We start from the raw sequence: 72,089 nt of genomic DNA on the forward strand, positions 1-72,089 counted from the left end.
AATCCTGAGGTGTTTTGGCTCTTTGGCTCCTATGTTAGGGCATCAGGATGACAGGGAAGCTCATGGTTTTGCTAGAGGATGACCTTAAGCAGGCAGCTCTGTCCATGGAAACATCTACATTAGAGGGTTGCTAGGAACGCATGAAGTAATGCAGATGTCTAGTTCAGAGAAATTGAATTGGCCAACAATTATCAATCATTATTCTCAAAGATAACTGCAGTGCAGTCCCAAAGCAGGGTCTGGGTATAAGTAAGTGAACAGGCTTGGGGCTGTCTGGGAAATGCTGTGTAATTGATTCCCTGTGACATCCAGAGATGACAAACTAGGGGGTACCACTGGGTAAACACAAATTCCCGACTTTGTATTTTCATAGCTGTATAACTCAGGTTTCATCAAAGACATTTCTAGACCTCAGGATCTCCATCTGTACACTGCCATGGAGAAGCACTGACTTGGTGGTAGACGCCTGAGGCTTCCCTGCATTGATGACACACAAGGTGGAACAGAGACCCTCTGCATCAACAATGTATTGCTTGATACTGCATGATGATCCTGTATACAGCATCAATCACTGGAACAGTGTTTCCCACTCTTTCTCATCACTACCCTGAGGCACAGTTCTAGTTCTCCCCAATCTCCTACACTCCATGGATCACATTTTTTTGAAACACTTTTTTATTATATATTTAATTTAGAAACAAGCTTGCTTCCCATGTCAGTCCCAGCTTCCTCTCTCTCCCCTCCACGTTCCTCCCACCAGCCCCCCAGGCTCCCACCTAATCCCCATTACATTCTCCAGGGAAGGTAAGGCCCTCCATGGGGGATCTCTAGAGTCTGTCATTTTATTCCGTGGAGGGCCCATGCCCTCCCCCAAGAGTCCAGGCTGAGAGAGCATCCCTCATTGTGGGATGGGCACTCAAAGACCATTTGTGTTCCAGGGATAAATACTGATCTACTACCCAAAGCCCCATATATTGTCTAGGTCTCCGCACTGACACCCACATTCAGGGCATCTGGATTAATCCCATACTGGCCTTGCAGCCATCAGTCTGGGGTCCAAGATCTTATCCTTGGTGAGGTATGCTGTTTTTCTTGGTTTCACCAGCCCAGTCTTGACCCCTTTGCTCATCACTCCTCCCTCTCTGTCACTGGGTTCCAGGAGTTCAGTTCAGTGTTTAGCTGTGGGTGTCTGCCTCTGTTTCTGTCTGTCACTGGATGGAGGTTCTAGGATGGTATATAAGATAGTGGTCAAAATCATTATCAGAGAGGGACATTTAAGGTAGTCTCTCCACTATTTCTTGGTTTGCCAGTTGGTGTCATCCTTGTAGATCTCTGGAAATCTCACTAGTGCCAGATCTCCCCTCAAACCTAGAATGACCTCCTCTCTACTTCGGAATCTCTCATCCTGCTCTCCTCTATTCTTTCCCCAACTCAACTTTCCTGCTTCCCCATGTCCTCTTCTCCCCTCCTTCTATCCACCTCTCTTTTTCCTGGCTCCCTCTTCCCTCCCCCATGCTCCCAATCTGCTCAGGAGATCTTGCCTTATTCCACCTTCTCTGGGGTACCATGCATGCCTCACTTAGGGTCCTTCCTGTTTCCCATACTCTCTGGCAGTGGGATTGTATGCTGGCACTCTCCTGATTCGTGTCTAAAATCCATATATGAGTGCGTACATACCATGTTTGTCTTTTTGTGACTGGGTTACCTCACTCAGGATGGTTTCTTCTAGTGCCATCCATTTGCCTGCAAATTTCAGGATTCTGTTGTGTTTTTCCCCACTGAGTAGTACTCCATTGTGTAAATGTACCACATTTTCTCTATCCACTCTTCAATTGAGGGGCATCTAGTTTGCTTCCAGGTTTTGGCTATTACAAATAGTGCTGCTATAAACATATTGGAACAGAGGTCCTTGTTGTATTAATGTACATTTTTTTTTGGTATATGCCTAAGAGTGGAATTGCTGGGTCTTGTAGTAAACTGATTCCCATTTTCGTGAGGAATCTCCATACTGATCTCCATAGTGGCTGTATGAGTTAGCACTCACACCAGCAGTGGAGGAGTGTTCCCCTTTCCTCACATCCTCTCCAGTATAAACTGTCATTGGTGTTTTTGATTTTAGTCATTCTGACAGGAGTAAGATGTCATCTCAGAGTTGTTGTGATTTGCATTTCCCTGATTGCTAGGGATGTTGAGCACATTTTTTACTATATTTATTTTCTGTGTATATGGGACATGTGTATGTGTGTGTGTGTGTGTCTACATCCATAGTGAGTATGTGTGCGTGGAGCACAACCTAAAGGACTTGGTTAACTCCTTCTATCTTCTATCTCTCCATCCCTAACCCTCTTGTGCTTTTTATTATTACAGATATATCTATATCCGGTTAGGTATAATATGCCATATATAAGCATGTACCTATAAATACGTATGTGTTTTATGCTTTGTACACAAAATGAATAAGAAACTCTGCCTGCCAAGTACTGGTTTTTGGCCTCTTGGCAGTGACATCATCTCCACTGAGAATAATGACCCAACTAACATTTCTACTCTCCCTCCCTCCTTCCCTCCTCCCCTCCCTCTCTCCCTCTCTCAATTTCTTATTCCCTTTCTACCTTTCTCCTATTCCTCCTTCTCTCCTTACCTCCCTTCCTTCTCACCTTTCCCTTCATTTTCTTTCCATTTTTCCTTCTTTTAAAATGTCAGTGTTAATCAAAGAATCTTCCTAAAGCTGGAGATAGCTGAACGGGGGGGGGGGGTGTCATGTGTCATGAGTGTGTTTGTGATCAAGATTGACTCAGTACCACTTCTCTGACTGTGTCCTGTCTGCCTTTATTCTTTACAACCATGACTTCATGTTTTGTGGGGGTGCTTTTAAAAAATCTATCTTTTTATTTAAGAGAAAGATCATGAAGTTGGGTTGCTGTGTGGGTCTGAGAGGTGTTGGGGGAAGGGAAAGAATGTTATCAAATCGTATAAAATTCTCAAAGAATAAATAAAAATAAAAAGTTTAATGATCGAAAAAAGAGAAATAGTTTATTTTCAGGGTCATGTTTTAGGTAATACCAGCAGGGTTTGGGAACTACAGAACCCTTTTTGGAAGGAGATCGTGTTCTAGCTAGGAACAAGGCTAATCCACATACAGTAGCTGTGGCCACTAGCATTCCTTTCAGTAATTGTGTATCATGATATGCACTTACTGTGGATGAATGAATGAATGCTGTTTACACTGCAATCCTGCAAGGCAGCACTCTTACCACTCTCACCCCTGCTCTACAGACCATGAGCAAGTAGGGCTTAGGGTGCTTAAGTAGCTGCTTTAAAGTTGTACAGGTAGTGAGTACATTGCCTGGCATTGGAACTCAGGACTCTAGACACACACTGAACTATACTGCCTCCTAGTTCTGACACATATAGACTCTTTTCAATGTCAGAACTATAGAATTGTCATATGACCCAGATATACCACTCTTGAGAATATACCAAAGAACCCTGTATCCTTACATAGAGATAGTATCACATCCATATTATCATTGCTCTATTCACAATATTGGGAAATGGAAGCAGCCTAGATAGTCTCCAACAGATGAGTGAGTAGTGAAAATGTTGTACATAAACAATGGAATTTTATTCACCTGTAAAGAAAAAATGGAATCATGAAATTTGTAGGAAAATGGATGGATGTAGAAAGTATATTATTTAGAAAGGCTACTCACACTCACAGACAAAATTTCATATTATTTCTCATGTAGATCCTAGTTTGTTTGTTTACATGTGTGCATATAAGTGGGGATGATTATAGGTATAGGCCACGAGACCGAGGAGATAAGCAGAGTGGAAAAATGGGGTTGAGAAATGGGGGAAGGCAGTAGAACACAAGTGTCATGAAAATGGAAAGGAGGGTTATGGGTGGGAGGGCATAAGTAGAGGTCAGGAGATGAGGGAGAAGAGAGAAGGAGGAGAATTGACACCGAATTTTGTTTGACAATGCTGTCATGAAATCTAGTACTGTGCATGCTAATTTGAGAAGCTTAAGAGCTAGCAAGATGGCTGAGCATGTAAGGTGCTGCTTGTGTAAGCTTGGCAACTCGTGTAAAAGTGGAAGGAGAGAAGCAACTCCACAGAATTGTACTGATCTCCACATGCTTGCTGTGGCACATGTGACCCCCCATCACACTTCTACATAATAAAAAATCAAATCAAATTAAAAGCAAAAAAGTTCCCATTGATGATGTTGCTTATGTGATGCAGGAACTCAGAGCCTGGAAGAGAAAGGCTGTGGTAGAGGGAGATAGGGTCAGGGAGAGGTGACAGCTTGAGAGCAGGCACAAAATTAGGAAATGCCAGAAATTATCTTTCTTAGAGTCACAAGGTCGCAGAGGGCCTCCTGGGGCCTAGTGCTACTAATAAACTAAACTGTGCCCTTGTTTGTGACACAACTGTAACAATAAGGGCCCGATGGACAGTTGCACACGGGCATTTAAATGACTGGCAGCAACTGGTTCCTGTGGTGGCGCCTTGATTCTGGTCTGTCAGTGTTGGCATTGTGGACATCCTGGGCAGGGTGAGTCTGCTTAGAAGGCTGACGTGTGCATCACTTGGTGTATTTAGTGGCATCCCTGTTTTCTTTCTACCTTCAGGGAAGATGATGGAAAATGCCTCCTGACCTTGCTAGATGATCCCTGAGTGGGGGTCGCACCCCAGCGCTGCTTATGAACAGGCTGTAGAGGTAGGCAACTAAGCTTCTCACACTCTGGAGTTAATGTGAAGTGACTTTTGGCAAAATATTTCTTGTCACCAAGCCAGGGATTTCTTTCTAAAAAATGTGAGGCAGCCAGAAACTGGATGTGGTGGTCCATTCAGGAAGATGAGGCAGGAGGATTGTTAGTGTAATGCCAGTCTGTGCTATATATTGAGATCATGTATATGCCTGGCTGCTGTTGGTGAAAGTCCCTAAGGACCTTTTAAATCTATGCTCTGAGCATTGGCCTCAGAGAGTGTGGCCAGCAGCTCTTGCTGCCTGTTGCTCCTGCATTATGCAGTGCAGTGACACCCATGCCCCATGCTGGGAGAGCTGGCAGCAGCTGGCTCTGTGCTGAGCCCAGGGCTAATCTACTGTCTTCCAGAGCAGGTGTGTGAAGGGCTCTTGGTGTCACTTTCCACAGCAACACCCAGGTGACATCTTTAATTATAGTCAGGGAAAGCAGAGCTCAGGAGGTGGCAATGAGCAGTTCTTGGGTGTGAGAAAGTGATTAACACCAGGACTTTGGCCAAGTGGGGCCCACTGAAGTCATTTCCTGAAGTCCCAGTGGAAAGTTTGACCATCCCATTTCCTTAGAGGACTCAGTTCCCATCTCTCTTTGTCCTGGGATGAAGCCAATGTTCTAGGGAAAGGGAAGAATGCTGGGCTGCCTTTGGCTGTGGTTTTAGGATCAGGATAGACAATTGTGAAGTGCCCAAAGCCTCTAGTATTGATACTGTGCTTTGTGGAAAAAACCTGCTGAGGTAGACTTTGCTATTCTGGAGAAAATAATTAGAAAGTCAGAGGGTGATGAAAACCGAATGAGAGTTTGTAGGGACCTCTTTGATAAATGCCCATTTGCCATACATCATCAGAGGGAGGTATTTTTAAAATTTATTTTATGTGCATTACTGTGAAGGTGTCAGATCTCCTGGAATTGGAGTTACAGACAATTGTGAGCTACCATGTGGCTGCTGGGAATTGAACTTAGGTCCTCTGGAAGAGCAGTTAATGTTCTTAACTGCTGAGCCATCTTTCCAGTCTGGAGGGAGGTATACTTAAACCCTGTTTTACAGGTGAGGATTAAGGTGAGCAAAGTCATTTGCCTGATGATATTTGTCTCTTAGTGGCAGAAAAATGTCTCAAAATCCAGAGGGAGGATAGGATAGATTCCAAAGCCTTTGTCCTTATTTGTATGTGAAATCAGGAGTTTGGGTCCAAAAAAAAATACCTTCTTTGCTGCTTCAGAGGTCGGTCAGTCTTTCCACCAGGCTGTCTATCCCAGCCCAGAATCCAAGCCCTGAGATTTTGCTACCTTGTATAGCCTCTATCTTTTGTATATTTCCCCCCAGAAGTGGGAGAAAAAGCAGCAGTGTGTGTGTGTGTGTGTGTGTGTGTGTGTGTGTGTGTGTTTAGGAGATGAGCTGATAAGGAGACAGTGATGGGGGGGGGACAACTGATAAGAAGCTGGAGAGCCAAAAGGAAGCAGACATAGGCATGCTGGTGATGGGGGCAAGGGTGAGATAAGGGGATGGGGAAGATGAAAAGGCTTTGGGGAGCTGGGTGATGGAGGAATGGGACAGGGTAGATAAAGGGAGGAGACTCAGGCATTAAACAGGGACGTAGATAAGAAGACAGTTGGGAGAGAGAGACAGAGAGAGACACACAGAGAGATACAGAGAGACAGAGAGAGGAGGGGGAGACACACAGAGAGACAGAAAAAGAGAAAGATAGAGTTTGGTTGCGGTCACTGTTTTCAGATGCCCAAGCCTTTCTAAGCACCTGAGTATCTCTAGGGTATGTCTCTGGTAAGAAAGCCTGGCATGGCTGTGGTACCCAGTAAATAAGGGGGCTGGTCTCATGCCCTACTCTGTCCACTGGAAGGATTTGACCTTTTCCCATCGTTTCCTCCCTCATTTATCACTTTATTTTTCAACTTTGCTGATACAGTAAGGTTGTTCTATGTTTAGTAGGTGGAGACAGCCAAATATATAAGTGAAGTGCTTTGACATGATTGCTACTCGCATGGTCGCTACTCACATGTCAGGTGATGATGGTGGTTCTTTCAAGGTGACTAGTAAAAGCAGGCTTTTGAAAGGATGTGACCATTTAGCATGGTACCTACTGATAGGCAGGAAGTGGTCACGAGACTTCCTGAGGGAGAGTGCCATAGGCAGAAACACTGGAACCTTCAGAAGACCTGAGGTGGGAGTGTGAGTATAGCTTGTGGGACTGCACTGTGACAATGAGACTGGAGAGGTGGAGGAAGCAAAGCTTGGGGGTCCATGAGATTCAGATTTTGTATGTAATAAGCATAAAGAGAAAGCTGGCTGGAACACCTGAGGTCTTGCGTGTGTCTTATCAGGTGGAGGTTGTGGAGTCTAGCAGAACACTGGGCTGGTCAGAACACACACTTCACCCCTGATTGTCTAATGAATTTTGACCTTTGCATTGGCAATTCCTCACTCGGAGCTTCCATAATATTTATTTATGAGCTGGGATAATGGGATGCAGCAATCTTGAAGGCCCACTTAACCTTGAAGTTCCGTGGACATTTGGATAGAGTCAGCAATGGTTACTCCACAAGGCCCCAGGCCTCATCTTTCTTCCCTGGTTTCATTGTTTAGGTAGCAACAGTCAGAACTCTACTCCGCCACTCAGTTGATGCATACCTTTGAATGCGGTACTTAAGTCCCCTGAATTGTCTTTTTTTTTGAGACAGGATTTCTTTGTGATGCCCTGGCTGTCCTGGAACTTGCTTTGTAGACCAGACCAGGCTGGAGTCAAGCTCTCAGGCTCCGCCTGCCTCTGCTTCTCCAGTGTTGGGATCAAAAGCCTGTGCCACCACACCTGGCTTAAGTTCTCTGAGTTTCAACTTCCTCATTTGTAAAGTGTCAATAACAATATTTACTTCATGAGGCTATTATGAGAAAGAAAACAAGCTAATTATGTAAAGGATTTAACGCAACTCCTATGCACAATTAGCTACTAATACCTGTCCTAAATATTTGCTGTAAGGTTACATGTGTTACTGGAGCATGAGTGACAGTACCATTGACTGACCATTTATGCTTCAGAACTAGTGTCCCCCTTCTAGACCTTCCAAATAAACATAAACACAACTTCACTCTGTTTCCTACCCAGTTCTGTCCTTCCTCTCGGGTTCCTTATCTTGGTTCAGGTGACTGTGATATTCTTAGACTCTCATCGCCAATCTCTGGATTATCTCCGACTTCGTTTCCACATCAGTCATCAAACCCTGTCACTAAACTACCATTGTCGCATCCATCCCTCATTTCTAATTCCTTTCCTTTCAGCTCTTTCTTATCCCTCACTTAGGCTAATCTCTAAACTGGTTCCTGTGCTGTTTCTCCCTTCTTCTCCATCTCTGCTATGCATTATCATCACTGTTGCCATAAACACCCGTCTCCAGCAAGGTCACTTTTCTGTTTAAATGTCTTCTCTGTCTCCCCGTCCACACTCTAGGCCACCAGGTCAAGCCCATCACACCCAGGTTACGTTCAAAGATTTTCAAAATTTGGTTCTACCTGCTTTCTAGGGTCTTCCATCTTCTTACCCCACTTGTCTTCTCAAATTTCCTGAATGTGGTTCATTTCTAGAGAAATTTATTTTAAAGTTTCCCATATGACTGGAGCTAATTCAAGTTAATCCTTTTTTTTTCTAGACAGGGTTTCTCTGTGACTTTGGAAGCTGTCCAGGCTGGACTTGAATTTACAGAGCTCCTCCTGTCTCTGCCTCCCGAGTGCTGGGATTAAAGGCATGCACCACCACCGCCCGACTCAAGTTCATCTAAACCAAGAATGTGAACCTCAGACTGCACTACTCCCTGTAGCCTCCTCAGATGTTTTTGCTCAGTCAATTTGTTGGATCTCACTTATATACCACCCTGTACTTACTAACTTTTATACAAGGCATCTGAAAGTTTTCTTGAATTTCTATGCATCATTGTTCTTCTCACATATATTTATTGATTTCTGGAGAATGGGGGCTAAGTCTTGGTCATTCTTTTTATTGTTGACCAGATTTAGTAAATAGCTTAATAAGCCTCATGAACTTCATAGAGCTAAAACAACCCCTGGTTCCATATCCACTTACATCGTATTCCCTGATACAGAGCACTCATTTCCCCTTTCTTCTCTCGCTCCTTGGTAAAGCATCATCATCTACCCAGTTGCTCAAAATCCAGGTAATAGATACAGACAATAGAGTTTAGTGGAAAGACCACTGTGCACACTCTATCTCTGATTGTTCAATTAATACATTGTGATCTTGAGTTAGTCAGTTGTCTTCTCTGGGGGTTCATCCATTGTTATTTATGAGTTTTATTAATGATACCCATGATCCTGAAGGTCCGAAAGGCCAGGAACCATCCTTGATTCATCCTTTCCATTTCCCAACCCAGTTCAATCCATTCCCAAGTTAATTTTACCTCTAGAATCCATCTTAAATCTGTCTACTTTTTGCCAAATAACTTGACTTCAAAGTAGCATCCTTACCTCTGTTTTTATTGCTTCTAGACTCCCTTTTAAGGCAAGAAGGTTCTTTTAAAAATGTACATCACATAACATCACAAACTAAATAAAGATCCTTCAATGGCCTCCTGTCATAAGGAATGACATGTAGAGGTCTCAGTCTGGTTTATAGAGCCTTCTAAGTGTCTGCTTCTTGTTTTTGATGTGACATTTGCCACTATTAATATTGTTAGCTTCTATGTTTATAATGAGTAAAATCACTTTTCTTGCTTCTTTCAACATTTCACTGTCTTTGAATTCAGTTCTTTGACTATGATGTTTCTAGGTATGGATTTCCTTGTTTATCATACTTGGCACTTGTTGAGAGGTTTTTAACATATCACTTCTTTAAAAATGTTTTCTATTTATTTTTTTTAAATTTCCATATGGACTTCCACTCTGCCTTTGTATAGAGAATAGCCCTGCTGTGCTCTGCTATTGTAACACATTCTCTGATGGGTCATGTGATGGTTAACGTTGGCAGGATCCACAACCCCCTATGAGATTAATCTTTGGGCATGTCTGTGAGTTATTTTGCATATTGGCTAATAGAAGTGGGAAGGCCCCCTTTACCATCCTATGAGCTTGTATTATGGAGTGAACAAAAATGAGAACACGTGTTGAACATCAACACTCATCTCTCTCTGCTTCCTGACTACGAATACCATATAGCTTACCGCCATGCCTTTCTGTCATGATTGACTTTAATTCTTACACCGTGAGTCACAGTAAAACCTTTAAGTTGCTTCTTGTCAGCTATTTCGTCATAGGAATAAGGGAAGTGTCTAATATAGGCAATTTAAGCAAAGTTTAACTAGTTTAACCCAAACCCTGGTTAACCGTCTCTCTGTTACCTCAGCTGTAATGAAGGGAGATCAGCAGGCTTTGATGAGAACTCCAGGGTAAATGTTCTGATGCATCTTGTTGACTTCCAGGAGAAGGCTCAGTCTTATCTGCCTCCCCGGTGTGTATCATAGGTCTCTTGACCTTGATCCTCTTAGGACAGAGTGGCTGACTTAGGTCAATGTCTCCTAAATTGCTGGCTGTTGCTAAGAAGAAGCTCTGCAGCACTGGAGTAACCCACAGCCTGAACATCATGCTATCTGGGCCTCCTGGTTGGTTAGTGCTGGAGCTGGGGACACAGGGTGCTAACAACACATTGGATATCCTTGTTTTTGTATGTTATTGCTGTCTGCCCACAGGCTTGACCTATGGGATTGTCAAATGCACCAGGGGTTCCTCTTGGTCACTGTGCTGATTGACAGAAGGTAGGAATGCTTGATGATGCCTCTGCTGGGTTAAATAACATTCTTTGAAGAATGTGATCTTGTTGGAAAACAAAGCTTTCCAGTAAAAACTGAGATGAGGTTATACTGGGTCAGTTTGGACTCTAGTCTCATGATCAGTGTTTTTATAAGGAGAAGTTTGGCTAGAGCATAGAGGGAAGATGACTAAAGACATGGGGTGAAGGAAACAATATGGGATTGAGGGGATGGATTTACAAAGCATTGTAATCTAAGAAATCAAGAGGCAAAGGAGGAGTATCCCCTTTAGTGGTCTTAAGGCAGAGCACTGACCTAACAACTCATGCTTTGATGTTGTAATAGCTTATAGAATGGTGCAACAATAAATTTCTAATTTTTAAAACCATCTAATATATGATACTTTGTATGTATGGTAAATAGCCACCCCAGGAAATGAATAAAACATCACACAAGTTTCTGAACTCTTAAACTGTATACTAGTTGGTTCTTTAAAGTAGTTTCTAGCTCCTTATAGGACTTCTCTATTTGTTGAGTCATTGTCACCATATTTTTCTTAAATCTTTTTTTTTTTTTTTGAGACAGGATTTCTCTGTATTGTTTTGGAGCCTGTCCTGGAACTTGCTCTATAGACCAGGCTGGCCTCAAACTCACAGAGATTCACCTGCCTCTGCCTCCCAAGTGCTGGGATTAAAAGCATGCCCCACCAACACCTGGCCTGTTTTTTCTTAAATCTTTAAACATTGTTTCTTGTATGTCTTTGAGCTCTTTATTTGAATAACTTTGGCTATTAAACCCAACAGTTGCACACATTCAGAGATCATGCCTATGGAATTATTTATGTCCTGGGCATGGAACTCCGTCCCTTCCTCCCTCCCTCCCTCCCTCCCTCCCTCCCTCCCTCCCTCCCTCCCTCCCTCTTTCCCTCCCTCCCTCTTTCCCTCCCTTCCTTCTTTTCCACCTCTTTGTATTTTCAGACAGAGTTTTATGTATCCCACACTGACCTTGAAAACTCTATATAGTCAAGAATGACTTCAACCTCCTGATCTTCCTGCTTCTGCATCCCAAATTCTGGGAACACAGGTAAGCATCTTATGGCCTTATTTGTGGTTTGCACAGTGCTAGGAACTGGACTTAAGACTTCACCCATGCCAGGCAAGCCCTGCACTAACCGAGCTCCATCTCTAGCCTATGTTTTCCTATTTTTCCATGTTTCATAATTTCTTATGGTTGAAACTCAGATAATTTAGGTCATATACTGTAGCAATACTGGACTTTGATCTCTTCCGAGTTTTGTTGCTGCTGTTTGTTTATTTAGCCACAGACCTGGACTTAGCCTGTGGGTACTATTTCCTGGTGATGTGTGTCTGCTCACATGTCTCTCTGGTCTTTAAATGTCTTACGTTATTTTAATGTGACTCCTCTACTTCTTCTTAGTTCAGCCAAGGTGTAGTCATGAATGTTGTTGCCTGTTGCTATGTTTTATTATTACATAGCTAAAGGACAGATGTGTGTTATTTACAGTATGCTAGAAGACACAGGTCACATGGCTAGAATCATGCTATGAGCAAGGCTGTGTTCTTTGGAGGCTCTACGGTAAGAATTCGTGACCTTGCTTTCCCAGTTTATATGGGCGCTCTAGCCCTCTCTAACACTGTCCTGTTTACTCACCTTCACATCTAGCAGAGAAGGTCAAATTCCCCTCCTAGCATACCTCTTTGACTCAGCTGAAAACATTCTGTGCATTGAGGGAATCATGTAATTAGATCAAGCCTGCCTAGATGAACCATCTCCTCTCCATTTCAAGGCTCTTAACTTTAATCACATCTGCAAAGTTCCTTCTGCCATGGTAACATAGTCACGTGTTCTAGGGCTAAGGTCTGGACCTCTCTGTGGAGAGGTGGAGAGGACATTTTTCTGTCCACCACCTATTTCATGCCAGGAAGGCTCTTACACTGTTCTGTCAGCTCTGTGGGTATTAATCCAAGTTTAGGCACTTTCAAGTCTTACATCTTCTCTGTGTGTGTCTCAGTGTCCTGGCTAGCTGGGGGTATGTGAAAATTTTGTCAAGCCCCTTTAAGACACTATTATTTCTTGGTTTATTATTGGTAATAATATAACTTTATTAACTTCCTGATTAACTCTTTTAGTGTGTGGCTTGCCTCAGTCAGGGATTCAGTCTCAGGTTAGCTGAACCATTGTTTTCCTGTGTTTATTGCCTCCATGATTATTTTCATTACTTTTACTGAAGATGGTGTAGGTATGCACTTCCATCCCCAAGCTAAGTGAGTCCCCTTCAGGAGCAAAGTTGCTGGTTCTCATGTCCAGTCCCACTGGGCTAGAACAACCTTGCTGGAAGCTGAATGGAGTTCGGGAGTTGGATGAAAGCAGTTCCCATCCCCGAGCTCAAACACCACAAAAATCACACAGTTCTTAAAATGTAGTGGTTACTCTGTATGTTGTGTGTCTGTATAGTTGATTCCCAGAGCTCATCAGTGGTTGTTTTGACAACCCTGCCTGTTAGTATTTACGATTGTTTTTTGGAGAGGATTTATTGCCCTTCCCTTCTGCCATTTGAAATCTTACTCTCTACCAAAGTGAGAGGTTTAGTCCACTTGTGTATAGAATAATTAACAATATGTTGCGGTTGTGTTTGGGCTCTCTATACAGATCTTTGGCACAGAACGTAGGCAGTGGAAGGTTTTTAAAAAGTAGATCGTTCCACTAGGTAGTGGTGGTGCATTCCTTTAATCCTAGCACTTGGAAGGCAGAGCAGGTGGATCTCTGTGAGTTTGAGGCCTGCCTGGTCTACAGAGTGAGTTCCAGGGCATCCAAGGCTATATAGAGAAACCGTGTCTCAAAAAACAAAAACAAAACACCAACAGCGTTGTCACGGAGAAGACGGCTGCTTAGCATCCCGTATATAAAGGAGAACAGAGAATAGGAACTGTAAAGTAGGTGCAACTGTAAAGAAGGTGGGTGTCAAGTGCCAGTCCTTAGAGTTTTGCTTGCTCAGGCATTTTTCTTTTTCCTTCCTTCCCTTCCCTCCCTCCCTCCCTTCCTCCCTCCCTCCCTCCCTCCCTTTCTTCCTTTTTAACAAGATTGGAGATCTGGATTGATGTATTAGGTTACCTTCTATGGACAGCCTCTAACACGAGACACATTTCTGTAAATATATCGGAAACTCTTCTCTCCTACTCTTGTTATCTGGGCCTATTTTCTTCATTTGTGCTTAATCTCTGGTTCCAGGTGGCCTGGCCGAGAGTCAGACTGTGGGTCCACACTGCCTCCTCGTGTTCAGTTTGTTCATAGCAGTCGACATCACTGCTTCCCCAGTGGTGAAGGGGAGGAGAGCTCAGAGAAGGGCTTTGAAGCATGGTTCTCACCATCCTGTTAGGTCTTTTCTTCATGTGGTCAGGCTGACATTCTACATTATTCAAAATATAGAGACACTCTGCGAAACTGCCTCCATCAACCTTCTGGGCTGTAGGCATAGGATGGAGACCTCTGTATACTCTGTATATGGGTACCCTGATACTATGCATGGTACCACACTCTTTAAGTCATGATTATGATTTTTATTTTTACTGAAGGAAGTGATTTTTTTTTTAAGAAAAAATGTCTGGCTTCCTCTAACTTAAGTGAGAGTTTTGAATCAATTTCTCAGTCCTTGGGAGCATTTGCCATGAGATAGATGATTAGGCCTATTAAGATGAGTTCCATATTGTCTCTACCTCATAGAAGCTGTCTCTAATGGTCACAACTATGGATGCTAGAGCAGCAGTTTGATGGCAGAATGCCGTACCACTGAGCTACGTCCTTTGCCCTTTGGTATCTATCTAGATTGGCCATGGCTTGTTTTCTAGCTTCTCTTCTTGGCCTTTTCCCTGCATCCATGCCTGATTCAGTTGCAAAACAGCCCAAATCTCTGTGTTTGTTTCCTACATCTAGAAAATGCTTGTTCTGTCTCTAAAACATTTATTTATTTTACTTAGCATGTGTGGAGAGGTTGGGGGCATATACCTGGATGTATGTGCAAAGGATAGACGACAATTTACAAGAATCATTTCTCTCTTTCTACCAAGTGTGTCCCAGGGTCATCAGGACTGGCAGTGTTTTTACTGAAGAGTCACACATGAGCTAGTTCTGGAAAAAAAGTGCTCTTTGTTCCTTTGTTCCGGTACATGTTGATAATTCTTGAGAGCTCCCATTTCCACACCCAGGCTCACAGCATAGCCATCGTCTCTGCAAGTCTTCCCCAAGCATGACTCGGTTTCCATGATTTGTGCATACCTTGTTCATGTTAGTGGCTCTAGTGTCTGATATAGTGGCCTGCTGTACTGTAGACTCTCTGAGATTTGTTTGTGGGCAAATGTACTAACCGTCCTAGATCTATGATTTGGAAGTGGCTAAGATCACTGCTGGAAAGTAGGTTGAAGAGGTAGGACTTCAGAGAAAGGGAACCAGCAAGTCAATGGGTGTATGAAATACCTTAAAGCCTGAATGCACCTCTCCATCCCTCGCCTGCACTAAGGAGTATGGTGATGCTCTCTATTCTTCCCGTTGATTAACAGGCTGTTTTTCCTCCTGCTCTGGCTCCCCACTTGGTTCATAGCCACTCTACACCCTCAGCCCGGGTTGATGTTGGAAGTCAGGTGCCCATGATCATGTGAGCATTATCTTGTTGAGGTTCAAACACTTCAGGTTCAAATCCAAGGTCCACAAAATGTTATTGGCTCAAAGTCCTCTTGGAGTCTCAGTTTCCTTGATTTTAAATTGGCACCAACTCGTTTGTGTAAACATCACATCTGATGGGGAATTGGAAAGAGCTTCTTGGCCACATTGTAGATGGGTGTCATTATCACGATAATAGATAACATTAAACGCATGGGGTATTTCTGTTCTCTGCATGCCTTCGTGAAAGCTGGAGCACACAAAGGGCAGACTCAATGGACTGGAGAAATACAACATCTGTTAATGTGCTGAGTCAACCAGAAGAAAGTAGCAGATAGTCCCGGCCTCTCAAACTGTGCATTCTTTTACTGATAAAACAGTGAAGGCTAGTTTCATGCATCCCATGTTACCCTGTAGGCTGGATAGCCCAATAGTTAAAATTCTGAGGTTCAGGAACTCGAGGGATGGCTCAGTGGTTTAAGGGCTTGCTATGCAAGCTTGAGAAGTGGAATTCAGCTCCCCAGAACTTATGCAAAACACTAAGGGGGGTGGCCTGCCTGTAATTCCAGCATATGAAAGAGGACAGGGATCTCAGAACAAGTTGGCTACTGAGACTAGCCAGACTAGCCATATCAGCCAGCTTTGGGCTTTTTTAATGAGACCTTGCCCCAGTGAATAAGGTGGAAGAGTAATTGAGGGTGATTCTGGACATCAACCTTGGAAGTAGAAAAAGGGAAAGTATGAGGTTTAGAGTCCAGTAAGAGTTTCTATCTGTGCCTCAGTGTTTTTTTGGTAAAAGGGAATGATGCTAGTCATGCACTTGCCTAATGGGCATGCTTCCGCCCAGCACAGCAACCTCTATGAGGCACCCTGAACAGGGGCTGGTGTACAGTAAATGTCAGCTTTGATCAGTTGCTCTTGCTTCCTGCCCATAAAGGTTGGCTGTTTTGCTTTTGTTCCCCTTTCAAATAAGATAATGAGGCTAAGTAATGACCTGGCAGAAGGCGAGATAATATATCTAATGAAAAATTGGCTGATAACCAAGCACAGACAAGATCTCAGCAGCTCTCACTCCAATCCACTCACTTTAGAAAATGGGAAGGAAATGTTTCCTCAGGGTTACATAACAAATCCAGTCTAATGTATTGATTCTTTTTATGCTTATTATATCCCACACATTATTCACATTTCTGTGGATTAATGGGTGAATGAGAAATCATTTTTTATCTGTGCAGGAGATTTTCCAAAGTGTAACAGATGCAAACTGAAGCTATCATGGTTAAAATTTGAAATAAAATAAAGAGGCATACTTTCTTTCTTTCTTTTTTTTGTAGCGCAGAGACTTGAACCCAAAGCTTTGTGCATGATAAACAAGAACTCTACCATTACGCTGCATCCCTAGACCTAAAGAGCCATTTATACAGGGCTGGAGAGATGGCTCAGCAATTAAGAGCATCAGCTATTCTTCCAAAGGACCAAAGTTTAATCCTCAGCATTCACAGCTCACAACTGTCTGTAACTCAAGTTCCAGAGGGGGATCTGGCACCCTAACACTGGCATACATGCAGGCAAAACACCAATGCATATAAAATAAATCATTAAAAAATGACATTTTTGCCTTGTGCTTTGCTCAGTCTCAAGAGGGAGGTTTGTTTGCACAGTAAGATTATCAGAGGAGGCTTCTATTTTCCCAGAGTTCATCTTGTAGAGTTTGCATTCTGTGGCATATTCAATGACATGGTTTTAAGTTTGTAGATTATCTATCATCTATCTATCTATCTATCTATCATAATTTTTCCTATTTTTTAACTTAAGTTAGAAACAAGTTTGTTTCACATGTCGATCCCATCTCCCTCTCCCTCTCCTCCTTCCCCGCATTCATAGACTATTTAGGACGCAGGAGATACATGGAAACAGATCAACAAGATGTTCCCTGGTGATGAGTCAGAGGTGGACTGCAGACGGGTGATCAGATGGACAGTGTTGAGGGAATCCAGCCCTTTTCTCTCTGCCCAGAATTTTTATGGAGATGAAATGTCTTTCCAAAGAATACTGAGAAACTGTCTTAACCAACGCCTAAGTGCGTCAAACAACAACCAGACTGAGGAAACCAACTAAGGCTTAGATGCTGAACACTGTTTTCCCAACCTGCTTTTACTCGTTGCCTTGACTGTCTCAACATGTGCAATTCTCATATCAATCCTTTGGGCAGGTCTTAGTGTTTTCCCCATTTCACCTATGAGGAAATAGGCACGAATGGTTCAATAAATTGTCCAAAGGTCATGTATGAAGTAAACAGAGGAGGTAAACTTTGAATTCGAGCAACAGGATTCTGTCTGGGCTTGGGGCCATAGTTAGGCTAGATTTGGATGTGACTGTATTTGTTTTTGCCTGTATCCTGTGTACAGGCAAAGACCTTTCTACTCAGGAAGCTGTGCTTTCTGGTCACTTTGGTCTGCTGTTGCGTCATAGTGGGATGGGGAGATTGAGCCTGGGGTGCACAGTGTGGCTGTTTGCACACAGTGTGGCTGACTGCTCACCCCCCCGGATTTCTCAGATGCTGCCTTCTTTGTTCCACAGCATTGCCGTGCTCGCCTCACCACAGTCTGGTCACCGCAGGAGCAGCCTGCGCTGTATGCATTTCCAGGGTATTGACCCAGGTCTGAGATGTTCCCGAGACAGATCGCAATTGCTTGGCAGGGGCCAGTTCTCACAGGCATACTTCCCACCCCAGGCCTTTGTTCAGTTATCACACTCAAGTGAGCAAGCTACCGAACTCAACATCGCTTAGCGGTGGCAACCCTCAGGTGGCAATTATTTTATACATAATTGTTGCTGCTCACCTCACACGTCTATTGGCCCATGTTTCAGGAGTGTGAAAAGATGGTATTTCTTCACCTCTTTTGTGATTAGGTATGACCCGGTGAGCTTCATTGGGAAGTCAAGTGTGAGGAGAAGAATGTGAGTGTGACTTCTGAGGAAAAGGTTCAAAGGCCACACTCTTTCTCTCTCTGTCTCAATGTTGACAGTTCCAGACAGTGACCTCGCCTAGTACCGGCCCGGGCATCTCCTACCGTCTTGTATTTATAGCACAGGTGGACCGTGAACTTGTGTTATTTAAACTAATAGGATTTTCATACTCTTTGTTTCTACAGCAGAAACGCCCGTATCGTGACTGATAACTACTGAGAATATCCTAAGTGATGGCCTTGAAAATAAACCTTCACGCTGGTCAAGGCCTAAGAGAGGCAGAAAGGAAATGAGGGCTTGAGCTGGAAGCAAATCCCTGCCGGGTTCAGTCCAGGATCTGAGGCTGGGAACATGGGAACGACAGAGGCGTAAAAATGGTGTAGTACTGGGCACCACAGTGGCACTCAGTAGAACTGGAAGGGCCTTTTGATCTACAAACTGTGGTGAGAGAGTTGACGCGTGGGGAAAGCGCCAGTGATGTGCAGAACAGACTAACGTATTCTATTCTGACCACACATCTTCTCTTTTTGTTCACACAGTTAAAAATGCTGGCACTAATTGCCATTGTTTAAAAGTCCAGGACTGGGGAGATGGATAAAGTACTTACTGTACAAGTGTGTGGGCTGGAGTTTGGATGCCCAGAACCCGTGTGAAAGCAGAGAGGATGCAGTGACCCATCTGTAATCCCAGCACATGGGAGGGAGAGACAAGAGATCCCTAGGACAGGTTGCCTAGCCAGACTAGCCGGAATGGGTTCAAGTCAGAAGGTTCTGCCTCAATAAGTCAAGTGGGCCGTGATCCAGGAAGACAGCCAGTGTCAGCTTCAGTCCCTTGTGACTGACCGCATGTGACGCATGCATACACTTGCATAACACGTCCCGATTTCTGGCTTTTCTGGTTCAGTCTCAAGACCAAGTGATGTAATACACACCTTCTCCAGACGGCAGAGGGACAGGTCCTATCAGCCAAAGTTTGGCCCTCTCCTTTTTCTGTCTGTTTGCTTATCTGTCCAATCTTGAAGCTATCAGAACTGGAGACTTCCACAAGATTTGCTCTGGGGCCGTCTCATCTCAGCTCACCGTACAATGATTAAATCTTCTTATGCCGTAAACATGACACTTTCTGGCTCACTGACTGTTTTCGCCATACTAATCAGTTTCAGGACCCAAGAACAAGACGGATGTGGGAGTGTTTGGTACACTTTGTAGCACCTAAGACAAAATGAATCCGAGTCAAAACCAGGAGTTCCTCAAAGCCAAGTGGCTTCGGCCAGCAAGGATGGGGAAGGCCTTGGTTCCCGGTTCTATTTGCAGACTGGCCTTTCTTGGTTTCCCATTCTGCAAAATGGGCCAGATCTAGAGAAGATAAAGGTGAAGGCGGCTGCGAGAGAAAGTGAAAAGTGGGCAGAGAGAGGACTGCTGGGGAGGTCTGAGCGGGGAGGAGAAAGTTATATAAGGCTTTGGAGAAGCTCGTGTGGAGAGATTGTTCCTGCTAGGCACATGAAAGAAGGTAAGGAACAAACACCGGAGAACAAAGGCGGCAGAGGAAACGCAGGCGCACCGGCAGATAAGTCAGGGGAGAAAGACAAAGGCGGCTAAATTTAAACCGGAGAGAAAGGATGCCTCAGCAGGGCCAGGAGCAGTCTATAAATACCTCGAAGGCAACAAACTCCAGAAAGAAAGGAAAAATTATTCACTGTCTTCCCAGATGTAGGACAGAGACTGGGGCCAGAAGGAAGCTGGGCTGGCGTCAGCTTGCTGGCCCCAGGAAAATAAAGTGATGTTTGTGTAGTGGTCAGGACCGCAGTGACTGGAGGAGGCTCCGGCTCCTGGCTGGCTGCTTACTATGGGATCTCCTCCAACCTGAGAGCTTCAGAACCCAGAAATCCCTTGTACACTTGCTTCTCTGTCCCCAGGATAGAGTCCAGCTGGAAGGAAGGAATCTCCTGTGCTGTGGGTGCAGAGGCCGATGGGCATCTTTCCAAGCCACTCTCTTCTTTATCTGCTGTCTTTCTTCTTTTAAAACGAGATAAATGCAGTTGGCCTAACAGGGATAGTGTGAGGATCAAACAGACTTTTCTATGCAAAGGCGCGTTGGAAGCCTGGAAGCCTATGACCGAAGTTTACTGTCTGAAAAATTTCCTCCTTTGTTTGTGTACTTGATCCCTGTCAGCTAGCTGGGTAGTGATGCTGACCTGGCTGACTCTGTCCATCTCAGGTTCCCCTTTGCAGCCTCTTCTGCATTTACCTTGGTTCTAGAAATGATGGGATTGATCGGTGACATCTAATGCAGAGGACCCAAACTGCTGCTAAGCAACAGTGGATATCACAGGACCCAGCATCTCAGATGAGATCAGCCCATATGAGGGCAATTATCCTGTGATGGGAACAGATTGGGACAGTGGCAATCATCTCAGGGAACTAGACCGTTCTCCTCAAGCAATTACAGCAATGAGATCTTTTGAACCAGAGCTAACAATCGTCAGACCACTGGCCTGAATAGCATTCCTTCTTCTCTCAGCTGTGCAGACAACATTTTCTCTCTTTGTCTCCCTGTCCCATGGACTTACAAAGTTCTGTTTCTGCCTTTAGAGCAGAGGCTGGGGTCAGTGAACCCCTTCACCTGTCCTTCCTGTGAATTCGTAGAACTCCCCTCTGGGTGCCGCTCAGGCAGGAGTTGAGCTACAGGTGCCCCAGGAAGAGAGGGCAGACCACTGAGTAGCATTGTGCAGAAATGGAAGCCGCACCTTAGGAGACTGCACACAGCTAAGAGGGGACTGGGTTTACTGTAAGAGACAGGGTTTGCAGGAACGGTTATGCATGGTCTTTGTGGCCACATCAAGTTCCCATGAGGGCATCAGTGAATAGAATGGAGTTGGGCACTACCACAGTGATCTCTTCATTAGGCCAGTGTCCTGAGTGCTGCACTGCTAGGTGGCTAGGTGTGTGTGTGTGTGTGTGTGTGTGTGTGTGTGTGTGAGAGAGAGAGAGAGAGAGAGAGAGAGAGAGAGAGAGAGAGAGAGAGAGAGAGAGAGAGAGAGAGAGAGAGAGAGAGAAATGCAAGAGAGGAATCTAATTAATTCCCCAGGACTGAGGTGAAGGACTGGCGGACTTTGAGGTTAAATGGAGACTGAGAGTGAAGATGTTAATTAGCTGAGGACAAATGCCCATGAAACTGCACTTCTCTCTGTGGAAGGCAACATACCACTCCTTCCTCCAATTCTTCCAAGGAGAAGCATCTCCATGGGGGCTAGCTTCCATAACTAAGGAGCAGGCCCTTCGTCTATTTTTACCTGCCTGTTTGTATTGTGTTTAAGAAACGGAGTGGGCAGGGTAAAGCAATGCCAGCATTAGAGCTTTTCAGAGAGTTTCGTGGTGGAAGTGGACTTTACAGGAGTCATATAGCAGGCAGCTCTTGAGGCCTCACCTACTTCCGTCAAACACCGTGAGAGCAGTATTTCTGTCTTGCAGTACAGATGTACCCATGGAGGTCTAGATTCTACTAGCTATTGTTATCTTTGTTATTATTGGTTTTCCACAGAAGAAGTGGACACCCCACTTAGGAAGCAACCCAACTGTACCTCTCCTAAAAGTTTTGGACTTAGCTAATAGAATTGTTTAGCTTGCTGTGGAATTTTGACCCACATACTGTGGATAATATAGAATTGAGGTCCGGGTGGGGGCTTGGTCATCTTGGGTTCATGATCACAGTGAATAAATGGAAAGAACATGTAGAGAATGAGGAAAATTCCTTTGTAGAGAAAGGATTAGGAACAAATCAAATGATCTTGTAAGAGAGAGAGACACGAAGAAAAGAAAAAAAAACAAAGGTTGGGGGAGGGGCAGTGGAGGAGAGGAGAAGAGAGGGAATTATATGCCTTTTTGGACTGGGGAGAAGAAGCTGGTATCTAATTTCATCTTGGCTGAGGACACAGCAGTCTTTCTGACGGGGAGGTTGGGGGCAGCAGGGGTTGCTAGCTGGGTAAAAGGACCCATCGTGCAGCCCAAGATTTATTGTTCATTAGCATTTCCAAAACTGTAGCAGTATATAGAATTATAAAGACTTTTAAAGAATTTCTGAAAAGATGGTTATCTCAAATATGACTTTTAGGACTTCCTGGCTGATTGCAAAAAAATCATGTTTCCTCCGATAGGGAATAAGTAAGACTAGATTTTTGTATACTAATCTCATCTTGCAATGGCCTTGGCTTAGTTACTTAACTGTCTTAACTTCTACTCCTTATTTAAATGAGACTAAGGACATCTTCTACCAATGTAGGAAAAACTAGTGGCGTTTCCTTTTGTGCTTTCAGTAAGTAGAGAACATTCCATTTATGATACCAAATGTGCATTTTTATTCCCATACTAGTCCATTTCCCACTCTCCAGATACAAACAGAGCATCCACAATTCAGTTCTGACACTTTGGACCTGGGTTTAGAACCATGGGTGAATGGGGTACTCACACAGCATCCAGGAGCCTGGGCTTCCTGCCCTGTTACATGCTAGGAGGATCGTCACAAAATCCTTCTTGGGCTTGCTAAGTTCTTTATGATGTGTTTCAGAGAACATGGATGCACATTTTTTTCTTGGTTCATCATAAAGGATTCAATCAAGGATACATGTAAACAGCCAGATGAAGGTGTAAATGGTGCCAGGTCTGGAGAACCTGCTCTGTGGTGCTGTTCGTCTGTGTTGTCCTCCCACTGTGTGACCTCGTTTACTAGCCCCGAAATCTTTCATATATCATTTGGAGGCATCACCACATAGGCAGAGTCAACTAATAACTCTATTCTCTTTTCTCGTCCTTAGAGTTTGGGATTGAAGGGTCCTAGATTTTAGTCATGGCTTGATATTTCTAATGACTACCTCCTGTCCAGAAATCCACCAATAACTGCCTATTATAACAAAAGATATTCCCAACAACCTTGAAATTTGAGAGCTTTATGTCAGGAACCTGGGTTAATGGTCAGATATTAAAACAAAAGAATCTTCTGGAACCTATACTGTTAAAGGGATTGTAAAGGATTTTGAGACCTGTGTGTAAAGAATAGAGAATGAAATACATGCTGGTCTCTCACAGTATCATACTACTTATAGAGTTGTGGTGGGTGATGTTTAAGCTTGTTCCTCCCGTGTTGAGTGTGGCCAGCAGTCTTCAGAACATGACTTCCAGGAAGTTCCAGGCTGCAAAGGATCATGGAACACACCTAGTGGCAAGCCGTTAGCTGCAGCAGCAGATGATTCCTCTCTTGGCTTAGATAGAAAGGGAATTTTTTTATCTGCCATCACAGCAAGGCCTAACTAAAGTGGGAAGTGCGGCAGATTTGCCTAAGATAGCAGTGAGAAGTGTCATCACTCATCTTCCTCTTCGCCACTGGTAGGGAGCTGTCAGCTTTCTAGCTGCCTTCCTGCTAGGTCACAAAATAGCTGCAGACGTTTCAGGTGTCCTGTCTAGACAGAAATTCCTATGGGAATTAGAGACCGTATTTCCTGTGCCTCTTCACCAGGAGTGAGGAAACATCCCAGAAAACACTAGGAGGTTTGCCTTATTCCTTCTGGTGTGAATTTGGTCACCGGAGTGCTCCCTGGATAACCACTGGTAGTAGGAATGGGCTGAACATAACTGCTTGGATCATTTATGCTGTTCTTGGAGCTCGAGTAAGATCACTTTTCTCTGTCATGCACAGGTAAAAGTAAGCTATACTAGTAAGAAAGCAAAGAGAAATGGATGCTAAGTTGGCAACCAACATTTTGCAGAGGTTATTCACCTGAATTAGTTTTATAGCGGTGCCATAATAAAAACGCTAGAGACCAATAGCTTAAACAACACAAATGGATGCGTTTACCATTTTGGAGACAAAGTCCAAATGAAGGTGTTTGGTGGGTTTGGTTTCTTCTGAGGCCCTGCACCTTGGCTTGCAGATGGCTGCCTTCTTGCATCTCACATGGCCACAGCTTGTATTTTGTGTGTCCTAATTAGTTTGTAAAATAAGCATGAGTCACTTTGGACTCAGCCCCCCCCCTCCCTTCTGCCACCAAGAGGTCAGTTAACCTTACTGCCTTTTATGAAAACATTTTTAGTATTTTTGACAATCTCATGTTTATATAATGAGTTTAGCAAATTTGAACACCTGTTTCATTCTCTCATCCCCATTCCTTTTTACTAAAGCCCTTCTTCCCAACAGGTCTAACTGCTACCTCTATGTCCCTTCTTGTGTATCACCATTGAGTTTTACTGGAGTCCCCCCTCCCCAAACATGAATGGGAGGTTATTTTCTGGAACAAGGACAACTTTTTAGTGGCTATACTATGAAGGGAAGGGAAGGGAAGTGATATTTCTCCAACAACATTTAACTACCAGTAGTCCCCTAGAAAGGGGTGGAACCTATGGGCCACTACCCCATTTATGGTGAGTGTTGAGGGAGTGAACTTTTTGCAGATAGCCACAGGGAGTTCATGAGTGTAGCAGCTATGCTGTGTCCAGAGGCACGTCTTCTTGCTCTTACTTTTTTTTTTTTTTTTGAGATAGGGTTTCTCTGTGTAACAGCTCTGAATGCCCTGGACTCTTTGTAGACCAGACTGGCCTTGAACTCAAAGAGATCCACCTGCCTCTGCTTCCCGAGTGCTAGGATAAGAGGCATATCTGGTCTATATAGTGAGTTCCAGGACAGCCAGGACTACATGGAGAAACTATCTCAGAGAGAGAGAGAGAGAGAGAGAGAGAGAGAGAGAGAGAGAGAGAGAGAGAGAGACAGACAGACAGAGAGAGAGACAGAGAGAGAGACAGAGACAGAGACAGAGAGACAGAGAGACAGAGAGACAGAGAGGAGAGAGGGAGGGAGGGAGGGAAGGAGGAGGGGGAGGACGGGAGTATACTGCTGAAGATCTCATGTACTTTGTAACAGGACACAGAAAAATCAGGTTGGAGCTGAACTGGAAGCATCTTCCGTATTTGATTGTTTTGTACATTGCCACAGGCTGCTGGAGGTGAAAACTCACTCCATCACCCTTTAAGAGGCCTCATCTCTAAAAGTACAAACGTATTTTAGGAGCTAGGATTTCGCTGTGTAAAATTTTTCTTTTGAGAGCACAACTCACGCCACCATGCCACTGAATGATTTCATTTTACAGATTGGGAAAGTTGAAACCTACTGGGAGAACTTCAATCTGAACTAAATCACACACACTCTCTAGACACAGCAGGCATCTAGAGTCTCCCACAATTTTAGCAATCATTTATTTTAGCCCTTTATGCTATGGTTCTAAACTTCAGGAATTAAACCTGTATTTGCTCATGAACTAACAAGCTGGATTTCTAGTTGATGAAGTCTTGGTAGGAGACCTATGTTGCTTTACTGCATAAGAGACTGAGGTAGCAAGGCTGTGCTGGTTGATTTGTTTAGCATCTGTTGCTTGACTTGGAAGACAGCCATCAGATCACAGAAATGTCTCTACCCTAGGAAGTGTCACCTGGCAGGAGAATTATCACTTCCCACAGAGGAAGACCATGCATCAGGTCTGGAAGTTTTAACAGCTCTCACCTGTGGCTTTATTGTTTAGGATAAAATGACATAAGTTACACAGCTCTGTAGTCTGGAATTAGAAGTCCTAAGCAAGGTTAAAAGTTCTTCCACTCTATTCCTCCCACTTAAGACATATAATACTAACTTGTTTATGGGTATATCTATAAAGGGGGACACAGTGTACAGCATTGCTGAAATTCTTCCATACAGTTTTAGAAATGTTAAGTTGGAGCTTCACATTGCTCAATGATGGAGGTGACTTGAGGGGCTCTGGCTGTTGAGGCCCAGTCCAGCTGCTCTGGATGGTACAGTAACTGAACGACTAGTTGAGATGATTATAAAACCATGAATGCCATCAGGAGTTCCACTCTCATGATCTTATCTAATCTGAACCATCCTTTAAAAACCTCATTCTGAACTAACATTAACACATGAATTTGGGTATTGAGTTTTCAACACAGGGGTGTCTGGAAGGATGCATTCAAAGTCTATCAGCTATACCTAGAAATACCAGGCCCCAGTTAGAATACCTCCCCTGCCTTTAAATGAGAAAGTGCTTCAGGAAAATTTACTGAATAGAGACCTGTGATCTAGCAGAGAAATTCAAGGGTCTGACAACTCCTGGATTAGCAAAATAACTTCATGAGTCTCCTACCAGAAACAGTGTTTGTACTCCCATCCTTTGCAGGGTGGTCCTGAGGCACAATGCCACCCTAAACACCTGAAAGGGGTCTAGATCCAATACTCAGTGTCAAGGAGTGTCCTTCTCCTCTCACACCCCCACCTTCACTATCTCTGTCCAAAGCGCTCTACTTCCTGATTGGCCAGTTGTACTGCAAGTTCCCATCATCGAGGATGGGGCTTTGTTTGCCATCCATTTCCTGCTTGAAACCCCTTAATCCATGAGTCAAAATAATTCCTTTCTCTGTTAAATTTTCTGTCTAGGTATTCTGTCATAGCATCTATAAAAGTAGCCAATACAAGCTACGTAAACTTTTCAAACTTCCCCCAAACTTGATTTTCTTCTGTACAAGACGGTATACTAGTAACTTTTTCAGAGACCTACAAACAAAACATACAAAGCATTTAAAATATGGACTGGACAACCTAGTATAAAAACCCTCAGATTCTGGTTTATTGAATTGGCATACTATCTCAGACAAATAAAATGGGGAGAAGAGGAAGTTAGAAGAGTGATGCAGTGGTACTGCATTTGCACAAAGCTGGAGTTTACTAACTGTTAGGTTCCTTTCTTACAGTCATTTCATGATATTCTGATGCTTCCACCCGTACCTGCCAGGCATGCACGGCCTGTAGACACCCTGTTCTAGCTGGAACTGGTCTTCCTGTTCTTGCCCTCTTTATTTATTACTTCTTCTGAGCATCATTAGAAGCTTGCCTATGACACAGTGTTTATTTTTGAATTGTCATAATCTCTTTCTCTCCTGTGGCATGCAGGATTCCTGAGGAAAGAAAAGAAGGTATTGTAAGGGAAAACCCAGATTTTGGTGGTAAGTGATGCATCATGCCTAACGATTTCAGGCAGTGAATTCAAATCTCAATGCCATTATTTCTAGCTGTGTTCTTTTTGGCTCACATGCTTGGATATGAAGGCCAAACAAATAAATACAATAAACACAGAGAACAGTGACTGTGAACACTTACAGTCATCAATTACCACTCTTGAGAAAGTACAGGGAAGATGTTGAAGAAGCTGTAATGGGTAGTATTCATGATTTCTTGACACCTGAAAACAGAAGATGACAGGAACTGGCTAAAATTAGATACACTAGCTTGAGAGTATAAAGCTTGGGTTCCTCCTCTCTGTGTGTGCTTTCTTTCTATTACATCTATCTTCTCTCACAATTTCACACATGTGTATAGAGCTGTCTCCAGCTTTCCCCAAGCCCTGTAATCCTTTTTTCCTTACCAGTCACTTTATCATGGCTATGTCATTATGTTTTGTCTTGTGGCCCACAGAGTTGTCTATGTGATCATTGGCTTCAAACTATCCATTAGAGCCTGGAGGCCCCACTTGAGGGCACACAAGTGAAGACAACTGAAGCCCCCCCTTCTCCCCAGAATCTGGTAGTCAATGGTTCAGTGGGTTGTGGTATGGTACTGTGAGTCCCTCCCCAATCCATGCCTGACTGATGACAGGTCCATCTTGTGCTGACTCAACACACGCAAAATTTCCATACTCTTCAGATCATAATTGTAATGTCTGTGTCATGCCCAGAATACAGCATTTCACAGCTGTGTCTTCTGACTCTTACATTATGACTCTTACATTCTTTCTACCCATTTCCTGTAATGTTCCTCAAGTCTTAAAGGGCATAGGTGTCCTGCTTAGGTCTGAGCATTCAACTGTCACTTTTTCTCAGTACCTTGCACAGTCACAAGTCTTTGCTTCCATTGCAGCTCGTTGTAGAAGTTTCTGGGTAAAGCTGATTGTAGAATTTGTGGCTGTGTAAAAACAAACATTTAGAAGGCAATTTTATGTTATGTCTCCTTAGCTAAAGAATTGTCATAAGCTCACTCATTTTTTTTTCAAGATAGGGTTTCTCTGTATTGTTTTGGAGGCTGTCCTGGAACTTGCTCTGTAGACCAGGCTGGCCTTGAACTCACAGAAATCTGCCTGCCTCTGCTTCCTGAGTGCTCGGATTAAAGGTGTGTGCCACCAGTGCCATTGATTTGCATATGTTAAGCTATCCTTGCATTGCTACAAGAATGCTACTTTTTCATGATGTATACAATATTTTTAATGTATTTTTGGATTTGGTTTGCTAGTATTTTGTTATCTAGACTCATAAAGTTACTGGCTTATAAAAAATATCCATCTCTAGCACTAAAAACACATGGATATTGCCCAAGTTAAAAAAAAAAGAGTGAGTATTCTTGTAGCAATGCAAGGATAGCTTAACATATGCAAATCAATAACTGTGAAACAGCTCATAAACAGAATAAATCGCAGACACAATATGATCATGTCAATGGTTACAGAATAATCATTTGACAAAATTAAATATCCCTTCATAAGAAGAATGCTGCAAAACTGGTCCAAAAGGAATGCAGATATAGATGGATGTTTTAACCCATTTAACTACAATAAGAGATTCTTAAGGCTTTGCTTGAATCACAGCAGTATCTCCACCCATGAAAACCAAAACTTGTAGTTTCTTGTACCCAAGAACCTTCAGTTGCTGTGGTCAGAATTCATGTTTAGCTTTCCTAACCTTGAACAGGAGCTCATACACAATTGACACATGATCAGGTCATCAGTTCTTCCAATAAGAATCTTGCTCATTATGTAAGACTTTAAAAGGATGGCATGCCAAATATCTAGCTTCATAACAGAACACTGTCAAAAACTTTTAACAGTGATGTAAATGAGCTTCTGCTATCCAGCACAGATTCCTGAATGATTAAATGAGTCTACAAAAAAGGAAGACTTTTTTTCACAAAAGTAAACATAGAACTCCCCTTACACTTTTTTCTTTTTTTTTAAAATTTAAGTTAGAAACAAGCATGCTTCACATGTCAATCCCAGCTCCCTCTCACTCCCCTCCTCCCTTGCCCTCCCCACCAAGCCCCCCAGTTCCCCACCCAATCTCCACCATGGAGGTGAGGCCCTCCATGGAGGATCTCCAGAGTCTGTCATTTCATCCAGAGCAGGGCTTAGACCCTCCCACAAGAGTCCAGGCTGAGAGAGCATCCCTCATTGTGGGACAGGCATAAGCTCACTCTTAAGACTCATTTTTTAAAAACTAAGTTTACAATACCAATGGCTCCTAAATGGAGTGACAGTATTAGGAAGTGTGGCGTTGGGTAGGTATGGCCACTTCCTATTGCCTGTGCAAGCTGTAGAACTCTCAACTTCCTTTCTAGCACCATGTCTATCAGCACAGGACCATGTGCTACTTTGATGATAATGGACTGAACTCCTGAACTGTAAGACACACAATTAAATATTTTCTTTTATAAGAGTTTCTGTGCTCATGGTGTCTCTTCACAGCAATAGAAACCCTAAGACAGACATTGGTAGCAGCGACCAGGGTGTTGCTGTGATAGGTCTGACCATGCTTTTGCTTGGAGGAATTTTGACTTTGGTATTTTGAATGAAGAAAGCAGTGGAATGCTTTAAGCACTGCATAATGGACCATACTAGTAGGAGCATGGAAGACAATAGTGCTGAGAATGACTTTAACTGTGGGGGGATGGCTCAAGAGGTTTTAGACAAGAATTTTAGTATGTTGCCTGAAAATCATTCTTGTGATATTTTGGTGAAGAGTGTGGCTTCTTTTTGGCTTTTTTTCTGAAAAGTTTTCCTTAGGTTAAAGTGAAGAGTTTTGGATTAGTTCTCTCACAGAGGGAATCTCAAAACAGCCTAGTTTAGACTGTTGTGTGGTTACTAGTGTTAATGTTAATGATGATATATAATGAAAAGGAGCAAGTTGAGCAATGAAAAAATTTGAGGAAAAAAGGAGCACCAGAAAGGGAAATGGAGCTAAGTCCTGTGTTCAAGGAGATAAACAGATTAAGAAATGGAATAAAGAGAGTGTTGACCTCAGGGTAAGATCACACTTGGCTAGGTTTCTAACTTGTGAAAAGGAATTACATGGTACTGGAGTTGCATCCATGGCTAAAGAAAGCTTCTGGGGCAGGCATGTGTCAGGAGTGCCCATGAATGAAGGTCTAAGGGGGCCACTGTGTGAAGCTGGGAAGTTGAAGCCTGATTGCCTTGGAGACCAAAATAGTAGAGATGACAGAGCTGTGGGATACTTGCTAAGGAAAGTTGCTAACAGGAAGTGGGACCAGCCCAAGAGAGTGAAGTGTGTTGCAGTCAACAGAACTGAAAGGATGGAGATCTGAAGAACACTTTGACAATAGACATGGAGATGCAGAGTTTGGAGTTCGCCAAGCTGGTCTTTAGTCTTGCTTTGGTTCAGTATTTCCTCCTTTTCTACAGTAATGTATATCTTTTGCCATTATATGTTGGAAGTATGTGATTTGTTTTTTATTTTTATTTTACAGGGTATTACAGTTAAGAAATTGCATAAATCTCAGAAGAGATTTTGAACTTTAGACTTCTAAAATAGTTTGAGACCGTTATAGACTATGGGACTTTTGAAGTTGGACTTAATGCTTTCTTGCATTATGATATGGTTACAAGGCTTTGTGGGCCAGGGAGTAGAATGTGGCAGTTTGAAACAAAATGGCCACCAAAGGAAGTGGCACTATTAGTAGGTGTGGTTTTTGTTGGAGTAGGTATGACCACTTCCTGTTGCCTGTGCAAGATGTAGAAGATATATATATCTTAGCTACCTCTCCAGCACCATGTCACTATGTCTGCCTGCTTGCTACCATGTTCTAACATGATGATAATGGACTGAACCCCTGAATGGACTGTAAGCTACCCAATTAAATGTTTTCCTATATAATAGTTGCTGTGCTCATGGTGTCTCTTCACAGCTGTAGAAACCCTAAGTAAGATCCCAACCAGGAATTTCCGTCTGTGAATCAGATGATAAATCCAAGCATAGCATGATTGTTGCTACTGTAAAAATGTTGCCTCTGTTGTACTAGTTGGTACATCTTGCCTGGCAGCTTAGTATCATGTGAAATCATGCTTATTGTGACCATTTTAGTTCCTCTGAACTATATTCAGGTTCACAGCAGGGATCTGAGGACAGGCATTTCTACTATACCAAATCCATAAGAATAAGAAAGTCTAGCTAGCACCATTAGTCTTTTTTATTTAAATTAGAAACAATCTTATTTTATATATCAATCCCAGTTCCCTTTCCCTCCCATTCTCCCATGCCCCCCACCAACCCTGATGCCATCCTTCTTCTGTTGATCATCAAATCTATCACACCATTTGGGGCAGGGCCTAGCCTTCCCTCATGTGTCTAGGCTGAGAGAGTATCCCCCTATGGGGAATGGAACAGCATTTCTACCTAGTGTAGGAATGCATCATTAGTCTTTTAGCTCAACTTTGGTATGGCATATAAGAGGCAAAGCCCCTCTGCTTGCATCCTCTCTCCATTGTATTCCTGTGTGGAAATTTAAATCATGAGGATGACCAGGCTCCCAACAGATCAGCATTTACTTAAGGTAATCTAGTTGCAGGTCTAAGAACTAAACAGCACCCCAGCCTCTTAGTCCAGTGCTAATGTCTCTCTATTGCCATCCATTGATTAGCTACACAGAGAAGGAAAGAACCATGAAAATTTGGTAGCATTTCTCCCAGAAATAAAAATCAGTCTAATATCCTTGTATCAGTTCTACATTGTTATCTCCTGGGGAAAATTGACTTTCTTAGAGTTTTTGATTTCTGTTATATGATATATAGGTTACCACAGCCTATACGGCAGCTGTACTTAATGTTATAGCTCTGATCAATTCTAAAGCAATTGAAAAGGTAAGTATCTCTTTCTGGGAAAAGACAATTGTCTGTTATTGATTTTTTTAATTTTTAAGACATCATTTTCCTATAGTTAGAAAATGATGAATTGTCCAAGTACAAGTTCTGTTCAGAGGTAAGCCTAGGTCATGTAGAAAGTCTGGGAACCATGCCAAGTATTTTGTATGCGTGGTATATACCATTGCATACATTTTGTGTTTCTCCAATTAAAAATAAGAATAGTTTATAGGATCATGGGCATTTTATTATTATTAAATTTATTTATTTACTTTACAACCCTACCAAAATCTCTCCTCCCTCCTCTCCTCCTATCCCTTCCTCCCACCTCCCCTCCCTTCCTCTCACATCCCTCTGTCCCTCCCACCCCATTCCTTCTCTGTCTCTCTTCAGAAAGGGGAAGCTCTCCCATAGGTGTCAACAAAACCTGGCATATCATGTTGATGTAGGACTAAGATCCTCCCTTGTGTTAAGATGGCTCAATGAATAAAAAGGAACTACTAGGCCTGACTGCCTGAGTGTGATCCCTGGATGCCACACGGTGGAAGGAGAGAACCTATTCCTACTAGTTGTCCTCTGACCTTCTGACCTCACATGCTCTGTGGCATGACTCCGACTCCAATCCATCGATCAATGATCAATCAATCAATCAACCAACCAACCAATCAATCAATCAATCAATCAATCAAGGCAAAATATTAAAAAGAATAATTTCCAAAATAGTTTCTCAGTGTATCAAAGTTGCAGGTATCTGCATAGCAATAGATAAACTATAAACATAAGATATTAACATTAAGGAAAGATGGATTTACTGGAGTTTGACTTTTTAATAGTTATTTTATTATTAAAAAAGAAAAAAATCAGAATAGTTTACCTTAAGTTCTAGATTTCTTATTCTTCTGAAAAACAAGAGTAAAATCTGATAAAAATTTATGCATGTGTTTTTAAGAAACATTAGGGTCCAAATTGTGGATGCTCCCCCAAAAATTTTATGCATGTGTTCTTTACCTTGACATAATCCACTGCATGTTCGGTAATAATTCTTCCATTTCACTGATGATTTTATGGGCATTTGGTTTGTAAATCTTTTAGCAAGTGGAATAGAACGTCACTGGGACAGGGATACTGGAGAACCTGTTTTGATGTCAGAATGCTTCAATGATGTTGGGTAAATATGTGAAGCCATTAGGTTTCATAAGTGGAAACGAAGTATTGTCTCACCATGGGAAGATATTTGGAACATCCCGTTTACCTATCAATCAAGTCTACTGACTAATTAATAAATTAATGTTTATTAGATAATACATCATGCTTCTTGCTGCATGTGTCTGTGGACAAGACAAATATCATAAGCTTTATTAGTTATCAGTTATTAGAGAGAGAAAAGCTGTTTTTCTAAGTTAAAAGATGTAGGGTGTGTACAGGACACATTTTAAGGTTATGTTATTCAGTCTAGGGTTCACAGGAGTCTTTCAGGATGAAAGAAAGGGTTGAGGCTTGAAGGATGAATAGTGAACAGTGGGTAAAGAAAGGAAAACAGATAGAGAGGACAACATGTTCGAAGGCTTAAAAGAGAAAGCAAGGTATATCTGAGAAACTTAAAGTGATATAGCTAGAAATAAAGGGAAGTGGACATCTTAAATAAGACTCTATTTGCCCAAGAATTACTGTCAAAAATTGAATAGATGTCATAAAACTAAAAAGCTTCAGCACAACTAAAGAAACAAACAATCAACTGGGTGAAGAGAAAACTCACAGAGTGGGAGATAATTGTTGTCAGTTATATTCTGATAGAGGATTCACATTGAGGTTATATAAAAATAAAAAATAATGAACCAAAAATAAACAAATAAACAAAAAAGCCAAATAAAACAAATGAAACAGATTACCCATTCTAAAAACGGGCCTGGGACATGAACAGAGAGTTCTCAAAAGGAGAAGAGAGATGGGACTTTTTTTGTGAATTTCACATATTTTTGATATTACTCTCCAGCATCACATGACTTGCATGTATTACAGTATTCAGGAGGTAGAGGCAGGAGAATCAGGAGTTCAAAATCATCTTCAATTACATAGCAAGTTTGAAGCTATCCTGGGCTACTTGAGACCCTGTCTCCAAGCAAGCAAGCAAGCAAGCAAGCAAGCAAACAAGCAAGCAAGCAAACAAAGCAAGAACAGGTTAATATATTTTATAGAATGTTACACTTTAAGACAGAAAACAAAACCACTTGAGTGAGCTCCTTTTGTGTAAGGTGATTTGGCTACAGTATTTGGAGTCTGTCATTTTGCTGAACTACTGACTCAGGACATCTGAGAAATTAATCAGCTTCCAAATGGTTTTCCCAGAAACTAATTCGTAGCAAATTTCTATTGTGTAACTTTAGAAAATGTTGCCTAGGTGCCTTTTAAACAAAGACAGAAGCAGAGAAATTGCTACTCAGGGCTCTTAAAGAAACTGAAAATCTAGGCCAGAGCACAGTGTAACGTAGACATTAAGATTCACTATTTCCAGTTGAATTTTTGAGGACAATCCAGTGGAAAACTTTCATAGTACAAATACATTCTTTAGCTATTTTAAAGAACTTTTAAAAGAATCAGAACCTATCTTATTATGGTAATTGCTCATATGGATATAAGTAGAAAAATCTCTCTTTTTAGTTTGTGTATGTGACAGAATTACATTCTCCATTTGTGTGTGTGTGTGTGTGTGTGTGTGTGTGTGTGTGTGTGTGTATGAGTGTGTGTGCATCTGACTGGGGACCACCTGCCACTTCTGTCCTTTGCTATGAGGAAATGCATACGCTCATTTCTTCCTCCATTAATGTTAAAGTCTTTGGCTTCTTTCCAATCCCAGTGCTTGTTTTAAATTGGAGCAGAGTATGAGGCATGCCTTCCTACACAGTCTAAAAATTCCTGTTTAAAAGGATTATCTATATTCTAGTGCATAAACTTAAAAAAAAAGAGCATCCATTCCTGTTTTCCTAGACCGTCAGATTGATTATAAGTGGTCAAGGTGCTTATGCTGGGTTTATCTGAAAAAAAAAAAACTGTTCTCAAGATGTGGCTAGAAAGGCTCAGTAAAACACTACTTGTGTAGGTCTCCATTGGCTTTCTCTGCAGTTAGGTATTCACACATTTATGCTTTTTAAAAAATACGCTTTCCATCCCCCTAGGAAAAGTAGAACTAAATGAATTCATTCAACAACACATACCAAATATCAATAGGTGTAAGGAATGGTAAATAACAACTATTGTATTGATACCTAAAGAAAACTGACACCCTCTCCCCCTGAAGCTATCAAATGTCATAGCTTCTACTAAGCCCCTCTGACATCCCTGCTGGAGTGTTGACTACTTGATCTTGTGTAGGTCTTGTGTATGTCTGTCATGAGTTCCTGAGTACAACAGTCCTGCCGTGTCCAGAAGGTGTTGTTTTGCCCCAGTTCTGTTCATTTTCTGGCTCTTATATCTTTCTATCCTCTCCTGTCATGCCCCCTGAGGGTTTCTCTATGTAACAGCCATGATTGTCCTGGGACTCACTTTGCAGATGAGGTTGGCCTTGAACTCACTGAGATCTACCTACCTCTGCCTCCCAACTGCCCCTGAGAGTTTTGGGGCTGTAAAGGAGAGGTGAGTGATGGATCTTCTCCTCCTTGGTACATTGACCTGTCCCACCCACCAAATCCCCAGAGACCTGAGGGTATCCCCAAACCAGTGTAAGAACACATTCAACAACGTAAAGAGTTATATGATACCACCAGAGTCTAGGGGTTCTATACCAGCAAGACTTGAACATTCCAATACAGATGAAGCAGAAGAAAATGATTTTAAAAATAACTTTATGAAGATGATAGAGGCACTTTAAGAGGAAATGAAAAAATTCCTTAAAGAAATGGAAGAAAAGACAAACAAAGAAAGTAGAAGAAATGGAGGAAAAGACCAACCAAAGAATGCAAGAAACTAACAAATCTCTTAAAGAAAGCAAGGAAAGCCAAGAAAAAATCAAACAGGTGAAGGAAACAATTCGAACAGTTTAAGACTTGAAAACTGAAATAGAGGCAATAAAGAAAACAAATTGAGAGAATGCTGGAAATAGGAAATCTGGGTAAATGATCAGGAACTACAGATGCAGGCATAATCAACAGAATACAAGAGATGGAAGAGAGAATCTCAGATGTTGAAGATACACTAGTGGAAATAGATTCATTGACCAAAGAAAATCTTAAGTGCAACAAATACTTAGCACAAAATATCCAGGAAATACGGGATACCATGAAAAGACCAAACCTAAGAATAACAGGCATAGAAGAAGGCAAAGAAGCCTAGCTCAAAGGTACAGAAAACATACTCAACAAAATCATAGAAGAAAACTTTCCCAACCTGAAGAAAGACATGCCTATGAAAGTGCAAGAAGCTTACCGAAAACCAAGTAGACTGGACCAAAACAAAAAGTTCTCTTGCCACATAATGATCAAAACACCAAACATACAGAATAAAGAAAGAATATTAAGAACAGCAAAGGAAACAGGACGAATAACATATAACGGCAGACCCATTAGAATTGCACCTGACTTCTCAATGGAAATTCTGAAAGCCACAAGGTGTTGGATAGATGTTCTATAAACACTAAGAGACCATAGATGCCAGCCCAGACTACTATACCCAGAAAGCTTTCAACCATTATAGATGGAGAAAACAAGACAAAACCATACATAAAACAATACATATCACAAATCCAGGAAAACTCCAGCCCAAGGAAGTTAGCTACACTCACAAAAAAATAGGCAATAGATAATCCCAAAATTACCAAGACCCCCCAAAAGGGAAACATACACATAATACCACCACTACTACCAAATCCCAAACTAACAAGAATCAACAATCAATGGCCATTAACATCCCTTATATCAACGGTTTTAATTTGCCTATAAAAAGAGATACAGGCCAACAGAATAAGTACAAAGACAGAATCCATCTGTCTGCTGCATACAAGAAACACACTTCAACTTCAAAGATAGACATTACATCAGCATAAAGGGTTGGGGAAAGATTTTCCAATCAAATGGACTTAAACAAGCTGGTGTAACTATCCTAATATCTAACAAATTAGACTTAAAACTAAAATCATTCAAAAGAGATGAAGGAGGTCATTTCATATTTGTCACAAGAAAAATCCATCAAGATGAAGTCTCAATTCTGAACATCTATGCCCCAAAAACAATGGTACCCACATTTGTAAAAGAAACGTTACTAAAATTCAAATACATAAAACCCCACACACTAATAGTGGGAGACTTCAACACCCCACTCTCACCACTAGACAGGACTACCAGACAGAAGCTTAACAAATAAATAAAGGAACTAACATAGGTTATGACTTAATTAGGTTTAACAGACGTCTTCAGAACATTAGATCCAAACACAAAAGAATATACCTTCTTCTCAGCACCTCATGGAACCTTCTCTAAAATTGATCACATACTCAAAAACAAAGCAAACCTCAACAGATACAAAAAATGGAACATTCTCTTGTATCCTATCAGACCACCATAGTTTAAAGTTAGAATTCAACAACAGCACAAATTGCAGAAAGCCTACACACTCATGGAAACTGAACAATGCTCAATTGCATCACTCCTGCATCTAAGAAGAATTAAAGAAATTAAAGGCTTTCTAGAATTCAATGAAAATGAAGACACAACATACCCAAACTTATGGGACACTTTGAAAGCAGTGCTAAGAGGAAAGTTCATAGCACTAAGTGTCTACATAAAGAAACTGGAGAATAGTCACATTAGAGACTTAACAGCACAACTGAAAGCTCTAAAACAAAAAGAAGCAAACTTAACCAGGAGGAGTAGATGCAAGGAAATAATCAAATTGAGGAAATCAATTAAGTAGAAACAAAGTAAACAATAAAAAGAATCAGTGAAACAAAGAGTTGGTTCTTTGAGAAAATCAACAAGACATACAAACCTTTATCCAAACTAACAAAAAGGCAGACAGTGTACATGCAAATTAACAAAATCAGAAATGAAAAGGGGCATGTACAACAGATCCTTAGGGAATACAGAGAATCATCAGGTCATACTTTGAAAACCAGTATTACACAAAATTTGAAAATTTAAAGGAAATCAACAATTTTCTGGATAGATATCACTTAGCAAAATTAAATCAAGAACAGATAAGTAATTTAAATAGATGTATAACCCCTAGTGAAATAGAAGCAATCATCAAAAGTCTTCCAAACAATAAAAGCCCAAGGCCAGATGGTTTCAGTGCAGAGTTCTACCAGAAATTCAAAGAAGTGCTAATACCAATACTCCTCAAATTGTTGCACACAATAGAAGCAGAAGGTCATTGCTAGATACTTTTTACAAGGTTACAATTACCTAGGTATCCAAGCTACACAAAGACACAACTAAGAAACTGAACTACAGACCAATCTCCCCCATGAACATTGATGCAAGAATACTCAATACAACACTGGCAAACTGAATCAAAGAGTATATCAGAAAAATCATCCACCATGATCAAGTAGGCTTCATCCCTGAGATGCAAGATTAGTTCAACATATGAAAATCTGTCAATGTAATCCACCATATAAATAAACTGCAAAAGAAATCACATGATCATTTCATGAAAAAGCCTTCAGAAAAATCCAATACCCTTTCATGATAAAAGGTCGTGGAGAGTTCAGAGATAACAGGAAACATGCTTTAACATAATAAAGGCATATACAGCAAGCCAACAGCCAACATCAAACTAATGGAGAGAAGCTAAATGTGATTCATCTAAAATCAGGAATAAGACAAGGCCGTCCTTCAATATTGTATTTGAAGTTCTAGCTAGAGAAATAGCAAAAGGAGATCAAGGGGATACAAATTTGAAAGGAAGAAGTCAAACTTTCACTATTTGCAGATGATATGATAGTTTACATAAGGGACCTGAGAAAATCTACCAAGGAACTCCCACAACTGATAAACACCTTCAGCAAAGTAGCAGGATACAAGAATAACTAAAAAAATCAGTAGCCTTACTACATATAGATGATAGATGGGCTGAGAAATAAATTAGTGAAATATCACCCTTCACAATAGACACAAACAATATAAAATGTCTTGGTGGTAACTCTAACCAAACAAGTGAAAAACCTGTATGACAAGAACTTGAAGCCCTTGAAGAAAGAAATTAAAGAGGATATCAGAAAATGAAAAGATCTCCTATGCTCTTAGATATGTTGGATCAACATAATACATAACAATTTTACCAAAAGCAATCTACAGATTCAATGCAACACCCATCAAAATCCCAGCACAATTCATCACAGACCTTGAAAGAACAATACTCAACTTTATATGGAAAAACAAAAATGCCATGATAGCCAAAACAACCCTGTATATAAAGGAACTTGCAGAGGAATCTCCATCCCTGACTTCAAGTTCTACTATAGAGCTATAGAAGTGAAAACAGATTGGTATTGGCACAAAAACAGATAGGTAGACCAATGGAATCAAATTGAAGACCCTGATATTAATCCACACACCCATGAACATCCAATTTTTGACAAAGAATCTAAACTTATAAAAAAGAAAGCATCTTCAACAAATGGTGCTGGCATACTTGAATGCTGACATGTAGACAAAATTGCAGACAGATCCATATATATTGTTATGTACAAAACTTAAATCCAAATGGACCAAAGACTTCACCATAAATTCAGTCACACTGAACCTCTTAGAAGGGAAGTGGGAAGTACCCTTGAACCCATTGTCACAGGAAACCACTTCCTGAACACAATAATAGCAGCACAGACACTGAGATTGACATTAATAAATGGAACCTCCTGAAACTAAGAAGTATCTGTAAGGCAAAGGCTACAGTCAACAAGACAAAATGGCAGCCCACAGAATGGGAAAATATCTTCACCAACCCCACATCTGACAGAGGGCTGATCTCCAAACTATAAAAAGAACTCAGGAAGGTAGTCACCAAAGCACAAAATAATCCAATTAAAAATGTGGTACAGAAGTAAATAAAGAATTCTCAATAGTGGAATCTCAAATGGCTGAAAGGCACCCAAAACAAAAAGGCAGCCCACAGAATAGGAAAAGGTATTCACTAACCCCATATCTGACAGCGGACTGATCTCCAAAATTTACAAAGAACTCAAGAAGCTATTCTCCAGAACACCAGAGGATCCAATTAAAAAGTGTGGCATAGAACTAAATAGTTCTCAATAGAGCAGTCTTAAAATAGCTGAGAGACACTTAAGAAAGTGCTCAACATCCCTAGCCATCAGAAAAATGCAAATCAAAACAACTCTGAGATACCATCTTACTTCTGTCAGAATGGCTAAAAATCAAAACCACCAAAGACAGTTTATGCTGGAGAGGATGTGGAGAAAGGGGAACACTCCTCTACTGCCGGTGAGAGTGCCAACTCTTACAGCCACTTTGGGATTCAGCATGGAGATTCCTTATGAAAATGGGACTCGGTCTACCACAAGACCCAGCAATTCCACTCTTAGGAATATACACAAAAGATACACATTCATACAACAAGGACATCTGTTTCACTATGCTCATAGCAACATTATTTGTAATAGCCAGAACCTGGAAGCAACCTAGATGCCCCTCAACTGAAGAATGCATAGAGAAAATGTGGTACATTTACAAAATGGAGTACTACTCAGCAGAAAAAAATAATGGAATCTTGACATTTTCAGGCAATTGGACAGAACTAGAAGAAACCATCCTGAGTGACATAACCCATTCACAAAAAGAGAAATAGGGTATGTACTCACTCATATATGGATTTTAGACATGAATAAGGGGAGTGCCAGCATACAATCCCACTGCCAGAGAGTCTGGGAAACAGGAAGGACCCTAAAAGAGATATGCATGGTACTGCAGAGAAGGGGAATGAGACAAGGTCTCCTGAGAAGATTGGGAGCATGGGGGGGAGGGGAGAGGGAGCAGGGAAAAAGAGAGGGGAAGAAGAAGAAGGGAGAGGAGGACACGGGGGGGGGGGGGAGCAGGAAGGTTGACTCAGGGGAAGAATAGAGGAGAGCAGGATGAGAGATACCATAATAGAGAAAGTCATTATATATTTGAGGAGAGATCTGACACTAGTGAGATTTCCAGAGATCTACAAGAATAACACCAACTGGCAAACTAAGCAATAGTGGAGAGACTCCTTAAACATCCCTCTCTGATAATGAGTTTGACGACTACCTTATATACCATCCTAGAACCTTCATCCTTCCAGTGACTGATGGAAACAGAGGCAGACACCCACAGTTAAACACTGAACTGAACTCCTGGAACCCAGTGACAGAGAGGGAGGAGTGATGAGCAAAGGGGTCAAGCCTGGGCTGGTGAAACCCACAGAAACAGCTGACCTGAACAAGGGGAAGCTCTTGTACCTCAGACTGATGGCTGGGAGGCCAGCATAGGCCTGATCTAGAACCCTGGAATGTGGGTGTCAGTTAGGAGGCCTAGGCAATCTATGGGGCCTTGGGTAGTAGATCAGTATTTATCCCTGGCATACAAGTGGACTTTGGGTGCCCATCCCACAATGAGGGATGCTCTCTCAGCCTGGACTCTTGGGGGAGGGCTTAGGCCCTGCCCTGAAAGAAATGACAGACTCTGGATATCCCCCATGGAAGGCCTCGCCTTTCCTGAGGAATGGAGTGGGGATTGGGTGGGGAATTGGGGGAATGGCAGGGGGCAGGGGAGGAGGAGAGGGAGAGGGAGCTGGGATTGATATATGAAGCAAGCTTGTTTCTAATTTAAATAAAAAATTAAAAAAGAAATTGCTCAACATCCTTAACCATGAGGGAAGTGCAAATCAAAACAACTCTGAGATACCACCTTACACCTGTTAAGAATGGCTAAAATAAAAAACACCAACATCAGTTTATGCTGGAGAGGATGTGGAGAAAGGGGAACACTCCTCCACTGATGGTGATAATGCAAACTTGTACAGCCACTTTGGAAATTAGTATGGAAGTTCCTCAGGAAAATGGGAATCAGTCTACCTCAAGATTCAGCAATTCCACTCTTAGGCATACACCCAAAGGATGCACATTCATACAACAAGTATATCTATTCAACTATTTTCATAGAAGCATTATTTATAATATACAGAACCTGGAAGCAACCTAGATGCCCCTCAACTGAAGAATGGATAAAGAAAATGTGGTGCATTTATATAATGGAATACTACTCAGCAGATTAAAAAAATGACATCTTGAAATTCACAGGCAAATGGCTGGAACTAGCAGAAATCATTCTGAGTGAGGTAACCCAGACACAGAAAGAAAAACATGGAATGTCCTTAAAGTGGATATTAGACATAGAACAAAGGATAACCAGCCTACAATTAACAACCTCAGAGAAGATAGGAAACAAGGAGGACCCTAAGGGAGACATACATGGATGAGTGTCCCCCCATAAATTGAAAGAACAAGATCTCTTGAGTAAATTAGGAGCAGAAGTGGAGGAGGGAGGGAGGGAGAGATAAAGGTGGGGAGAAGGGGATCGGGAGGAGAATATGAGGGATCAGGAAGGTCTCGTTGGGGCAAGAACAGAGAAGGAGAGCAAGGAAAGAGATACCTTCATAAAGGGAATCATTATGGGCTTAACAATAAACTTGGCACTAGGAAAATCTCCAGAAATCCACAAGGATGACTCAAGTGAAGAGGTTACCTTAAATGCCTTTCTCCTATAATGAGATTCGTGAGTACCTTAAAAGCCACCACAGTCTTCATCCATTATCTGATGGAGACAGAAGCAGAGATTCACAGCTAAGAAATGAGCCGAACTCCTGGAATCCAACTGTAGAGAGGGAGGAGTGATGAGCAAAGGGGTCAAGACCATGCCAGGGAAACCCACAGAAACAACTTACCTGAGCAAGTAGGAACTCATGGACTCCATTCAGGTCTGATAGCTGGGAAACAGCATATGACCGAACCAGACTCCCTGAATGTGGGTGACAGTTGGGCAGCTTAGGCAGTCTATGGGGCCTCTGGCTGTGGAACCAATATTTATTCCTAGTGTATGAATGGGCTTTTGGAGCCCATTCCTTATGGAAGAATACTCTTTCAGCCTAGACACATGGGGTGCTGCCCCAAATGATGAGTCAGACTTTGATGATCTCCCAAAGGAGGCCTCACCCACCCTGAGGAGTGGATGGGGCATGGGATGGGTGGTTGGAGGATGAGAGGGAGAGGGAACTGGAATTGGTATGTAAAATATGGTTGTTTTTAATTTAAATAGAAATTAATTAAAATAAAATGAAAAAATAAGCAGGAATCTAAAATAATAACAAAATAAAATTTGGTAAATTGGGAAGCAGAGTAATTAGTCATAAATTAAAACCACATTCAGGGACTAAGGCTATGGCTTAGTTTGTGGAGTGTTTCCTAGCAGTCATTTATTGGAAAAGATTCAGTCCTTAGTGGCCCACAAATTGGACATACTGACATACACCTGTAATGCCAGAACTCTAGAGGCAGAGGCAGAAAGATAAAGAAGTCCTGGGTCATCTTTAGCTTGTTAGTGAATTAAAGACTAGCTTTGACTGTATGCGATTGTGTCTAAGAATACATTAAATGTATAAAATAACCAAGGGTTGTTAAACTTAAATAGTCTGTGCCTGACTGAAAATCTCATCGTCCAGCCACTAATACTCTCTGGACAGTGGCAGAACATGTAGAAATGACAGCAATTTATAGGATGACTGCTACTGGGCTTTTAAAAAATGATTAATAAAGAAACTAAGCATGCAAGTCTCATTCCATCTTCTGGTGTAAGTGGTTGTTTCAAAAGTGCAAACTTAATTTTCTCTCTAGGAAACACATATCCACATCCACCGAGAAAAATCTTCAGAGAAGATTAAAGGTTAAGTGAATCCATTTAATATGATGACAGTCCCTGAAAATACAGGTTTCTCTTATGAAACGACTACATACAAATACTTAAGGCACCTATCTAGCCCTTCTGAGATGGGTGGATCCTTAAGAGATGATGTATTTCCATTAGCTGGAAATTAAATTGCTATAACAAAGAGACCCCAGAATATAATCCTCACCTTTCCTTCAGGGTGAGAATTGGACTTGTTTAATATCATCAATAAAGCTCTCAAGTGAGCTCTTGCATACTGCTGAATGTTTGCATTACCTTGATAGAAAAGGAGAAGAGAGGAAACAGAAAAAGGCATGTGTTCTTTCAATGGCTCCAGCATAGACAGCATGTTCATGAACCACATAGTATGACAAAAAAACAAAACAAAACAAAAAAACAACTTGGCTGCATAGCTACCCAAGGCAACCTTGTATCCTCCATGGAAGGAGAGAATACATACATACATACATACATACATATATAAAAGAACTACCAATCTGTGCTGCATGCACCGACACCCACACTTCTTGAAAAGTGGGAGAAGTAGGGACTGTGGAGGTAGCTCAGTTTGCCAAGTACTTGTGTCAGGACCAACTTTAGCACCTATGTTAAGAAGCTAAGGATGGTGGTGTGAGTGTATAATTCCTATGCTGGGGGAGGTGGAAACAGGAGTGTTCCCGGGGCCCTGGGCTAGCCAGCCTAGCCTAATTGGTGAGTTTTTTTGTTTTTTGTTTTTGTTTAATAACTCTCTTTATTATTCACTTTCTGTTCTCTGGCCCTATCCTACAAAGTACACAATCAACACACAATTAAATAAGCATATATATATACATATATATATATACATATATATATATATACATATACTCACTAACTGTCACTCACATGCAGTTGAGGCAAGGCTAGGATATGCCATCTCTATTTTGAATACTCTTAAATTTTTAAAAGAAAAATAATTAAGACTCCTTATGAAACTATTTGAATTGATATCTGAAGTTATTTAGACATGCGAGCTGATGAAAATTTTCTTTAAAATGGCATTTGGTCGATGAATATACAACAATGAAATTTGAAAAATCACTAACTGGTGAGTTCTAGGCCAAGTAAGAAACTAATAAAACCCATGATTGATGGCTTCTGTCCTCTCACCTCCACATGTGTGTACACACGTATGTGTGCACCTATACACTGATGTGCAAACCCCACACTTGGGAACATGTAAACCTCCCCAATAAAGAAGAAACAAAATCCCGTAGAACAAAATGACTCACCTCTATCATCATAAATATCAAAGTCATTCATTTTATCACCCAGCTCCTCCAGCAGTCTCTCAGTGGTTGTCTACTGAATGCTGTCTACTGAACTCTACATTGCTCCAGGCCAGGATATAACAAAATAGACAAGGTTATTGTATTCAAAGTTTTCTCCTTAATTCAGAGGAGGCTGAATAAACAAATAGAAAGAAATAAGGTAACTTCAATATCACAAAGAAGGCAATGCGAGAGTGGGAGAGAGGTATCCATTGTGTTCAAGTGTTCACAGGGACTTCTAGGCTCTTATTGTATGCCTCCTTTGCCCATCTGGGTCTTGTGTTGAGCTGAGGTTCAGCACGACACTGCAGGGAGTATCAGCTATCCTTAAGCAGTACATTAAGTCTGATCAACCACACGCTTTCTCCTTCCGTGCTTAGTGAGGTCTGAATTGCTGTGACTGCTAGTGGAAGCTTTCTTTCAGTATCAGCATTTTGAATTTGTCCCAGATGAACAGTGCTAGCAAACAACTAGTGATTATCAGGTACCTGATGTGACAAGATTTTGATGCCTTAATTTAGTTCTCAGTGGGAGGATTTCATGTCAAGCAAACTTCCTAGTGTCACAAAGAGAAAAGGAAGCTGTGTAGAGAGGCAGAGGCTGTAGGTGAGAGGCAGGAGAAGGGCAGAAGCCCAGGAGGCAGAGATAGGCCTGATGAAGTGTCCTGGACATTAAAGGAAGAGTGCCAAGGCAAAAAGCAAAGGCTTATCAACTAAAGAAAGACAGGCTCCTTATCTCAAAGCACAAACCCAAACTCTCTAATTGCTTTAGAGGAATACTTTTTCTTTTATAAAGGAACATCTGAAACCCCAGTCATCCACTCAATTAAAAAATATAATTTATAGTAGTAGTTCTCAATTTTCTTAATGCTGCGACCCTTTAATACAGTTCTTCATATTGTGGTGAACCCCAACCATAAAATTATTCATTGCTACTTCATAACCCTGATTTTGCTACTGTTATGAGTCATAATATAAATATCAGATATGCAGGATATTTGATATGTGACGCACCATGAAATGATCTTTTGACCGTCAAAAGGGGTCATGAACCACAGGCTGAGAACTGCTGATTTAGGGGGGAGAGTCTCATTCAGGACTGAGAATTTGAAATCTCATACTCTCTGCATTCTAACCAGTTGTGAGACCTTGCATTAATTACCACCTACTTCAAAAGGAAACATGTCTTAGGCATAGATGTTGTGTTGTTGATACCACTGTTGTGACTAGGTTCCATAACTCTGCATCTTGATTAGTTGTGTGTCACTGCAGAAGAGGAGGTAGAAAGACAGAGGGTAGGGAGGACAGGCAGTTTACTGTGAGATTTTCTCTCCAAGAAATGTCAGAAGCTACATGCAGGGTTTCTCACCAACATGTCTGCATAAATATGAACTGAACAAGAATGACACCAATGGACATGTTAGCATGGAAGGGGGAAGCTGAGGAGGTCTCACTCTTAGACCAAACCAAACCAAACCAAACCAAACCAAACCAAACCAAACCAAACCAAACCAAACCAAACCAAACCACCCACTATAGGCAGCTAAGGAGTGCTGACTCTCTCCTAGGAAAGAGAAAATCAACTGGGTATCCAGTGGTCATTCCTGAAAAGATATGCGACATTATATGGACTGGGCAGGTTGTATCCATATGTTTAGAAACACACACACACACACACACACACACACACACACACACACACACATGAACACACACAGGTAATAACAATTGAAGAAAAAGAAGGCATAAGTTAAAACAAGAGCATTGGGGTCGTACATGGGAGTGTTTGGAGGGAGGAATGAGGAAGAGGAAATGATGTAATTATATTGTAATCTCAAAAATCTTTGAAAATGAAACATCTCTGATGATGGTTAAAGTTGCATTAATCTATTGGTATAAAGATATTTGATGAACTGCATTGTATATATATGTGAAAAATTTAAGCCATAAATAAACTATACTGGGGGGAATAGCTCAGTGTGAGATCCTGAGTTCAATCCTCGGTAGTTTAGTAAAAGAAAATACCACATATATATCCCTAAATGTAAACTGCTCAGCCCCTATAACGTTGCCTGATATATACATGTCTACTAACCATAGTAGTAGTATAACATACCAAGGTACAGATACCACAAAAGTCCAACTTGGCGAACCAATAATTTTTTTAATTACATACAGGAATATAGGTGAGGGGTTGCTTACAGGACCAGGAATGACTTGAATACAGCTGCATCACCAAAGTCCACTCCAGCATGAGAGACAGCTCATAGATCTGGGAACCTGAAACACACTGCATAGCCTTCAGTGAGCTCAAAAGGTTGGAGAGTATCCCTTCCAAGCAACACAGTTGGTCTAAACCTCTTCCAGGCAATTCAGCAAGTTTCTGCTTCTTCCAGGCAGCTAGTCTGATTTCAGAGAGTCTTTTTTGAAGCTTGTCTTATCTGAGAGCAACTCATTTGTCTTTAGTTTTTCCTCTGGCAGGAAGGGGTCTAGTGAGTCTGATCTGTTTCAGGGACTTCCTGAAGCTACTTTGAGTTGTTTATCTCTGGCCTACTGAGCTTCCTTCCACGATGGAATATTTCAGTTTCAAGAGGAAATTACTACCATGGTGTTATTATCAACAGGGACTTATAATCTATCTCTGGGAGGCAACAGCAGTAGAGTCTTTGTCAGCCCTGGCCAACAACTCAAAAGAGGGATTCTCCTGTTTGGTAATAGGGGTTTTTGATAGGTAGTCTTTGGCTCTTCGAGGAGCATTGCCATCCCAGATGAGAAAAGTTCATTAAATCTATGTATGTGTATCTGTACAAAATTTGTATGTATATAGTTTTTTGAGGTAAATAGTTAATAATATGATTCATTATGGCTTTTCAGACATTCTTGTTATTTTACTTACCTTCTTCCTTCTTCTGAATTTACTTCCCTCTTCAACCTAAAGAGCCCCTTTTCTATTTCTTCTATCAGATTTCTTGTGCCCTGCTAGTCTCCTCACTATTGCTCCCAAACCACTTGTCCTGACAATGGCAGAATATTAATTTTCTGAAGTTACTAAGGACTATGTACTCATAATTGAAGACTTGAAGCTAGGAACCTCAAATGAGTAATAAACATGTGATGCTTATTTTTCTGGAATTACCTCAGTCAATATGATCTTTCCTAGTTCTATCCATTTACCTGCAAAGCTCATGATTTCATTTTTCTTTACAAATGAAGAGTGAAAATATACCACATTTTCATTATTCATTCATCAGCTGAAGTACATTTTGGTTATTTCTATTTTCTAGCTATTGTGAACAGAGAGCAGCAATGAACATGGCTGAGCATGTATGATTGTTGTAGGATGAGTGTATGCTCAAAAGTGATACAGCTGTATCTTGAGGTAGATCTATTCCTACCTTCCTGAAGTATCATTTATTTTAATGATTTTGGCCATTCTGGCTGATGTAAGATGAAATTTCAAAAAAGTAGTTTTAATTTGAAAAGGCTTGATGACTAGTTATGTTGAACATTTCTTGAAGTTTTCCCCAAGCATTTGTATTTCATCTTTTGACAGCTCTTTGCTTAGCTATGTACCCCACTTTATAATTGGGTACTTATACAATTATTTTCTTTTGATGTTCAGGTTTTTTGAGTTCTTTATACATTTTAGATATTAACCCTCTATCAATGTATAATTGGTAAAGATTTTCCCATCCTGTAGCCTTCTGCTTTGCCCAAATGATGGTATTGTTTGCCATATGAAGCTTTTAAATTTCATGTGGTCCCACTTACTAACTGTTGATCTTAGTGCCTGTGCTAAAGGTGCTCTGTTCAGAAAGTGGTCTCCTGTGCCAATGAGCTTAAGCCCTCTTCTACTTTCTTCTATATGAAATTCAAGGTATCTAGTCTTATGTTGTAATCCATTTGGAGTTCAGTTTTGCACAGGATGATGAATATGGATATTCTTCTGTGTGCAGCCATCCAGTCTGACTAGCACCATTTGTTGAAAATGTTGTCTTTTTCCCCCAGTGTGTAATTTTGGCTTCTTTGTCACACATCAGGTGTCCATAGGTGTGTGAACCTATGGCTGGGTCTTAAATTCAATTCCATTGATCAATGTGTCTGTATTTATGACAATTCCATGATGTTTACTATAGCTGTACAATATAATTTAAGTTTGGGGATGGTGATACTTCCAGTAGTACTTTTATTGTTCAGGGTTTGTGTGTGTGCATGTGTGTTTCTATGTTTCTTCATGAAACCGAAAATAGTTTTCTCACTATCTTTGAAGAATTGTGTTAGAATTTTGATGGGATTCCATTAAATTTGTAGATTGTATTTGGTAGGAAGGCCTTTTTTACCATATTAATCCTACAGATCCATAAGCATGGGGGATCTTTATATTTTCTGATATTGTCTTTAATTTCTTTCTTCAATGTCTTATAATTTTTTATTACATTTTACTCATTTAGTTAGTGTTACCCCAAGATACACACACACACACACATACACACACACAAATATGTATGTATTTATTTTGATTTCTTTCTTAGTACAAGTTTTTAATTTGACAAAATGATTATAATTTTTGCTCCATGATCTAAGGCAGTTAGTTCCATGTTTTGTCTTTGGACAATTAGATATTCAGCCCTGTAGCCATCTATATCATCACTTGAAACAGAACTGAAAATGTCCTGGCAAGGAAAACCAGAATTACTGTGGATGGAGGGCAGAGGCCTCCATCTAGGTAAGCTCTGCTTTGCATTTTACACAGTATTCTCTCTGTTACATTGTTTATTACTGTTATCTGCATGTTAGGTCATGTAGAGCACTGGTTAGTCAATATTTATTGAGAATGTGTGATGTGTCAGGAACTGTTAGTGGCTTATATTCATTGGTATTTATTATCTTTTACTGCCTGTCTAAGAAAGAACTATTAAATACAGGACAGGATAAAATTAAGATTGCTGGAATAAAAACTCTGAATACAGTGACTGACTCTCAGTTTATTAGGTTTCTATAGTGGGTAGAAAACATTTGAATTATAACACTAGCAATAGTGAAGTTAACATATAATAGTCAATGCAAGCTGAGACTAAAGTGAAGCTGATTGGGAATACCAGTGCTGGTAAGCTCATTTAAGTTTAAATCCTTCAGATTTAATGTTCAATTAGGAAGAAAAGAGATAAAATTATATGAATGAGTAGAAGTAGACATGAAAGAATAGCCTTAACATGAGAGGAACCAGAAGTTTTACATGTGTTCCTAGTATCTGACAAGAGTATCCTCCTTAGGACAGGTATATTAATTTCCCAACTTTCCTAGATCCAGAGGACAGAAAGCCATTATCTCCACAAGTAGGGGATTTCCTCTTTAGTTCTAGTCAGCTAGTTCCCAGAGGAGCCAGAACTTACGTCAGCTCTTTTCTCTAATGAACAATAAAGTCTTAATTTCTCCATCTTCTCCAAGATGATAATGTGATAGTTTTTTTAAAAGGCCCTGTTGAATTCCCAAATCAGTAATTTGTAATTCACTTTTTCTTTGTTACCATGAGGTCATGTAAACATTTCCAGAAGCAACTCAATCTGCAAGTCCACCATTGTTTTTCTTTATGAAGTATTCCATCTGAGTTAATCCACCACTGTTTGTTTAGCCATTCTCCTATTGTGGGCCATTTTGGGCTTTTTCCAATTGCTAATTATTATAAATGGGCTTTGAAAATGGGCTGGTGCTAGACAGCTGTGAGACTGGCTGGCCACTGCTTTGTTATTACACGCCCAGGATGCAGGCATGCACTGTCTTCCTGATCTTGTCCTTTCTAATGATGTTCTGATAAAAGCATTTGAGCTCTGAAAACACTCCATATGAAGTCACTCAAAGTCAGTCTTTGCTTCTTTTCTGCCTCAAGGGTGTCAGTCAAGAAATTTTAGGACTACATCTCTAATTCTTCACAGGGATACTAATTAAATATCACACGTTCCCTATTTTTATTTCACTCAATTTCAAAGTAACTTATTTCTGTTTGTTCACTGATCTGTTATTTTGATGATAATAAGAAGTCTGGGATGGGCTAGTAAGGTAGTTCAGTGGGAAAATGCTCAGTGTGTAATCATCATGAACTGAGTTTGACCCTGGAACCTATATAAAAGTGGAAGGAGAGAAGCAACTACATAAAGTTGTCATTTGATCTCTTCATGCATGCTGTGGCACACAGTAACAGATTAAAAGAGAATAAGAAATTCAGAAAAACTTTAAATGATTCAATGTTTTAAATGTAGTATTATGATATAAAATATAAAATATGTGTATGAAACACAAGACTCACTCCTGAGATGTACCACTACACAGAATATGCATCATATGAAAACTGGAAACGCAAAATGTAGATGAGAGAGAGGAAAAAACATCAGTCTTCTAGCATTCCCTTCCATTACTAATTCATGACATATTCTCCTCCAGTTTTCCCCGTGTGGTTGCTTTCTGCATATAGCTATTTTGAACAGTTTAAAATTTTAATCATTTTAGAATTTTTTAGGTTTCATGGAAGATAAGTGCAGTAGAGTTCTCAGGTAGAATTACTTCTGTGGGCCAGTCTGTCTCTGTCTCTTTTAGAGTAGATGCTGACAAAGTGCCATCAAATGATTTTTATTTTCAGAATCTAGGGTCTCACACATGCCAAGGTAAGGGCTCTCCCACCAGACTCCATCTGCAGCTCCAAACCTTTGATTTCTATGTGTGCTCCCATAGCACAAGTCCTCCAAAGCTCATTAAAAAAATCATACTCCCAGACTGTACATGAAACATAATCAGTCAGGGACTGGAGGAAGAGTGTGGTCCTGACCACAGTGGGGGCTTCTATCTGAGTGAGTGCACTGGGGATGGGTTTGAGATGCGTAATGCAGGGTAGGAGTTTTTTTCTGGGGATTCTCTAGGAGGAGTGGAAGGAGGGATAGAAATATCTGAGGAAACCTTTTTGGTAAGCTCTTTTCACTTCATGTGTATACATCTTCGTGGTGACAAGGTCAACAGCTGTTATCATCTAGGGGTCTGAGTATTCTATCAGAGCTATGAGTGATCTACCACCTGTCTAGGCTTCTCCGTAGTGGTCCTCTGAAGGTTTGAACCCCTATGAAAGTTTCCCTCTCCACTGGTCAGCACAGGTCTGAAGTCCTCTTTTTACTCTTCCTCTCATTGTGTGGCCTTGGGTAAATCATGTATATCTTTTAACTCCACTACCTTCTTGAAAAAGATTAGCAATAGCAACAGGATTTTATTTAACATATATTTGCCAGACATTGCTTTAAATACTTATAGTTAATGATATCATTTCAATATTTTTAATAACTGTGTGAAAGAAACACAATTATTCTCTCTCTTTTATGAATAAGTGAGCAGGTACGGAGCAACTGGCTCACCAGTCTATGATAACACAGCTGTACAGTGTAGTTGAAATTTGAAGTCACATGGACTGTCTCATAAGCTTATGTCAATAATACTAAGAAAACAATCACTTATAATATTTATAATATTATGACCAATGGTTAGTAATATTAATTAACACTAAAACAATGACATTATTATGGTTAGTATATTATTTGAAGGCAGGCAAGATATGGTTGAGCCTAAACACCAAGGGAATCATTTAACCAATGGGAACTTGCGTTTCTTCACTTCATCATTAGAGAGCAATAATGGTGTCTGTGTCAACTGGATGGAAGAAGATCTCAATGAACTGGGTTTGTGGAGGTTTTGTCTGCTATGTAGTGCTACATGGTGGATTTTTTCTTGTGATTAGACATAACAGTTCTGATCACATTAATCATTTTTAAACTGTATACAGTTCCTATGATTAATCACACTCATACCATGTGTTTACATATGAGGTTTGGGCTGTTTTGATTTCTTGTAGCTCACTTAGCACAGAATTTGACTTTGTGTTGTTATTTAATAACTATTCATTCCTTACATTCATCCATTCCTCCTCCTCCACAAGCTAAGAGAAGGCAGAGATTTCAATAATTTCTTTCTTTACAGCTTGAGAGGGCAATCATGGGATACCCTAGCTGACTTCTCTCTGCCTCAGTAAGATGGGAGAATGAATAGATTGCCTACTTAAGAAGGTAAAGGATTTGACCCGTGAAGCTTTAGGACACCTCTAACCATGTTAACTGCTCAGCACACAGTAGTGAGAATTTCATTTTATCATCACTGTCCCTGGAAAGAGCCTGCTTGCCTGAGTGCAAAGGAACGGAGACCAGCTCTGGATCCAGATGGCTGCTATCCTCTGTTCCCTTGCTGCCAGCCCAGCAGCATGTGCTTGAGAGACAGGACAATAGTGGGGGAAAGGAGGAGGGACGTCTTCAGGAGCCCACATGTTTTTTTGTTCCATAAAAAGCTTGGAATTAGGCTGCCATAGCGGCCTGGGTATTTTTGTGTCTTTTTAGCTTCTATTTCGAGTGCAAAGTTGGCGTGGGAATGTTTTCCTTTATTTCAAGCCATAAGTAGTTGTTGGGTAACAGCTGTTTTTAAAGATAATCTTTGAGGCACTGAGATGTGGCTTGAAGAAACCAATTTTCAGAATTAAAAAAGGAAAACTTCCTTATTTATTGCCTTTCTTTATTTCTTCTACATGCACTTAGGCTGTCGTTTCACTGACAAGCCTCTTCAGGCTCTAATTCTTGCCTTTCAGCACCAGTTGAAACCACTCTCTCCTCTTCCTGACACTTCTCAGTCACATAGGAGCTTTCCTTGATTCCCTCTGACAATGTGAATGGCATTTTGATGGGCTCGATTTCATCATGCAGACATGATTGATGTTATTTCTAAAGAAGCCACTCCTCACCTTGACCTTGGGCTCCAGAATTAGTTAAACTTTTCCCATTGTCCTTAAGTAGAAAAGCAATCATGAAAAATTTTCTTTATCAACATTCAGAAAAACCCTAAGTGAGCAGTGGGGTAGGGGTGTGAGCATGGTAGGGCTTCATCACTTGCTCACATGTAAACAGAAGCCATGAAGAGATCTCTCTTCTCTACTCTTGGCTTGGTAGAACACAGACAGGATCTTGGCTGAATTTCTCTGCCTCATTCCTCCCACATCTTATTCCTGGCCTTTTGAGTTTTCATTTTTACCAAGTTGAAATATATTAGAAACTTTATGTTGAGTTAAGCAGTCCTGATTAGTTGAATCTGCTGTTTTCCACTACAATGCATAATTCTTCCTAGTATAGTATGAACACAGTGGAAATTTCAGAAATGTTTATAATCTTCACTTTGCTGAAATTTCTTGATTTATGCCTCAGCTCTTTGGAATCTGTTTTGGTTCCAAAGCCAGATTTTGTGATCTAAACTACCCATTTCCATTCTGTGTTATGCTATAAATACTGCTTCTTTCCAGCTACTGTGATTGTTTTAGGGATGAGTATATGACTTTCTCTAGGATAATGAGATTCAGTCTAGGGAGCTTTGCCCTTATGAGGAAGAAGACAATCTCATGTAACTGTTGCTGGGACTGCTAGTATGATACCATATAAAGATGAATTTCCCAGGGACCACCAGGAAGGAGAGTTGATCTGAGAATCAGTATTATAGAGGAAAGTAAAGCTAAGAGTTGAAGAAAAGAAATCCCTGCTGAATTGCTTGAGGATGTGGGTTGAACTGTGCCTGGTGGAAACCCTAATTCCTGACACATATAAAATAGTGACCATGCACCAAAACAGCTGTGAGCATGTCTCATGTTGCATTAATTTTGCAGGGCTGTTAGAAAAAGTACTAATACACCCTGGGAGGCTTAAAATAACAGAAACTATTGCTTCATAACCCAGAGGTTAGGTATCCCAATTCAGAGACAGGACCATGCTCCTTTTATGAACTGAGTTATACCTCCCTTAATGTATTAAAGCCCAAACTTGTTTGTTGTTGTTGCAAAGTAGTTTAAATATTTTTATTTCTGAAAAATGTTATATGTGCATTTAATGATCACATTTACCCCAAATTACTCTTCCAAACACATCATCTCCCAACTTCCCTTTTTCCCCTCTGATAGTTTGTTAAGTCTAGTTAGTACTGCCAATATATGCATAGGTGTGACTATCCATGGGAGCATAAACAATCCACCAGGGGCCACACCCTAGAAGGGAATGTTTTTCCCTTCCCCTGTAACTGTCCACTGCCTGGAGGTCATTTGTCTCATCTATGCCAGGGTTTTGGCTAGATTGACCTTGTTCAGGATTTTATGCAAACCATAGCTACTGTGAGTTCACCCATGTCCAGAAAACAGCTTTTCATGTACCCTAAACACATCCTTTAGCTCTTGCATTCTTTTCATATCCACTTCCGTGATGTTCCCTGAGCTTTGGTGATGGTGGTTAGATGTAGGCGTCCTGTTTGGAGCTGATCACTCAGTGTCTCAGGCTTAGAGTATTTTCAGTGGTTACACATGCATCCCTCTGTTGCCTGCTACTCACAGCATAAAAACATTTCTCTGACCATGCTTGAGAACAACCAGGTCTACATGTATACACATAAATACCTAAGGAAAATTGACAACATAATCATTCAGCAAAATAACAATAGTAGGTCCTATCCTGGGCCTATGCACCCAGTCAAGGGCTTGATCATGATTACCATAGCAGGCATGAATTTCTTTTCTGTAGATCAGGTCTCAAATCCAATCAGAAAGTGATTAGTTACCATATAACTCTCATTTTGCTATTGTACCAGTGGATATGACTTGCCTGGCAGGTTGGTACCATTGGCAGGCGATGTCCATTGCTGAGTAAAACTACTGATTTGTCCCTCCCCCCCAACCCTAGGAGCCTGTTCATTACCTTCTGACACTATGAAGCTAGCCAGCAGGGAGGAAGTTCACACATTGTTTAGGGTTTGATTTATCTATATCTTACTGCCAAATGTAGGGCATTTTCAGAAATTATCTTACCATGTAGTTATGGAGGTAACCAAGGGAAACAGCAGTAGTTTATGTTTTATTGGAGACCTCTTCTTGACCTTAGAGGTATCCTATACTTTGTACTGTGATCTTCATTTAATAGATGATGTCTTCTAGGAGAAGCCCTAATTATTAATGTGACTGTGTTTGGAAATAGAATCAATAAGGAATTGATCAAGATTAAATAAGCTTATAAAAGTGAGGTCCTTATCAAATAGGATTAATAGCCTTACAAAGAGAAATCTCAGAGAACTCTCCTCCTTGTCCATCTGCATAGCAGCAGAGAGTGTTGTTGCCAGAGACTAACCATGCTCAATCTTTATGTGGGTTTGTAGCTTTCAGAACCATGAGAAAAATACATTTCTATTATTTAACCTTCCCACTTAGTCCAAGGTACTTTGTTGTATCAGCTGCAACTGACTGATTTACTCCCTTTGAACCCACTAGACCTGAACCCTTCCTTGTGACAACTCCAGTTCCTCATAGTACAGTGACATGGGTATTGTACACCTGCTTCTGTCATCACATCATATTTACCTCTGATACTCTACATTTTTCTGGATCTCAGGCTTATGGGTCAAAGGAGCTTTCCACGCCAAGCTAACTTTTTAATCAACAATATTGGTAAATATACATACTTCCAAATACACATGCATGCCAGAGAAGGTACTGAGTGCTATAAGCCATTTTGTGTGAAAGAATTCAGTCCCGCAATGAAACCGTGAAGTAGCCTTGATTGTCATCATCATGCCTTTCCCCAGATGAGAGAAGTTAGATGCAGAAGAATCAGTTTCCCAAGGCCTTACCATAAATGAGGATTTGAGCACTGGTCTGGACTTGTGCAATGTGAAGATGCAGGCACAGGCTTCATTCCTCTAATTGCAGGAACTTCACCTAGAGACTGGGTCCAATCAATTCCCTAATTTGGTTGAGTTGGTTTGACTTGGGTTTCTGTCTTTTAAATTACTCACCACTCGTACCATTAACTTCTTCTTTCGTGTGTCTAAGTACTCAGTGACCCCCAGATCAGTGGAGTCAGCCAAAGGGCTTCACTCAAACATGTCTCTGGGGGTCTACTGAAGGTTCTAGAATTACATCTTCTTCCCTCTGTAGCCTCTCCTTCCCACATCGATACTCTTTGTGCATCAGTTGCTGGCTTTTAACTAGGTTAGGAAGAAGCCAAGTAAGTGAATCAATACAGAGGGAGGCATGATTTATGATTTATAGACTGTAATTTTCTTAGTGTTTTTTTCCCTTTTGGAAACAGGTTATTAACCCATTGACTCTCTGTCTGGCGGAAGTTCAGGTATTAGCATAATGAAGGGGAGGACATTAAATCATGTAGAGGTTAACTTTAGGGAAGGGCTCCCTTTCCCCATTCCTTTGACAATTCCAAACAGGTAAGGTGTTTGGGAGTGTCATATTGAGTTTTCCTGTCAGGGTTCAGTTAAAGTCCTGGACAGTGGGGATGGGAATGCAGCTCCAGAGTCTTGTCTAATGAAGGATATTATGTCTGTTCATTCTTAAAGTTGTCCCTTTTCAAGTAAAACCCTTCTCCATGGAACTCTCTCTTTTCTGTATAATGTGGATTTTATATGATGTTGCCAAGTTGTTGTAAGAACTAAGATACATGGGACTGTAAGGACTTTAATTCTAGTCCTTCAAGACATGCTTAAATCATATTGCTTTTGTGTTTTTGCCTATGGTTTAGACACAGAGATTGTCTGCATATAATTTAGTGTTTAACAAAGGTGTGCAGTCTATTCATATGAAATAAAAAAGTTAACGCCAATTAGTGTTGCTGAATTTTCTTGTCCCACCAGGTCCCACAGCTGCTTCAGCCCCCAAATAAACACACAGATGCTATATTAATTATCAAACTGTTGGCCAGTAGCTAGGGCTTCTTACTGACTAGCTCTCATTTAATTATTAGCCCATTTCTATGAATGTAAGTATTTCCACATGGTCTTATCTTATCGGAGAACACCTGGTGGAACAGTCAGCTACATGGCAACCCTTTCTGATCTCTCTCTGCTCACCTTTCCCAGAATTCGCCTCATCTCCTAGTCTGGTAGTCCCTCCTATCCTTCCTGCCTGGCCACTACTCAAACAGTGTTTTATTCACCAACCAATAAGAGAAACACATATACAGAAGGACATGCACCAGCAAATTATATTACTGAATTTTATGTTTTTATTACTTTAATTTTAAATAGCTTGCTTCACATGTCAATCCCAGTTCCCTCTCCCTCCCCTCCTCCCGCACTCCCGCCACCATCCCCCCAGCCTCCCACCATATCCCCACTTCCTTCCACATAGGGGATATCCAGAGTCTGTCATTTCACTCAGGGCAGGGTCCAGGCACTCCCCCAAGAGTCCAGGCTGAGAGAGCATCCCTCTTTGTGTTATGGACACATGAAGTCCGTTTGTATGCCAGGGATAAACACTGACCTACTGTCCAGGACCCCATAGGTTGCCCAGGCCTCCTCACTGACTCTCTCACTCCGGGGGTCTGGATCAGTCCCATGCTGGCCTCCCAGCTGTTGGTCTGGGGTCCAAGAGCTCACCCTTGTTCAGAACAGCTGTCTCTGCTGGTTTAGTAACTATTCTCCAAAGAGGAAAGTTATATTAAGAACAAGTTCCTTTGCTGGAACAGCATTTATACCTAGTGTACGAATGGACATTGGGAGCCTATTGCCCATAGAGGGATACTCTCTCAGTCTAGACACATGGGGGAAGGCCTAGGCCCTGCCTCAAATGATGTGACAGACGTTGATGATCCCTCATAGAAGGCCCCACCCTTTCTATGGAGCAGAACAGGGATGGAATGTGGGTCAGTGCAGGGCAAGGGAGAATGAGAGGGAGAGGGAACTGGGATTGATATATAAAATAAGATTGTTTCTAATTTAAATAAAAAAAAGGAAAATAGGAACAAGTTCCATGAATGGGCCTCCTTTACCCAGCTCTGAGAGTTGAGGTAAGATATAGCTTTCTGGTAGTTATAGCAAACAGTATTATACCAACAGAACGTTTTGAAAGTGGAACTTCAGATTTGTTGTTGAATAACAACATTTATTTGTTCTCAATCATACCTGTGAAAAAATTATATCCTATATGAGAATTATTGAGCTGAACTGTGGTATGCTTAAAATATTAAATACTGACTTTCTTTTTGAGGATGGAAAGTGGGATGTAATTTCACACTCCATTTTCTGATTTAAAATGTCTCTACTTTGTATTCTGCAAGAAGAGATTGCCCCAAACTACTGTTTGGGGTAAGATATATATATATATATTTATATTTATATTTATATTTATAAAACTGAATGAAAAATCTTGTGTTGTTTGTGGAGAATTTATCCTGATTCATTTCATAGCAATGATACTTACAGTACTATGTGTTTCAGAAATGTCAGGGAGACATTTTTAGGTTTGTATTCTCTTTATTAGAAATGGAATGAAATACCAGTCAGCCTTTTCTGCAAGAGAAACTGGGATGAGTTAAAACTCTTCAGTAAATAGTAAGGTCATTGATAAACTGGTCAATGTATATTCCTGCTTTTATCATTACATTAGGATTTGATATGTTTGACTGATTGAAAATTCATATGAAATGGGTAACAATTCAGAGACACTAGCTTAACAATTTTCATTTTTATAGCCAGGTACTTGCATCATGTACTGTGAATTATAATTTCTTTTTTAAAAATTTATTTTCTTGCTTTTACATCCTAACTAAAGCTTCCCCTTCCTCCCCTATTATCTCTCACCCCACCCAAATTACACCCGCTGACTCCATCCACTGTTTCTCTTCAGAAAGGTAGGCATCCATGAATATCAGACAGCCGTGGTCTAGCAAGCTACAGTGAGACCAGGCACCCCCTCTTCCACCAATGTTGGATGAGGCAATCCAGGAGGAATGTCTCCCAAAATCAGACAACAGAGTGAGAGACATTCCTTACTCTCACTGCAAGGAGTTCCACACAAAGACCAAGTTACACAACTGTAACATATATTCACAGGGCCTAGGTCAGTCACATGTAGGCTCTCTGATAAACACATTTCTTAAAGTGACATTGTATGTGCAAAAGAGCCATATTGATTACTAAAAGAACGGTTTTCTTTCATACTTAAAGCCCCCAAATGTATAACATTGTATTCAATATAATGGGTGATAACTGGTTCCTCAATGAATAAATATATTTCATTAAAAAAGAGACACGTCCTATTTTGGGGTCAGAATCCTCATACCAGGTCCCATGATGGGTTGTCTTAATTTATCTAAAATCCTTTTGCTGTCTGGAATTGCTAATTGCCACTTGGGAATTAGAAGGCTTCCCTCAATTCTTATTCATGGTTAGTAGCTCCTTTTCCATTCAATTTATTCTGACTGGCTGCATTAGAGATGAGTGGTACTGAGAAATTTTATTTCGTGGGAGACTATGAATGTTTTATGAAAAGAGTCAGAAGGATGGGAGCCTTGGAACTCTTCTTCCTAGCAGAGGTGGACTATTTTCCCTCCTGACTTGGGCAGGTAAGCTTGGAAGGGTCAGGCATGGAGAAGAGGCTTGAGTTCCATCTATGACACTTACAAACTGCTTGGTTTATAGTTCAGTGGCTATTTCTAAGTTTGTTATAGATGGACTTACCTCATTTATTCCTTCATTCGCATAAGCTTTTATCACACACCAAACTCTACTCTAGGCAGTAGGGAAATGATAATTAAGCAAACAAACAAGCAAATACACAAAATCTTTGTTTTCACCAAATTCAAGGTTGTTACTGCATAGGATAGGCTGCTCTTGAATTCACTCATTCCACACCTACCTTTGACTGTTGGAATGACAGTCATGAAGTTAAGATTTTAATGCCACTAAAATATGTATAAAGTGCCAGCAATTTCCTCTGAAGAGGAAGCAGGAAATGTTTTTGTGGAAAGAGGACTTCTAGAGTGGGTGTCCAGGGGCAGATTATCAAGAAGTCAACATTTGAATGAAGCTCTAGAGAAGATGTGGACTAAAAATGGCTAATTGTAGAAGAACATAATTTCAAACTGAAGAAATACAGGTAGTACAAGGACCCAGAGGAAGAAACAAGAGTGGCCTCTTAGATAAATGGCAGAAAGCCAGGATTTCTGGAGCAGTTATTGAGAAGGAAAGGGCTTAGGGAGAGAATGGCTTAGTCTGGTAGCAGCCGGACCATAGGATGAGGACCTGAGCTTAGCAGAGGGAGACAAAATCTGATCTTTGTTTCAACACGATCCTGGCTTTACCACCATTGTTTGTTTAACATGGCTATGTTCTAGCTGAAAAAAAAAAAGCCTGTGGGAAGTCACGGATGGAAGCAGGGAAACCACTTCGGAATGTGTAGCAACAATTTCAGACTGGAGATGATAAATCTGGCTAGGATAAGGGTCACAGCAACAAAAACTTGAGAATTCTCAATTTGTCTCAAAGATGCAGTGAATGAGGACGGTAGACCTAAAGGTCAGCTGATCGACTGGGCATGAGATGAGGACTTGTGGATGATCCATTTTTGACCTCAATATCTGAAGGTATTGATCACCATTAGTTGAGATGAAAAATCTCAGGGGACTTATAATAGGTACATTTAAGATACCTATCAGAAATTCAAGCAGAGATATTGGATGTAAAAATCTGCATTAAGTAGAAAGAGCTGGGCCTGGTATAGAAACTTGAAAGTCATAGGTATCTAAATAGTATTAAAGTCATGAGAGTAGAACACATGAGTAAAGTTCTGAGGACCGAATCCCAGGGGTCTCTTTCATTTAGGCCATCTGAGGACATCTCAGGGACATCTAAGGGAACAAGAAATCAAGTTGAGAAAATATAGTCAGCAAGGTCAGAGGTGAACAGGGTGAGCATGGAGTCCTAGGGGTCAAATGAAGAAAATGGCCAAAGGAAAAGGGAGTAATCTGTGTTAAGTGTTGATAAAGGGTAAAATAAGATCAAGGTTGATCATAACCATTGAAATTTGTCAGATAGTTGTTACTGTGTGATGCTGGAAAAGCCATAGGATTTAAGAGAGAATTTTAGGAAAGAATTTAGATTCAGGGAGCTCAAATACTTTATCTAGTCAGTTTTTTTTCTAAAAGATATCCAAATGGACTAGAGAGAACTTTTATTATTTGAGAGAAAGAATGGCATATTTATACAGTGATGGCAGTGATCTTGTGGAAAGGAAAAGATTGAAGACTCAAGAAGGAGAGGTAAAAATTGTCAGGAGATTAACCTCACTGAGTAGGTAAGCAGTGTGAAATCTAGTGGAGAAAGACAGAATTTGGCCTTGACAGGAACATGAGTGTGGGAAGGATGGTAGGAAGATAGGGACCAGAATCAGGTAGGTATGTGCTGTGGTATAGGAAAGTTGCACACATTTTTTAGTGTTATAAGTGAAATAAGAATCAAGTTCCTTAGATGTGGGTGAGTCAGGAGCAGCAGTGTTGTAAGTCTGAGAAGAAAAGAGACAGGATAGCATAGTTCTCTAAGAAAGAAGAAAGATTGGAGACATGTAATTGCCAGATAGCATTTGGGGCCTTGAGCTTAAAGAGAAGATAAAGTATGGTAGCTTGTCTTTCTATTGTTTGAGTGAGTGACACTATAGAGAAGCCGGTGGGATGTACTGAGTTAGAAACGTGGTTTAGTGAGGTGAAAATGACAGAGCAAATGAGAGGTAAGGGAGCTGAGGATGCATGCAAAGGGGTTATGCATATTATAATTATGACTGACCCAGTAATTATAGCTAAATAAAGAAGACCAGATAAAAAAGACCATGACAAGATGGTAGCATAAATAGTTGAAGGACCAAAGAATTGGTAAAAACCTGAGTGCAGAGGTGGTTAGAGTGTAGTATTTGAATTTCTGGGTTTGTAATGATTGCAATTATTTATCATGATAAAGTATGAAGCAGCAACAGCTAAGTCAAGCCTGGTGAAGTGGGGAGGGACATTGAATGACACATATGACAGGGATTGGTAACAGTATACTGATCTCTAGGATCAATGACACAATTGCATTTGGAAACAGTCACCCAGGAGCTAACATCTTTAAGAATTAAAGGATAGTGACTTGGATTTTGAAAGAGTGGTATAAGTGACAATAACGAATTGTTAATGGGACATACAGCTTTTTTAATAAGTGAAATTTTATTAATTTGAGAATTTCATACATGTACAGAAGATATTTTGATTATATTAAAATCCTTATCCCTACTAGATCTATCTCCTCACCCTTTGTCCCTCCCAGCTTTGTGTCTACTTTACCTTACACTCTTTTTCCTTTTTCAAAATAACTCGGGGAGCACAATTTATGCAGCCCACATATTCATGGGTTTGGGGCCTCCCATTTGAGTGTGGTTGACATGTCAGGGGCCACACCATTAAAGACAACTGACTCTCCCTTTCCTAGAAGCCACCAACTCTTTTTTAAAAAGTTAAAATGAAATTACATAATTTTCCCCTTCCCTCCACTCTTCCCATTTGACCAACATTCTGTCATCTCCTTCCTCAAATTCCTGACCTTCTCTTCTTTGTTTCAAATATGTAATGCAACCTACAGAGTCTGTTCGGTCTGGCTTGCATGTATATAATTTCAGGCCTGACCGCTTTATATTGGATAACCAATTAGGGTTCCTCCCTGGGAGAAGATTACTTCTCTCAGTTCCCACTCTCAGAATCCTTTAGTTTTCTTTAATTCCTTGTCTAGGGGTGGGTGTAAATGGAGTTCTTAATTGATCTAATGTAAGCATGAGCTTTCTGGCCTGGAATGTCCCACAGCTCTTGAGCCCCAAATGAACACACAGAAACTATATGAATTATGCAACTATTGGCCAATGACTGGGCTTCTTATTTGGCTAGTTCTATCTTAATTATTAACCCATTTCTATTAATCTATGTATTTCCGTGTGGTCTTGGCTTACCAGAGAATGCTGGACCCACAACTCTTTTGCCTGCTACATCACCACTGTTCTGGTGGGCTCTCTTGCCTACCTTTCCCAGACTTCTCCTCTTCTCCTAGTCCTGCCTATCTTACTGCCTCATTGGCTATTGGTGTAACAGTGTTTTATTCATCAGCCATTAAGGGAAACATATACAAAAGGATGTGCCCCATCAGTCTAAAAAATAGAAACCTAGAGTGAGATGTAGAAGAAAATGCTGAGAGATCAGAGAGAAGAAGGAGCAAGCCAACCCACCTTTACCTCATTAGTTTCCTACCTGAAAAGAGAGGAAGTTTCTCTTTTTTCTAGCTTATCTCCTCTCATTGCCCAATGTCTCTATCCAGCCATCTCTATTCCTCTTTCTGCCCAGTCAGACTTCCAAACCTCTATGGTTAGCTAGTGGCATGCTCCATTCTCTGATCTTCAGACAAGCTTTATTTGTACAAGCACGATATCACCACAGGTGGGCTTTTGAGAAATTTCCTGCTTCCACATAGCATGTCTATTGGTGTTGTCCTTGTTCATATTATTAAGGTATCATGGATTCCTTGTCATTTCTTGGAGATAAAATCTCACCTTAGATCTCCCCATCTCCAAGCTCTTATAGTTTTCCGACCATCTTTTCCATGATATTGCCCAGGTCTTAGTTGCAGGAATTGTGTTGTAAATATATTCAGTGGGGTTGGGCACCTCATTGTCAGTTGTTTTCTGTATTTTACCAGTTCGGTTTTCTGTAATGGTTTCTGCCTGCTTCATGAGAACCTTTTTTGATGAGGGTTGGAAGATACTGTTACCTGTGGGTGTAAAGTTAAGTATTTATAATGCTGTTAGGGATTATTATGGTTCAGTAAAATGGTAGCAGTAGGTTCTCCTCTGAGACACAGGACCTTACTAACCTCTAGTAGTGGGTTAGGTTCCAGTACCAGGTGTGATTTCTCTGTGGTTGAGCAGGCCTTACTGCCAATATGTGAATGTCATTATTGCACCTTTAGAGATACCTTGCCATATGGTTACTTTTGCTTCATAGGACAGACGATCAACTCTTCCTGTCTCCTCATCTTCAGTGGGGTAGGCATGCTCATGAAGAAACATGTAATTTTATGACACAGAGAGGAAGAATGCAATTTCATTCACTATCAAAGCAGAAGGAGTGGTGTCTAGCCCAGCTCCAGGCCCACTATGTCAGGAGTGGAAGTGAAAATAGAACTTGTAGTGGGCACAGTGTCCTCAAGGAGAGGCCAGGTTGCAATAAGAAAGTGAAGGAGATGCTGTTGGAAGAGCTTCATGACAAAGGGTAATATACTGGTTAAAGAACTGGAGTTCCAGAGTCAGTGAAATGACTCCAGAAAGTGGAAGAGGATGTAAGATAAACATGAAATATGATGAAGTCATAAAAGTTCCAGAATTGGAGAGCTAGTGCATGGGAGTGAACTAGAAGTCTTAGGCTTCCAGAGATGACTGACATGGATAGGGATAAAGATCTTAGGATTTTATTTGTGGTTCTACAGCAGGACTGAGAAACTATCTGAGTACTGAAAGACAGGAAAAAAAGACAAAAGACTGTCTGAGACTCAACAGCCACTCTTCCCTTAGACCTAACAATTTGGGGCAGGAATGACTTTGAGTAATTGTCAATGGGATGCATTCAGAGCTGTGGCTTTCTGCTGTTGAACAAGACTTTCTTTCTGATGAAGTACTTTAGAAATGGTTTATTTCTTGTTTAAAATTTTTCTTCACAGAATTCTTTGCAGCTCTTATACAAGAAGCCTGTAATAGTTTCACCTAGTTCCCAAGATGCTCATGTTGTCTGTTAGGATCAGGATAAAACCACAGTTGCAGCTGAGTTAAAATCCTGGCTTATTCTGCAACCTTCTTGCCTGCTTCATCATATCTCTATTGGCATTATCTTCATCATGTAGTGACCCATGGATGACAAATAATTTTATTCTACTTATATGCGTGTGTACTGGGAAGAGAAGGTAGATGTTGCTGCTAAATTTTCAGCATCAGGTGACATCTGTTTTATGAGTGGATATCAGGCTTAGGCTAAGAGAACCTGCATAGAAAAGACTTTGGTTAGAGTGTGAAATTCTGTTTACCTCCTTCAGGCTGAATAATCTTAGGCAAATGATCCAAACATTTAAGCCTTTCAATTTTTTGGTCTTGATGAAAGGTGTGCAATTTTAAGCTGATGAATAGCAAATAGCCCAGTGACTTATGACATCCAATTTACATAATTCTTGGTAGCTTTTAAAAAACATTGACTCCTTCAAACTCTTTTTTTCCCTTAGCTTCTGGAACTTCATATTTTGAGTTTTATTTTTATTTTAAACCATTTTCTACCTCTTTTTCATGTTTTGCCTCCACTTCTTAATCACTATGTTGGTCCTAAATCTTTGTCTTAAAAAAGAAGATGCTTGAAATTACAGAACTTTGGAAGGAGAGATGGGCAAATCAGGAGTTCAAGGTCATTCTCTGCTACATATTGAGTTCACAACCATAATGGGTTACACGAGACGTGGCTGAGAAAGCCAAGCCAAGCTGATCCAACCCAACCCAACCAAACCCAACCCAACCAAAAACTTCAAGAATAAATAATAAAATGGCTCCCATTTCCAATGGGAAACTATGAAATAAGTTTTTCTTTCCTCAGTGTACAGGTTCTCATGCTTTCCATGTATATGACTATCAAATACAGAGCAATACAATTGCCCCTCTGTGAGATTCCATAACATATATTTGCATTACATGGCAATCTAGGAATCCCAAAGATATCTCAAGTTTCCATTTAGCTACAAGGATATTCATGTATTATCTTGCCCTTAAACTTAGAGAGCCTCAATTGCCCTGGGAGGCTTCCTTGCTTCCTTCCTTTCCCTTATTAATCAAATTTAATATGTCTTAAAATTTCATTGATTCTATTAAACAGACCTCATATTCCTCCCTTTTCAGTCCAAGCCACTGTTATCTTTTCCCTGCATAATTCAGCATAAATTCTGTTTTTTTTCTTCTCATCAATTCTCAGCACAAGTATCAAGAGTTTTATTTTGTGGGCTGTCTGTGTACATGCCATCCCATGATCAGTCAATTCTAGTAGAACTAGAAAATGTCTTGGTGACTTTTCATGGATGCCCACCTTGGTCTTGCAGGTGCTGCTCTTGCTTACTTATTTCCTGTTGCAGTTTCATTTTGGTAACTTAGTGTTTCAGCTACAGCATCAGTTCCTACAGTACACATATTTTATCCTACAATGGGGCTTCTATTCATTTTTCAGATGTTAACTCAAAATTTCCTTTCATATGCAATTTTCTTCATAGACATAATATCCTTTGACAACAGCTTCTTAGGTTCTGATATTTGTAATTTTATTACACAAAGAGTAATTCACACTTAATACTTCTATGGGCAACATTTTATTATTGCCAGTATGTTCCACTGGATGCTATAGGCTAGGAGCAACATCGTCATGTCTGGTTTTGGTGAATACTGTACCCTTGTTCGTGGATCAGGGCCTGACTCAAAATAGTATTAGTTGAACACATGACTGAATGATAGCTTCTATTATTGAGCACTTAGTTTTGGCAGCAATTTGGTATGCACTTTATAAATTCTTCCCCTTAATAATAACATTCTAACATGACTATTATTATTACATTTCATTTTATAAATGAGGAAACAAGAGTAGAATGGCTAATGTATTTAACCAAATTCCCTCTGGCTGGCTAGAATCAGGCTTTAGGTGCCTTCAAAATCTATGACCTTAACACTCATGTTATTAGTTCCTACTGTGTCCCCTTCAATGTAAAACTGTTTTCTCTTGGACAATTAGAGATTGGAGAAGGATCCCACGGAGACAGGAGTAAGGGGTGGCTAGAGGAAGGTAGACTGCCACACTTAGGGGCTCTCACTAAATTATACAATATATTAACTATAATAACAAAGAATTTCTTCCAGCAAGTAGATGGCTATAATCTTATCTTGAATTTTTTGCTCTTTGCTAGGTGATGCTCCCTTCTTCTCTCCTCCTCCAGCACTGTTATGACTTTAATAATAGTCCTGTGGGGTTGTTATGAAGTTCCTGTGATTTCAGGAATGTAAGAGCTGTATGCCTGTGAACTATAGTGTGGTCATCAGATATAATATTCAAAAGGACCACTTTAGTTATAATTATCTTTTGTCCTGTCTTCACATATCATCTGCCACCCTAGTTGTATATTAAAACATACTAATTTCTCGACATTAAGAACACATGACATTACTTTTCCATGAAGATCCTAGGGAAAGGAAGAAAAGACAGTGCTTGAATTACAGGAAAAGCATTTGAGGTTAGATTTTTATTCTGAATGGACCTTGGTTAATGTAAAGATCCATCAGTGGTTAATGTGCTGATAATTAGTGACTGTCAAGAGCTCAGTCATAAATGGTTCATCTGTATCACTCGATCAAAAGCTCAGGAGCATCATAGAAGAGGGAGAAGAAAGAACATAAAAGCCACAAGATGGGGAGAGTGTTGTGAAACACTGTTTCCTGAGCATGACTTGGCTATTATACTCATTAATTCAGAGCAGTTGTGACAACCTGAATATGACCTCTATAGGATGTGGGTCTCTCAATATTCACTCATGAATGGGGGAAGAGCTCATAAGGCCCCACCTATCTCTGAGAAGCTATACACAGTTAATGGCTGCTAGAGGAATATATGTATATATGCATTACACACACACACACACACACACACACACACACACACACACATTATGGTGTACTGTACTGGTGTGCTAGTTAAGTTGCTTGTGCTGTAGTAAGTAATCTCCAACCTAAGGTCATTCAAGTAATACTAACCAAACTCAGTAGGTTAAAAAAATGAAGCAAAACAAACAAGGAAAGCAAACAAGCAAGAGAGATATGAAAATAGGAGGGGGGCTTGTGAAGAATTAGAGATTGAGCTGATATGGGAAGGGTATGAAAAGGGCAACAGGAGGTGGAAATGACCAAAATATATAATATACATTATATATGTATAAAATTATCAAAGAATAATAAAAATTAAAAAATGAAAGTTTAAAACTCTTTATTTGCAGATTTGGACCTTGTGAGGACTTCATGGTACTCATTCATTTGCATGGTGATGGAGTGTTGTTTTGTGTTTTAAATAATGCACTTTCCAAACCGAGGCAGCTCTGCTAGGGTAGCTGAACTCACTTGACTGCTCCTTGAGGCATGATGGTCTGCTTTTAGTAGATGGATGTTCTCACCATCTGCTTCTTCTGGGGCATCTGTGTCATTGTTTGCCTCAAATTACAGCTTGTATTTAGTGTGTTTTTCCCAGGAGGCCTGATGAAGAGAACCACACTGTACAGCTCTGCTGCAGGGTACACAGTTGTGTCCCACACGGGAGTCCTCTGCAGAAAGCATGTATGCTGCTAACTTCTATTTTGCACATAGCAAATTGGGCTGTGTGAATTTAGTCTGTCCATTGAGGCGGTGCCTTTTTATCATTGCCTAAGACAGACAGGGATGGAATGTCGACATGAATCATGACCTTTCTTGGTGGCCTGTGCTCTTTCATAAATTGTGTGTGTGTGTTTGTGTGTTCAAATTTATTTATCTAGCTAACATGACTTTTGAGTGTTCAGTCAAATACTCTCATGCCTCATTCTACATTCCCATTTTTTTCCTCTGCACAACATTACCAATGAATTCTAATTTGTTCTTTGTTTACTATTTGTTGTTTTCTCGCTTCCTTTGTTCCCTCTTGGTTTTCAGTTACTAGTATATTTAAGCACTAGGTATGCATTACTTTTCTTGCTTTAAATTTACTTGTGATTAGTTCATTCATTCAATGTGTGTGTTTCATATAGGTGTGTGGTACACACAAACGTGTGCCTGTGTACATATATGGAGGTAATAGTACATCAGGTGTCTTTTCTGTACTTTCTGTCACATTCCAGTGAACCTGGAGCTAGGCTGACAGTCAGTAAGCCACAGCTATCCCCTATCTTTACACTTCCCAGTGATGGGATTACAGGCACCCATGTAGATAGACCCAATTCTTTTTGTTGTTGTTATTGTTTGCTTTTTGTTTTTTTGGGGGGGGGTTGAGGCAGGGTTTCTCTGTGGCTTTGGAGGCTGTCCTAGAACTAGTTCTTGTAGACCAGGCTGGTCTCAAACTCACAAAGATCCACCTGCCTCTGCCTCCTGAGTGCTGAGATTAAAGGCATGCACCATTACTGCCCAGTTAGACCCAGTTTAAATGTGAGTACTGGGTATTTGAGTTCATGTTCTCAAGCTTGCTCAAGAAACTTTTTTACCTGATAGGAAATGACTTCTAGCCTACATGTGCCCCTTGAAATATTTTTTTTAGAAAGGGTTTCAGGATGTAGTTATGACTGGCCTTGAGTTCTCAGAAATCCTCTTGCTTCTGTATTTCTGAGTGCTGGTATTAAAGGTGTGTACCACTGCACCAGATCTAACTGTGTTTGTAAATTCTGGATCTCTAATCTACTCAATGTATAGGAATTTTTGAGGGTATTTTTTCTTATTTTCATATTTTCTTATTGATTATTTGGGAATTTCACATCATGAACCCAGAGCATACTCATTTCCCAGTCCTCCCAGGACAGCCTCCGGCCCTTGAGACTTCCCCCTCAAAAAATAGATGAAGAAAAAGAAAAAAAAACGAATCTAATTTGCATTGCCCATATACTCATGGAGCATGGCCAAACTTCTGGTGGCCAGTTCCTTAAAGAAAATGAGTCCTTTCCTGCTAGAAGTCATCAATTGTGAAGAACTACACTTCAGCATCCTTATCAAAATTTTAAGAGGTCTCTTCAATGACTTTCCATCTAGGTTGTTATCTTTTGGGGATGGAGTGGGGTGGGGGTAGGGTGAGGGTGGGGTGAGGTGGGGGTAGGGGTTGTCAAAAAGCTTCTATGTCTCTCTTTCTCAACTGTGAGTCTGCAGTTATCAATAACATGGCAAAAGTGGCTACCTTGCCCCTTACAGTCAATAGAGCACTGATAGTGGACTTCCTCATGGTTTCTGGCAACCAACGAATGGGCCATGGATATCCACATGGTCTCCTATATCAGCAGATCTAAGCATGCCCTCCAGTGGCAGTGTAGACCATGGGCATTAATATGGCTCTCTGCCACTGCATAGGGCACAGACACCATCATAGCCCTTATTGGCAGTAAAGTACAAGGATATGAGCGTGGCCTTCAGTGGCAGCATATCCCACAGAAATCAACATGGGTCCAGGCTGCAGCATATACCATGGGCATCCGCGAGACCTTTGGTAGTATCACGGGCTACAGACATCAACATGGTCCCTGTCTAGTCAGCAGTAGGACCCTGGACCTAGATGTGATCCTTAGTGACACCAACATGGCCTTAGATGGCTGTACAAGACACCCACATCAACATGACCCTTGGTGGTATCATGGACCCAGACATCACTATAGTCTCAGGTCGCAGCACATGTCATGCAAATCAATAATTCCTTCAGTGGCAGCATGGCCCTCAGACATCAACATGGCTTCAGGCAGCGGCACAGACCATGGATATCCAAATAGCCCTTGGCGGTAACATGGACCAAGGACATCAACATGGTCTCCTGCTGGGCTGCACTAGACCACAGACCCAGACCCAGTCCTCAGAGGCAATAGGGACCACTGACATCAACATGGCCTTAGGTGGCTGTACAGGTCACTCACATCAACATGGTTCCAGTGGAAGCATGGCCCAGGCAGGAGGCCCAGACAGACCAAGGACATCTGTATGGCCTTCTGTGTTAACTCAGGCCAGGATAGCAACATGGCTCCTATCTGTTGTAGGACTATAGGCAGCCACAGGAACCTCTGGCTTC

This window comes from Mesocricetus auratus, unplaced genomic scaffold (assembly GCF_017639785.1).
Source record: "Mesocricetus auratus isolate SY011 unplaced genomic scaffold, BCM_Maur_2.0 Super-Scaffold_100004, whole genome shotgun sequence".
Taxonomy (NCBI): domain Eukaryota; kingdom Metazoa; phylum Chordata; class Mammalia; order Rodentia; family Cricetidae; genus Mesocricetus; species Mesocricetus auratus.